The 72,089-nt window shown below is 45.9% G+C and overlaps 2 protein-coding genes across 2 annotated transcripts; one reads left to right on the forward strand and one right to left on the reverse strand.

Moving 5' to 3' along the window:
* The first annotated feature begins 4,466 nt into the window (after positions 1-4,466).
* Positions 4,467-18,441, forward strand: LOC133894745 (putative fucosyltransferase-like protein). The gene is made up of 7 exons (XM_062334910.1): positions 4,467-4,948; positions 11,452-11,612; positions 12,181-12,422; positions 14,436-14,540; positions 14,923-15,079; positions 16,609-16,836; positions 17,895-18,441. Exons 1-7 carry the CDS (start codon positions 4,610-4,612, stop codon positions 18,148-18,150), a joined length of 1,488 nt encoding a protein of 495 aa, XP_062190894.1. The 5' UTR covers positions 4,467-4,609; the 3' UTR covers positions 18,151-18,441.
* Positions 18,442-22,600: 4,159 nt separating this feature from the next.
* Positions 22,601-27,625, reverse strand: LOC133896344 (abscisic acid 8'-hydroxylase 3-like). The gene is made up of 9 exons (XM_062336929.1): positions 27,207-27,625; positions 26,765-27,083; positions 26,468-26,620; positions 26,103-26,351; positions 25,795-25,884; positions 25,539-25,617; positions 24,408-24,514; positions 23,733-23,851; positions 22,601-23,303 (listed from the first exon to the last, which is right to left on the reverse strand). Exons 1-9 carry the CDS (start codon positions 27,428-27,430, stop codon positions 23,171-23,173), a joined length of 1,473 nt encoding a protein of 490 aa, XP_062192913.1. The 5' UTR covers positions 27,431-27,625; the 3' UTR covers positions 22,601-23,170.
* Between the last annotated feature and the right edge of the window lie 44,464 nt (positions 27,626-72,089).

Consider the following 72,089-nt stretch of genomic DNA (forward strand, 5'->3'; position numbering starts at 1 on the left):
TGCACTCACCTACGCATGCACCGACGACACCTCCGGCCACGGGCGATGCTACACTATGCCAAGGGTGTGCACAGGCACAGGATACAACATAACATTAGTGGTAATCAACTCACTTCGACCATATGTGTACCCTTTAATACAAAATTATTCACTCTAAATATAACTCAAATTAATCATAGCTTTAAAATTGTAAATCTTACTATACTACGTGAAGTTGCACAGCCTCGTCATTTTAGCCTTAGCCTGGCCCTGCCTCCAGCCTCGGTGTGGTCAATTATCTAATCATCCAGAGCATTGAGGATGACATAGCTCCGCGGCCATCTTCAGATCCACTGCTGTCGAGCTTAGGCTGTTTGGTCACGACCACTTTGATGAGGGAGAGGGAGATGGGGGCAGGAGAGGGGCAGCGCAGAGAAACAGCGAGGGTTTATAGGCGGAGATTGGAGGTTGTGGCCTCCTCCTGAACTTCTGCCACCTGCTTCTCACAACCCCTCCCATCTCCGCCGTGGGTCTCACCTCATCCTCCCACCTACACATGAGTAGGGTAATCCTGACGGTGGACTGTTGTTGTACTGAGGTGTTATGTTATTGCACTTTTCGATTGATGCTTTGTGCTTGGCTGCAGCCTATAGGTTCATGTTATTCTTTTGTGGGTTCTGCTAGGTATGATTCGCAAATGCATATAGGTTGTCTGATCAAATGCTCGGATGGATTATTATGTGTAACTTTGCATTTTTCCTTCTACTTACAAGAGTGGATGTTAGTTGACCACGGAGTAGCTTTGTTATCCAGACAATCTTTGTTATGGTTGTGAAACTTAGGGTAGCAGGAAATTTACAATATTTTTAATCTATCGAATAATTATATATCCTATGGATGTACTCAATGCGAAGCGCCAGTGGAATTTTTAGTCATATTTGTTGTGGAGACTCGTATTATTTTATCAATCTTTTATGCAATCTATTGAACTAGTGTTCTCTAAGTCATTTTGCGACTCTTACCTTTTTGGATTAAATTGACATTGTTTTCTGACACCAACTACTGATGTAGTAAGCAACTCAATAAAAGGTCCGTCATGTGCAATTCCTATTTTCTACTATTATGAGATATATGGAAGATGCAACACCTTTTTTTCACTCACTAACGTGCATTTGTTCTTAAAGAGATAGCATGTTGGATCTTTTCATGATCATGCGTAACCAACTGGTATTAAATGAGCCTAACTTATTATTAGCAGTAGGCCTTAATTGATGTGATTTGAAAAATGACCATTATAACTTAGAAAATAACTATTGAAGCCATAAATATCCTAGATTTATAACATGACTTCTCTTTGTAGCCTCATGGTTGCATGTTCAGGCTGACTTAACATTGACTCTAAGAAGCCCTCAGATATTTCACTTCTATGTCTTCTAATAAACGTTTGATAACTTTTTGCTTTGTGCTCCACTTTTTGTTTATTTAAACAAATGCATGATTCATGGTTAGAAAGTTGCACATATTCCTAACAAGTTGAAGTCTGGTTATATATTGTTGCCTTAGTACTGATTCAACATGCTGACTGTAATTGTAGTGTTGGCACATGATATGGATGGAGTCGGTAACCAAGTCAATAAGGAGCCACATGCATGCAAATGAATGTAATTCACACTCTGCATCATTCGGGTGTGTCCAATACCCCAGCTTCTAAATTAACTATTTTAGTATAATCGTTTCAATACTTTTTATGTTACTTTATTTATTTACCACTGACATAAGCGTCTGTTGTGCTTAGGTGCTAACTACGTCGACGTCCTTCAATGTGGAGACCTTTGGAAAGAGGTTCTTCATGTGTCCCAGAATTGACCCCGATTTCACACTGTGTTCCTCTTTCCTATTCTTTTCACACTTGCCTAATCTAAATTGTGAATTACAAGCCTAATGCTACGTTTATCAACCACAACCTTGTCGCTTTAAGCAATAGATCGACGTGGTGAGGTCATCATTCAATGGGGGATAGATCAGAGAGGCCAAAACTAAACAGGAGTATGAGATCAGGATAGAGGAAGCACGTTAGAGGCAAGAGACACATCGAGAGTGGCAACATGAAAGTCAATGGTGAGAACAGGAACACAGGCAACAGGCTGAGGAGCTTAAAAGGCGGGAGGAGGAACCCTGCCTTCTGAAGGACATCTTACGGAGGTAGGAAATCGAACTTCAGATGTGTGAGGAATTATTTCATAGGCATCAAGCTCTCATGTGTCGCTAGTAAGAAAAGTAGAGCGATGTGGCACATGAGAGAAGAGGTAAATATCCCTCCTTGCAGTAAAATCTATATTCTATTCCTAACATTATAATATTTAAAATTACGTACAATGAACTTGTATTAATTATAGACGTTTACCTTTGCGAATAAAATTGTTGGCTTCTAATATCCTCTTCATATCACTTAAATTTCTAGAAATAATGCAGTATATGAGTAATCTACATTTTAAAAGATCTCAGAACAATGAATTGAAGGATTTTATTACTCAATATTCAATTGGAGTGGATTAACAATGATTTAAAAAATCAGAATTTTCTATTTCATAATCATTCATAATTGTGTTCTATAAAATAAACAAATACAACCCGTTCAATTAGGTAACACATACCTGTCACCATTTCATCGGATAACAAGTATCTATCACTCCTTGAACGGGCGATAGGTACGAGGTCTATCCATATCAGGGTTTTCGTTACCGACCGGAGCTCGGTTACCGAGCTCCGGTGGTAACCGAAAATTCGTGATTACCGCGGTTACCGGTCGAATTTTTCAAAAAAAATCGGATAAAATTTATTTAAATAAATTTGAAATTTGGGGAAAAAATCGCGATTTTACCCGCTCGGTAACCGGTTGAATTGGACTGGTTATCGAGCGGTTTTTGCGATTTATCGAGTGGTTTTCTCGAATTTTCTGTATTTTCAGTAACCGCTTGGTTTTGTCGGTAACTATTTGGTTTTCTCAATTTATCAAGCGGTTTTCTCGGTTTTCACTGAAGTTCAACAAATAACTCAAAAATTATCTTAATCTTGTAAAATCAATAACTAATTCATCTGAGCTTCAAATCAAGTGAAACAAATTTTGTTGGTTTCCTTGTAACATGATCTACATGATAAAAGTATTTATACTCGTAAAAAAGTTCAAAATTTTCTGTGAGAAAATGTATTTGTTAAACCAAGTTAAATGCATAGTTTACTCTTTCCTAATCCAAAAATCATGAAACTAATTTTGTTAGTCTTCTTACATGATCCTATATCTTTTAAAAATACATAAACTCATGAATTAGTTATTGTAATATGCAGGATTGTGTAAATGTGTTGCGACTAGATTAATTCATAACTAACCCATCACACCTCAAAAATTAGTGAAACCACTTTTATTAGTTTATTTATACTATGATTTACGTAGGAAAAATAATAGTAGATATAAAAAAGTTAATTACAGTGCTGTTTCTTAACATATTCACTTTATGCTTGTGAACTTTGTAAAAATCATAGAGAAATTAATAAAACTCTAAATAAAGTGAAATCAATTTTAAAGATCCTCTTAAGATATGTTCTACACAAGAAAAATATGTGTTTGTATGTTAAACTTTTCCTTAACATGAATTAATAACTGAGCCGCACGCTTCAACTTTTTTCATTTTTTTCAAACTTCCTCCCTATAGAATATGATCCAAACAATATTATTTTTGAAAAAACATTTCACTGAAGTTCTTAGAATTGTGTCTAGTTTTTTTTAAGATTTTGTTATGAATTTTGAATTTTTTCAAAATTTTTGAATTCAAATTCGGTTACCGTTCGGTTTCTGAAACCGAGCCGGACCGAGATAGCCGGTTATCGCGATTTTTACTTGGTAACCGTCGAATTTTCGAACCCTGATCCACACTGGGGGCGATAGGAGTATAATTATGTAATTTTTCAAAATAGACACATATATTTGCAAAATATGATTTTAAAAAATATAAAATTTTTGTTTTCGGGCGTGCTGGCGTTTAGACATCCCTAACACGGCTAGTTTTAGTTAACTTTGGCCCAGACGTAGCCTGGACCCAATTGGAAAAGTAGGGATGCCGCAGCAATGGAGTAGTTGCGTTTATCTTCGGAGTGGCATTTATTCGAGCATTGCCATGGCCTGGTCGCTCATATGGCTTGCTAGGCTACGGCCCATGAAGGCGTAACATTTATCTGCGGCCTGGCCTTTGTTCGAGCCCAAGGGCTCCGTCTCGTTCCGAACAATTGCAGCCGAGCACAGCTTGGATCCAACGGCCGTGGCTCTCCACTGGATGGGTCCCGCCGGGCGGCGCGGATCTCCAACAAGGACCACCATTGACCACAAGGCCGTCAATTTCCTCCCACTGACATGCGGGGCCCCGTTCCACCTTCTGCCGGGCCGAACCAAATCCGAGCGAGAAAGATCTCTGCAGGGGTCGGTCGTTGGTCCGTTCCACTCCACCTCCCCGCAACCGGGTCCAACGACTTCACCCCCGGCCTCGCGGTCGCCCCCTCCTCCCGCGCGCGTCCCGCTCCCCCCCGATCTCTCCACCACCAGCCGCCGGCGCCGGCGAGGCGCGGCCGCGGGCCATCGATGAAGGCCTCCTCCCACTCGCAGGGGGCGCAGGCTGGCCGGCGGCGGCGCTGGGGGTGGCTTCTGCCGCTCCTCGTCAGCGCCGCCTTCCTCGCCGAGATCGCGTTCCTCGGCCGCCTCGACATGGCGAAGAACGCTGAAGCGGTCGAGAGCTGGACCACCTCCTTCTACCGCCGCTCCGCCCTCTGGGGCGAGGGCTCGGATGCGCCCCCGCGGGGCGGGGACGACGACGACGACGGCGAGATCCGGCGGTGCGTGGAGCGGCTCGAGAAGGAGGACGCCGTGCCCTACGACCGCGACTTCGACAGGGACCCCGTGCTCGTCGGAGGCGCGGCCAAGGTCTCGTGCATGTCCTTCCTCTCGCGCTCTTAGTTTAGTTAGGAGAACTAGGTGGATTGGCGCGCCTACCGCGACCCTTTTTTTTTTTTTTGTTACGAAGAGCATGACTAAAGAAGACTAAAAAAAATTAAGTTCACCAATTTTGAACATCTCAATATTTAGTTATGAATTTATCAATATTTAACACATTCATTTAATTACGAGAAAAACAGTGGTACTTTTATGCATGCACATAATTTTAACATATAGACGACAGTTATATGAACCTAACTAAATCGGTTTCTTTTTTTTTAGCTTTAGATATTTTCCTATGTATTTTAGATTATTTCAGCTGATTTATCAATATAATTATTATTACTTTTGCTATTTTTCTGGAATTTTACAAAAAAATTATGTGTACGCACACATATATATACGTATATATATACACGTATACGCGCATACGTATATGTATATGTACGTATCCATATATATACACCTACACATACGTAGGACCCACATAAACAGTAGCTATAATACTTGACCCCTTAGAATTACTCCAAATCTTGGCCCTTTAATATATGTAATAGATTAGGGCTCGTTTGGTTGGTAACTAGCTTTGCCATAAAACTTTGCCTAAGGTTAGTCTTGCCACACTTTTGTGGCAAGAAAAATGATCGACTAACCTTAGGCAAGCTTTGGCAAAAAATTGTTTCTATGACCAGTCAAGTGTCCCTTGCTAAATCTTCATACTATATTACTACTCTTTTCCCTGAATGCAAATTGGAAGCTGTGGAAACATTTAGTTGATCATGTCATCTCTGCATACTTGTATTACCTCAAATGTTGAATCGGAATCATATGTAGCAGATAATTGCCATAATTTTGAATAGCATGGCTTACTGAACTGTCATTGGACTTTTTTTCTTCGGCTATAAAGAGTTGTGATGTTAGCTATTTGGAACTAGGAAATTATATCGCTAATAGATTAGAACATGTTTGGTGTCATGTTGATGTAAAAGGGAAAGTGGAGCCAATGTTAGTGTGTTACTCAAGGAGAGCTTTTGAAAACAAAGGAGTTAAAACTAAAACTACCAACAGTGAATGCTAAATACTACCATTTTAATTTTATCCTCAGTTGCAATTTTTGTTATTCTGAAAACTTTTGAGTGTCTTTTGTTTTAGAAGCAGTGGCGGAACTTGCCCAAAAATGCATAGGGGACCAACTTGTCATAGCTCGTACCAGATTGTAACTCGTATTCGTTGAAGACGGGAGGTTTAGGCCTAAACCTTCCACCGGGAGTCATGGTGGATATCTGGCGCAGGGGAAGGGCACCGTTGTCGTGAGAAGAACATGAGATAGGAGAAGGAGAGCAGAGGAAGGAAGAGATTGATAATTTCTTGCTTTATTAGCTCCCAATTGTGCGCAATATAAATAGGGCATTACAAACTCGGCATGGAGAGTCCATGCCGTAATCCAAACCAACTCTTATTCCTTTCCTAAGCTAACCGAATCTAACCTTCTTTAAATAATTCTATCTCTTTCCTAATTGAATTCTATTTCCTACTGAAAACTTTCGTAATCCGATTCCTTCCTTCTAAACGGCTGGCACCCTAGCTCTTTGTTTGTATTGTCGGACCCACATGACATCTCTCTCCCCCTCAGAAATCAGCTCGTCCTCGAGCTGAAATGCGGGATACTGGTGCTTGAAGTCGTCAATAGGAACCCACGAAGTCTCAGTGTCCGGCTGATCGTGCCATTGTATGAGGAGCTCCTTGACGTTGCAGGCTAGTTGTGCACGAACAACCACCTGGGGAGATGGATAGACATGCCCATGTTGCATGTCAGGCAACAGTGGGGGATTGCTGGGAGTTGCACCGAAGAAGGGCTTGAGGAGACCGACGTGAAAAACATCATGAATCCGTGCACGTGGCGGTAACTGCAACCGATAAGCGACGTCCCCAATCTGGGCCAGCACTTTGTAAGGCCCGTAGAAACGTGCAACAAGCTTCCAGTGAGCCTTTAGGGCGATGGATGACGCTTGTCAATGTTGGAGGCAGAGGCAGATCCATTGTCCCTCCTAAAAAACCATCGGCCGGTGGTGAAGGTCATAGTGCCGCTTGTAGTACTGTTGAGCCTATAGGAGATGTTCTCGCACATCATGTAAGAGTAAGTCTCGATCTGCAAGCAATTGGTTGACGGCTGTAACCCGTGTAGTGCAATCGTACTGCATTAGGGATGGTGGATCACGGCCATAAACAACTTTGAAAGGTGTCTCCTGATGACTAGAACGACGTTTTGTAACAATACTCGGCCTAGGACAGCCAACGAAGCCATTGTCTTGGCCGGTCACCTATGAGACAACGGAGGTACATGGAAATGATCTTGTTCACTACTTTGGTCTATCCATCGAATTAGGGATGAAATGCTGAACTCAAATCCTACTTAAGCATTATCATGACCGATCAAATGGGTAGCCTCCACGATGACCGAGAGAAGAGATGATGACGCAGGGACGTAGACCTTGTGGTCATACAGCACCAGTCCCTCCTGGACCCTTCATGGGGTGATCAGTGGACCGCCCAAAACCCGAGCCTTGATGGTGGCCAGGTCAGTGTCCCCCTCGACCTCCTATCGAAGGTCATCAAAGAGGGCGAAGCTCGGAGTGGACAAGGCCATGAGCGTGACCGTGTCAGTGTTGTAGCGGGAGAGAGAGTCAGCCACCACGTTTTGCTTGCCCGGCTTGTACTCCACGCGAAAATCGAAACCGAGGAGTTTGCTCACCCAATGGTTATGTGGGATCATCGAGAGGTGCTGGTCGAGCAAGAACTTAAGATTGTAGTGGTCGGTGTGGACAACGAAGGGCCAGCCCCAAACTTACGGCCTCCAGTGCCAAATTGCTTAGACCAAGCTGATCAGCTCACGCTCATATGCGGCTAGCTTGGCGTTACGAGGTGCAATGGCCTGGCTGAAGAAGGCCATCGGGCCGCCACCTTGATGAAGCACCCCGCCTATGCCCGAGCCCGAAGCGTCACAATCGATGATGAACTCCTTGTCGAAGTCGGGCAACTGGAGGACAGGCACCGATGATAATGTGGCCTAGAGTGCAGCGAAACGCTTCCTTCTTGAGTAGCTTCGTGAGCGGCTCTGCGACCATGCTGAATCCCAGATAAACTTGCGATAGTAGCCCTCAAGCCCCAAAAATCCTCGGAGGGCGCGCACAATATGGGGAGTAGGCCAGTCCATGACGGCCTTGATTTTCTGAATGTCCATTGTGACGCCATGCTCGGAGATGATGTGTTCAAGTTAGCCGATGGTGGTCTCGCCAAAGAGACATTTTGACTGCTTGAGGAATAGTTGATGTTGGAGTAGAAGCCGCAACACTACGCGGACGTGTCGCAAATGTTCGGACCATGAGCCACTGTAGATCAAAATATCGTCAAAAAAAAAAAACACAAGGACAAAGCGGCGTAAGAATGGACGAAGCACATTGTTCATAAGGGCCTGGAAAGTAGGGGGTGCATTCGTCAGACTGAATGGCATGACCATGAACTCAACAAGGCCCTCGTGCGTCTGGAATGTCGTCGTCTCTATATCAGACGGATGCATGAGCACCTGATGGTACTCGAAACGGAGGTCAAGCTTGGAGAAGAACTAGGCGCCGAGGAGTTCGTCGAGAAGTTCGTCCACCACTGGAATGGGAAACTTGTCCTTGACAGTCTTGTCATTGAGGGTGCGGTAGTCTATGCAAAAACACCAGGTGTCATCCCGTTTCTTGACCAACGGTACGAGCAATGAGAATGGAGAGTGATTGGGCTAGATGAGACCCTGTCGTTCCATCTTGCTGCATTGTTGTTCGCACTTGTCGTTGAGTAGTTGCGGGGAACGGTACGACCGAATTGCCACCGGCGCTGTCCCCGGTAGCAAGTGGATATGGTTGCTGCGGGAACGCTGTGGTGGCAGCCCCGTTGGCATGGCGAAGACCGGCGCGGATTCATCCAACACATCCATCAAGTTGAGGGAGCAGGAGAGTGCCCTAGGTGCTGGAGCGCACACTCCCAGACCCTCCTAGGTCACCTTGCGAGTGCCGTGGTGGGACGAGAATGGCATGTTGGTGAAATTCCAAAGCATGGGGCCTAGTGTCTCAAGCCACTAGATGCCGAGCACCATGTCGAACTCTTCCAATGGAATTGCATAGCAGTCGATGGAGAAGATCTTGTTGCCAACCTGCAAGATCGAATCGCGGCTAACCCCCGAGATTGGAGCCATTGGCAACTATCACCTTGGGTCCTCGGCGTTGTTGTAGTGCGATGCCGATGCATTGTGTTGTGGCCACATTGACGAAGTTATGTGTAGATCCAGTGTCGAGTAGGGTCATAAGTGGTACACCGACCAAACAAACCCTGATTTGCACCATGCGGAAGGACTGAGGTTGGATGTCGATTAGCGCATGGAGGGATATGCTGGGTTCATCGATGTCGCCGTGATCAACATTGTTGTCGTCGATGCTAGGCACGAGGCGAGGAGGACAAACAAGCGCCGACACGCGTGGCTCGATGTGTAGCGTTCATCACAGTTGAAACAGAGGCCCGCCTCCCTGTGCGTTGCCATCTCCTCCAGTGTAAGACGACGACGATGCATCGGCAGCCATGGAGTGCGTAGTGCCCCACCAGTGCAGGTTGGTTTGTTGCGGTCAGCGTTCCTGAGGAAATTGGTGAAGAGGCTGGGGCCACCGTGGGTGCAGTGGGGGCCATCCTGGGGGGCGCAACGTGGTGCAAGGTTGTTGGTTGACGCAGAGAACCTCCTTGGTCGCTAAGGTGGGAGGTGTTCGGCTCGGCGTTCATATACCTGGGCCAAAGCCATTGCCATCTGCAAGCTAGCCGAGTTCTGGAGCTCGACGTCTGCACAAATTGGCTCGACCAGCCTTGGTGTGAAGAGCTGCGCTTGCTGGCGAGGTTGGAGGTGTTTGGCGCGGTACAAGATCGCCAGAAAGTCTCGCTAATAATCCTCCATGGTCCCCGTTTGCCGCAGCTCCTTGAGTTTGCCCAGCGGATTGTGCCGGATGGAGGACCCAAAACGCAAGTTGACAAACTCCTTGAAGTTGCGCCAGTTTGGCTCGCCCTTGTCCTACTCCAATTGGAAATACCACTGGTGGGCGGTGTCGGTGAGGTGGTACGAGGCGAGCCAAACCTTCTCAGACTCCACCGTCCGCTGCCCTCGGAAGAATTGCTCGTAGCGCTGCAACCATCCCAAGGGGTCTTCGGTGCCGTCATACATGGGAAACTCGAGCATGTGGTATCGTGGGGGTTGTGTGCCGTCGGTGAGCGGTGATGTAACAGGACTCACACTGTGATTGCCGCTCGGCAAGGATAACAGACCATCTGATGTACGTTTTTCCAGGTTCACCACGCGCTTGCGAATGCAGTGAGTTGTTCTTGAACGGAAGCGATGGTGCGGCCCGTATTGGTGGAGGTCGCCGTGAGCTAGGCGAGTTGCCCCGTGATGGCAGCGAGTCGGTCAGTGATTTGCGTGTCCATCGCGATACCTAAAGTCTCTGATACCAAGTTGTCACGGCCTGTATCATATTGTAACTCGTAGTTGTGGAAGATAGGAGGCTTAGGCCTAAGCCTTCCGCTTGGAGCCATGGTAGATAGCTGGTGCAGCGGAAGGGCGCCGTTATCGGGAGAACATGAGATAGGAGAAGGAGAGCAGAGGAAGGAAGAGATTGATAGTTTCTTGCTTTATTAACTCCCAATTGTGCCCGGTATAAATAGGGCATTACAAACTCGGCATGGAGAGTCCATGCCGTAATCCCAACCAACTCTTATTCCTTTCCTAAGCTAACCGAATCTAACCTTCTTTAAATAATTCTATCTCTTTCCTAATTGAATTCTATTTCGTACAAAAACTTCCGTAATCCGATTCCTTCTAGGCCACCGGCACCCTAGCTCTTCGGCTGTATTGTCGGCCCCACATGACAACTATAGAATGATCAAATGAACTGTTGCCATTGAAAAACTAAGTTCGAAATTTTGCAGAACGATGGATTAGAGAAGGCGAAACTACTGGTTTGTAGCCTACCATGCAGTGTAAACCATTAGCTTCTTAACTATGCATATGAAGATGCCAAAACAAAAGTGTGGCAAGCCCATGCTGGGCGACGTAAAGCTCCATCCCTGTTTAGAAGGATTGTAATAATGTGTTTTTGGTCCCAGTGCTTGTTTTGATTTACCGGTTTTTGGGATCGCTGAGGCTGAGTTAAACTAGACTTGTATGATGTTCCTAGTCTATGCTTTCTATAAAGGTGGAGACCTTTCGTCTAACAAAATGCTTTTGGGAATTTGATTTGTGTTGGGCCGTTGTTCACTTAACCATAACTGGTGCCATATGTTTGTATTTGCACTATTAATGACATGATGTTATTGATGAAAATGGCGCTGCATATCTGCAACATTAATGTTCCATCCATGACTTACTTCACTTGTCTCTATATATGATGCTTATGCATTTTTTTCTCACTCAGGATTGGAATAAATGCTATGTAGGATGTGATTTTGGGTTTTCCGCGAGCAAGACACCTGATGCTACTTTTGGAATCGCTCCAGATCCTTCCGTAGATAGCATCCTCAGATCAATGGAATCATCTCAATATTATTCGGAGAACAATATTGATGTGGCTCGACGGTGGGTAAGAACCAAGTTAATTTGATTGGTGATTTCCTGCTACTTTCTTTGCCTATTTCAAATGACTTTCTAAATTTGGTACACATTGACTTCAACTGAAGTTCACATTGAATTCTGATGGGTCATAAAAATTGCCTGTTTCCATATATGAGACGTTTTGACAATGGAACTAGCTGCCGTCTTCTGATATCAATGTTAAGAAATGCAAGGGTTAATGGACTAATGCGAATGTAGGTTCATCCTATTAGATACAGCAGCGTAAGAATGTCTGGAGTACTGTTTGCTTGCCACACCTGTTTCTTGTGAATGTTTAACCATTATTATTTCAAATAAAGAGCAAAAGCTGGACTGTTGGTCAAAGCAAGCAGACATATCATATTACCAGGCAAAATTTGGACACGCTCATCCACTGGAAATGCTTTAGATTTTAAAATTAAGCACTGTGTTGATGTTATCCTCATTCATACCCTGATATTCAACTTTGCCTTTTTGTCCTTAGAAATAGGATTTATTAATTTTGAGAATCATAGTTCTCATGGGCTGGCAATTTCATTGCTTTCTGTTACAGGAGAGGGTACAAAATTGTGATGACAACCAGCCTTTCCTCAGATGTACCTGTTGGCTACTTTTCATGGGCTGAATATGATATCATGGCACCTGTGCCTCCAAAGACTGAAGAAGCTTTAGCTGCAGCCTTTATTTCAAACTGCGGTGCACGAAACTTTCGTTTGCAAGCCCTTGAGATGCTTGAAAACTTGGATGTGAAAATCGATTCATATGGTAGTTGTCATCGTAACCGTGATGGCAAAGGTACACTTTCTCTGCTGCGTTATGCTCAACATATTCATTTTATTAGTGATCATAATTGGCACACAAATGAGATATGTTTTGTTACTTGCAAGATTGTTACTAGTGGGCAACGGCAACAAATTATTTGATGTCACGATGATAGTAGTAGCAATTATCAAAGTATTGAATACCCGATATAGAAATGTGCTGATAATAGTTGCAATCTATCAAACTATTGCCACTCCAGTGCTTGTTAACCTGTCAATGTGCTAATTACTGTGACCACCTCTTTTTATGGTAAGATGAATTGCTTATTGACAATTCTTTCAGCCTCAATATGTCAAACAAAGTTATGTTTATCTCTGTAACTATTTCTGGGAAAAGATGTTTGTTGTGGACTCATTTTGAGGCAAACCATATAGTCACATCACACAGATATAGGTCGCAGTTGCAATGAGGCACTGTAGTACTTCACAGCAGTGTGTGCAGTTGCATGCGTTAGGAGTTAGGGGGCAGATAAGTACTTCTTTATTTAATAGATAAGTTGGTTTAGGAGAAATGCTTGGTTTTGATACTCTTCCTCTACTTACCTCACTTTGTTTGGGGCACCTTAAAGAGGCTGGCATCTTTGCTATCGTATCAAGGAAGAAGTAAGCCAAAACCCTTCCTATTCCCATCTACCACTGCCTGCTTGTAGTGCCTCCTGCACCATGGCTTCGAACAAGTACCGCTGACATCTGTAGGGCAAAAGATCACCTTCCTGCCACCCACTTAGATCCAGGCCCGAAACACTCTCTTGTAGGTCCTCTCCTGTCGGATCGTCACAGCCATATCAATGTCACTTTCTATGGTTGGAGTCGTAGTTATTATGGTGGTGTGGTGGGGCGTGGCGACCCACCACCTTCACACCTTTATATCGCTTATGGCGCGCGGCATGGCGACGCCATATGAGCTAAAGAAACACCAGCAATAGCAGGGAGGAGGAAAGAAAAACAAAAAGGAGAAAAGGAGAACGGAGAGGGGTTGGCCCAGCCCACAAGTGTTTCCCTCCCAGGCCGATGGAGTGCCACCACGTCTCTCTCTCTCGCAGCCGCCACTAGTGTGTTATCTACAGAAGTGCTAGTTCAGTAGTGTGCTAGTGTGCTATACTACTATCTGCTAGTAACAGAATAGAACAGAACAGAGAAGAGAGAAGAGAACACTTACTTAGTGCAGTAGCCGAGCAGCGGGCCAGCGGCGTAGCTCAGGGTCAGCGCAGGGTCGGGCAGGGCGACGGCGGTGGATTGTGAGATCTCGATGAACGGCGGTGCAGACAACGCACCGGGCAACGGCGAACAGCCTCACGGCCATATCTTGGTGGCGGGAGCGCAGGGATCTTGGTGGCGGACGGCGAGGAGCGCGGTCAGGTGGACGTCTCGCGGTCTCGGCCGCGGCTGCAGCGGCGAAGGCAACCCGCGACTCGGCAACGGCGGCACCTTGGGAAACACTGATGCGGCCTGCGGCCCACTAATGCTCGGTCCCCCTCATCCCCCTACCAAGAGGTATTGCGCCCGCCGCACAAGACTTTGTCGCCACAAGACACCTTGGCAGCGCCACGGGGACACCACACCGATTTGGCGGACGCCATACGTGATCGTGCTGTGGTGTTGGCGTGGTGAGCCTTGAGTTTCCGCCACGCCGCTATAGCGATGCTATGGCGACGCCCTAACAACTATGGTTGGAGTAGATGTGACATCATGAGACACAACACAGTTTGTTTTACGAAGGCTTAGTCTTAATGGCCAAGATCCCCATTTCTCGTTTACACCAATAGGAGGTTTGACTAGTAATAGAATTAAAGCATGCATCCAAAGTTTCTAGGATAGTCTGGAACGAGGAAAGATATTGCTAGGTTCTCCTTTGCTGTTAAATACATGATTTTCTATGATAAATAATACTTTTATTCTTGATGCATAATTCCTGCTGTTGTGTTGCATTTTAGTTTACTCTGCAGAAAGACATGTGATGCATACTGTATCTCTTGCTTGGGTGCAGTGGACAAAGTGGAAACTTTGAAGCGCTACAAATTCAGCTTGGCTTTTGAGAATTCTAACGAGGAGGATTATGTAACAGAAAAGTTTTTTCAGTCACTGGTAGCAGGTAAATGGTTATGCCCCATAACCATCCACCCACACAATTTGCCTTTGTAAACTCTCTTCCAACATTGCATGCTGAGCATAAGCTTATGTTCATATGCTTGGTTCATCACCCTAGGATGAAACATTTCACCTCATGAGTACAATTCCGCTCCTTTTAATTGTTTCTATAGAATTGGCTAATTGATCAATAGTTTATTCCACTTTATTTGGTGGACATTGAAAAATCAAATTGTAATGTTCTTTTTATCAACTGATGTATATTGTGAAACTGTTACTCCCGAGAAATTTCCGATTCCAGAGCTTGATTTAAATTCTATACTTATGAAGCCTAAAGTTATAGCTGGAATTTAGTGATTGAACATTTCATTTGCACTTCACTACAGGTTCTATTCCAGTTGTCGTTGGTGCTCCAAACATTCTAGAGTTTTCTCCAGGAGCAGGTGCAATATTACATATTAAGGAGCTTGATGATGTTGCTTCAGTTGCCAGGACAATGAAAAACATTGCTTCAAATCCTGATGTTTTCAATCAATCTTTGAGGTAACTGCCCTGCCAAGCATTTTACAATCATGAGATCATAGATTGATTTAGCATGACAACAATGAATCAGGGTGTCATTTGTATCTATTTGAGTTTATTTCCACTTTATATGGAGTGGCCTGTATTACGCTATCAACTTCAGTTATGCTGAATCAGTGATGCTTTTATCTATTCATTTTTTTCCCCTCAAGATCAGATAATAACAATCGTTATTGATAAAGATGTCACTTATTGAGGAACTGAATCACCATGCAATGAAAGAGTTTTTCCTCAACAAATCTATTTCCCCTTATGGAAAGGCTATAGCATGGCTCTGTCACTTCGGTAGTAAAGGTTACCATGTAATTCTTGCCTCTTAGGTTCTGACACTGCCAAAGCATGGAAGTTACGATCTACAGACTTAATTCCACCTTGTTAATGCTGTTCTAGATAGGTTATTTATTTTTAGGAATTTGATACACATACAGTGTTTTACATACGATCTATGTATGAACCTTTTTGGTACTGTGCTTGAAAGTTTCCGCTTGCCTGGGCCAACATGAAGAAAAATGGACATGCTGATTGGTGAATGGCCATCGTTGTAGACGGATCGTAGCTGAAGTGTCGTGCGCGTAGCAGTCCTTTTATTTTTATTCAGAATGACAAAGCTATGAGGTTCTCTACCTCTTGTGGAGCACAATGTACTACTATGAGCCTTTACCAGGATTAGATTTGACATCGCTCTCATTTCAATCTCACAGACTTCTTAAATTATCTGCTTGCATCAATTATTTGGTGCATAACTCTCGTGACTCATGTAGTTTAGGTTATGGTGAAATTCAAATCTTAACCACCTGTAATTTGCCTCTAAGTTTACTATATGTTGGTATCGTTGAGTGTAGTTCAAATTTTCCACTCAAAAACGATATCTTATCTCTCTTCTATGCTCAGCACGAACCAGGGCACAAGAAAGTGCCACATCACCCCAATTAATCCCACCGTTCGGTTTTGAATCCTAAGAACACAAATACACCTTAAACAAATCATATGCATGAAAGAACCTGCAATAAATTTCCATGAAGCGTCACATTGGTCCATTTATTCCAACTGTCCAATTTGAATCCAGCGAACATAAATGCACCTAGAAGAGACAATAAATCATATGTATACAATCTACAACGCAATTTCTGAGAAGCCAAATGTTTGTCCTCGGGTAGCATGCTTCAGTGAAAACAAAAACACAATGGGAAAAAGGAATGATAAGTTCATTTTGTTTATCCCTCTAATTAAGGCTATATTCATGGTACATGCTCTAAATAAGAACCTCTTTAGTAATTGATTATTTAATAATACAAAAAATTATGTACTGAATTAAGAGTGAATAAAACTTCTGCAATGACGTGTGGGTTCAATCCTAGTTATATTGATAAAGGCTTAAAGTTGTGCCATATGCAATTTTGTTAAAGGTCATCTAGCAGCTACTGTTATAGCATTCATCATGATTTTGTACTGAACAGTGAACACGTCTCATTCTTTGTTTGCATCTGTAGGTGGAAATATGATGGTCCATCTGATTCTTTCAAAGCTCTTATCGACATGGCAGCAGTTCATTCATCCTGTCGGCTTTGCATACATATTGCTACGAAGATTCATGAAAAAGAGGAAAGGACTCCAAAATTTATGAATCGTCCATGTAGCTGTTCCAGCAAAAAAGAAACAGTTTTTCACTTATTTGTCAGAGAGAGAGGGCGGTTTAAGACAGAGAGCATTTATCTGAGGTATGGAAGAATTACTATTGTGCTTACAGTGTAGTTGAGTGATTGGTATTTTCTGTTGGCACCCTATAACTGACATCATAATGACCAAGAGTTACAAGGGAATATTTTTCTCCTCTATTTTGTAGTCTTCAGTTTCTTCTTTATGGGATTCAAGGCGCAACAATAATCTTAAAGTCAGAAAAAATACAACAATAACAACGGTCTTTGTCCCAAGCAAGTTGGGGTAGGCCTTTTGGGTTTCATCTCCATAAGAGTGCTTGGGTTTTTTACGTTGGCTCACCAAGCCTATCATAACTCTCCTCCGTAACTCGGGCTTGGGACCGGCTATATTGGTACAACATAGGCGGAGTTTCAGAAAAAATACAAGGAAAAAATATATACACTGATAATATTGGTTAGGCTAGGTTGTACGGCTTATAATTAACCTTGGTTCAAAACAATACGCAGTTTTATGGCAAATACAACTGTGCGTTTAATCATAGGTCTTAGAGTTGTATAGCAAATACAATTGTATTTTCAAATCTAGCCGCACAATTGAGTGGGCTATTCAACTAGTTATATTGATAAAGGTAAGTTCATCCAATTTATCTGAGGTATGGAAGAATTAATTTTGTTCTAACCCTTATTTACTTTTGAGATATGAAACCTGCAATAATCCTTAAATTAGAAATTTTCTACGAACAATAAAGATCTACACCAATTATTTTGGTGGATGCTAGATTGTAATAGCATAGATTAGTAGAGCAAAAACAACTGTATTTTTAATCGTAGGTTTTAGAGTTGTATATACAACTTTATATCCATATAGTGGCGCAATTGAGCTAGCTATCCTGCTAGTTATATTGATATGAGAAAGTTCATATGCTTTGTGGTCTTAGCTCCTTCGCTTGTTTTCTTGCAATTGTGCATATGTTGCTCAATTACTGTCAGGTTGTGTTGAATCTTCAGTGGCATTCCTTTTATTGCAATTCTTGTTGCTTGTAAATTGATAAACATTCTTTCTTGCTTGTGTTCCACCTTCCTTTTTTTTAAACATGTCTCCAATATATGTTGCACAGATCGGGCCAATTAACTCTGGGAGCTTTGGAGTCTTCAGTGCTTGCTAAATTTAGATCCCTCAATCATGTTCCTGTATGGAGGGATGAAAGACCACCGAGTATTAGAGGTGGGAACGAGTTGAAGGTACACAGAATTTATCCAATCGGTCTAACCCAAAGGCAGGCATTGTACGGTTTCAGGTTTAGAGATGATTCTGAACTTGAGCAATATATTAAAGATCATCCCTGTGCAAAGCTTGAAGTAATTTTTGTATGACTATGCTCTAGGCATACCTTTACCCCTATTCTTACCAAACTTCTCCGTGTGCGAGTTTCGGCTGTACTGTAATCTAGGGTGTTTTGGGTAGCAATGAAACTCATGCTAGTACAGATCATTCTCCCGGGTGTAAATTTTTATCGACAGAAACAACAGTTACTTCAGGAACAGACAAGAATTGACACGAGGCACTTAATGGCATTTTTGTAGACAACAGAAATGAAGTGACACTCTTGTAATGACATTGGTCGGACTTTTTATTAACGCCGTACACTGGCACGTTTCTGCGAAGAGTTCATGTAAACGCTCGCAAATTTATCATTGTTCCATGCACTGTTCTACCTTCGAAGCTCTAACCATACAGCTCTGCTATCAGGGGATGATGCCTCATCCTCTCAACTCTCTGCACCTGCTGAACCAGCTGCATCTGCACTGCACCAAGCCACCAAGTACCCAGCTCTGTCCAGATAACTATGGCGCTGGTGAGACCGAGCGTTAGCTCGGATGTCAAGTCGCCAGGTGTTGGATGAGCTCGTGCGGGTGCTCACCTCTCGGATGGATCCCGGGTTAGAATATGTACACACGTGTATATTCAGTAGAATGTGCGTGCTCATATAGTAAGGGTTTAGGGCCCTTTAATATGTCTTCAGCGTGTATGTGTGAGTGTGGTACATAGTTATCCTCAACTACGGCGCACCGGTGCTGAACATACTGAAAAGTAGATGGAAAATCGCCTTCCAGCTGCGCGGGACATTGCCAGCTTACACAAAGTGAGTGAAATGGGCATGTCCTGTTGATGCCTTAGCTGGCGCTGGAGACCAGCGATCCTTCACAGGTCAGGTCACACCGACTTCTCCAACCGCACAGGACATACTCTCCACGTGTCGACCCCCGGCCGTGCCGTTCAAGATCCCCTAAATTGATGAGATCAAAGATTCCCCGGCCACAGGGCCGGCCGCCGTGGCTGGTCGCCCGTCGTGGCCCAGCACCGGCGATATGATTGATCTTTTAGTTCAGCAACAGCCACTGCTTTCCTACAGCCTGTGTCACTCTACACAACAACCAGGCTCAGACGCAAAAGGAAACACAAGAATGGAAAGGAAAAGACAGCCGCGGTACTACACGTCGTTTGATAGTGTACTCTAACAAAGAATTTAGTATCGATTTCAAGCACAATTCATGTACTTTGGTCGGATTGGTGAGACCTTAACGGGGCAAGTTGAACTAACAGGGTGATCCTATTCCTCATGCGTCTGAGAGTGAGATTTCCTTCAGTCGACGAGTTAAAATTTAACAGCCAGCAACCTTGTTCCACCTGATGTTGTTGCAGGCTTCTTTTTCAACCTCTCACTGGCACAGCTCATCCAAGCTCGTTGTCTTGCGTCCCGTTCGTCTACGGATGTCATCCTTACTACTGGATTTATACCTGTCATCTTTCCTGTATTATTCTTTCTGTTTTAGAGCTTTCTCACCTTAGCACTGATGCATCTGATATTCTTCATCACCTATGACTGACAGCGCCCTACCATCTCACCACTCTACCTCTGCACCCATCTCCTCAGCCGAGACATCTCTCTACCTAGGAACTCTTCTAAGCTTAGGGACGAACTCTTCTAAGCTTAGGGATGAAGGAAGCCCCCTCTAACCCTGTCGACGGTCCCTAAACTCCTGAAAGTTTTCGAGTTTGAGACGGCTGAACTCTAGTAAGTGGGGAACTAATAATGCTTTGTGCTACACGCGAGCTGTCATGGGCTTGTCGTCCCTCGTGTGCGACGCTGTCGTGGCTGCCCTAGACACTGCAAGTACTTACTCATTAGCTGGACTCCAACACCTTGTCCGAACCCTACAGAAACTGGATGCCAACTCACTCGACAGCAGTGACTCAACCGAACTAGAACAGAGGTTGGCGTGATCTGACGTTCTCGCCATGTTTTTCCCGGAACGAGCCGGTACGACCGAGTACCGTACCACGTGACTCACATCAGTGCCATGCATGCACGCATGGTTGCAACAGCTTAGAAGGAACCGAATTCTTGGGGTCTTTGAAGTGGCCGGTCTCATGTTCTTCCATGCTAGATCATGTCAACGCAGGAATCATCTCCATCTGAACAGACAACTAGCATCTATGATTGGTATGCCGCGAACCGCAGGGAAATTTCGACACGTATTAGGCTAGTATATGTATAGAGAGGAGGTTTGCTGTTCCCAGGAACTTTAAAGGATGCTTGGCACTCGTACTGCAGAAAACTCAATAACAGGGGAAAAGAAAGATCTGAGAAAATTATGATCTGTGCAGTCTGACAGCGAGGATGAGTGCACTAGCTCCTTTTTCTCTGAAAAGAGAGTGCTACTTTTGTGCCAATCCACTCGGGAATGCGGTTTGATCCTCTGCAGTACACATGCTGGATTCTGTGCATCCTGGAGCAAAAGGAAAACTTGTCACTCGGACACTAAAGCGCTACCGTGTATATCTGGTGTAATCGGATAGCATAGAATATCGTTGATCTTATATTTTATCTTATATTTTTTATCGGAATTAAAGATAAGTATAAATAGTATCAGATATAGATATAAATACAGATAATTTTGATCACAAATACGGATTAAATATGTGATGAGTCAGATGCAGACAATATCGATCACAAATATTTATTCGAATATTGAGTAAAAGTAACAATCATATATATCACATATATTATGATTATTTGACTATTCCACATATCAAAAACTCTACTATATTAGAAGTCTAAAAAGTAAATCAGCAATATATTTCTATAGAATGAGTTATGTTAGAGTAAAATCTGAGAAGTTGTGAGTGTCCAATATGCTGGTTGAAGGTTCTATTAGTTACTTAAATATATTGATAATTTTAAATGAAAAAAGTATCAACTATAAACTTATAGTCTCATCAAAAGCTACAATTTTTATATAAAGATCGTCTTCCCCTGACTCCGTATGAAAAAATTACAAGCTCCAGAAAGTAGGGTCGGATAGTTTTCGGATATATTCAATTTTATTTTTGGATACCTGACATCTGACGGATACATATCTCTCTACACTGAATCCGATATTTGATACAATTATCTGAGATTTCTTTCGAATAGTCAAAATTCAATTAGCATCTAAAAGTGTTTGGGTGATTGGATGGGAAAAAAAACCCAACCTAATTTCACCTCTACTGCTAGATATACTGCAACCTTTTGCTTTCTTTGTTTTTTTTACTTTTTATGTTAACCACGCCGTTTCCATTTCCATTTACACGGTCCAGCGTCACGAATGGCCTCACGGGAAGATGCACACAAGGCCGCTGCTGTGGCTGTTGGTGAAAATGGATGTGGCATGGTGAGGTAGAACAGAGACAGACGACAGTTCGCCTGAGCTGGAAATGGTGAACGTATATGAAATCGTAGTGGTGTAAACAGGGGCGGATGCAGGGCGTTAGGGGCTCTAGCCCCTCAAATCCTTTTTTTTTTTGCTATGTTTGAGGGAGGAAGAAAAAAAAAGGAGAAAAATAGGAAGAAGAAAAAAAGAAAGAAGAGGACATAGAGGTAAATGAGCTCCCCTACCTAGCTCATCTGTATCTGTCACTGAGTATAAAACGCCGGTTTGTTGCAGATGTGGCCAAACTTTCCATCTCAAAAGTTGTCTTTGACGTATGATCATCTCTTTAGTTTGCCATCTCAAAAGTCTAGGTTACTAAGTAGTTCATAAAGCACTTGTCACGGAAAGATTGCAAGGTGTCGTTGAACAGATTGGGTGATCACACTTTTTTTTTTGGTTTTTGGAGTCGTGGCAATCATCGTCCTTGAAGCAAATTATGTAGGGTATGTTTGGCGGCTAGCTTGAACATGAAAATTTTATTAGAGTATGCAGGCGTATAGTTTATCATAATCGTTCATTTATATTAAGATTTATGTTGAAAAGATATGTAAAAAATTATAAAGTAAATGAGAGAATTAACAGATAGATGAATATCATGTGAGATTGACAGATGATCGAGATAGAGTCTGCCTATGCAAGAGCATAGGAAGCTTCATTTCTCGACTGACTTTTATGACATGATTGGATTGCTATGTCGGAGTACTGCCAACCAGGTTGTAAATGGCATGTTGGTGTGGTGAGGGGATGCATGGCTTGAGCTTTGAAACCATTGTTTCCCAAGAGATCGCAGCCAATCTTTTTTTTTCGAACGGACAGATCGGAGCCAATCCTCCCTTGCGTATTCTTGGCTCAGCCCTTTGCCACCTTATTAGATGCAATCCAGGACTGCCATTTTCATGCTCAGTTTCAAACTCATTGTCACATCTGCACTAGTGTTACTCATCATGCCACACTCAGACACTCTGCATCCGGTGAACAAAAGCAGCCCAACGACATCCATGTTTCACCATCTGCACGACAGTGCGAGCACTTGTTTTGTGCCCCTTTTGGAATGACACGTTGGGGTCAGTATTTCGCCGAGGGAAAAACAGCCAACTACTTTAAAAAGCAGATGCGCCGGTCGCCGGGGGATGACTGATGTGACTGTGATCCGGTGGTGCTACTACTGCGCAGTCGACGACACATGGCCAGGCCAGCGTTTCGACAGTCTCGCAGCCGGCAGGCACTAGCGTTTGTGGTCAGAAAGAGTGGCATCGCAGCATGGCACGAAAGCTTGCGGGGACGCAGTTAAGGGAACCGACCGATCAAGCTGCAAATTAGCTTATTGACCTGGGCGACCAGTCGAGCTGACAGCCCTTACACTACTACTGGTACACTTCCATCATCCCAATGATTGATTGTCCAGTTAATGTAACTGATCAACTAACACCGACCACTTGATCGACCAGGATGATCCGCAATGTCATCGACCAGGATGACATCCGACACGAAAAGAAACGGAAAACGAAAAGTTGCAACATGACGCGCTATTCCCCTCCTCTCCTAGGTGTTGTGCTTGCTTCGTCGGAGGAGCGAAGCACCAGGACCGAGATCCCAAATGGCAAACGGACGAGGCTGCATGGCAGGGCCCCCGGACGCATCAGGCGGCGGCAGCGGGCACGCGGTTCTCCCCCGCGCCGCCGGTCTCCCTCCAAAGCTTCGCCTGGAGGCCGCGTTTCGGCACGGGGAACGGGCTGTACGCCACCTCGTCGCTCGACCCGACCACCTCCCACCTGCCATGCAACAAGACGGAAACCCACACGCGTCAGCCGGCAGCGTCTGTAACAAAATTTCGAGGAGCTCGAGCGAAACGCGTGGGCATTGATGCGGTGCACGGGGGATCAACCGAGCCGGCCGGGGCGTCCGTCTCGGTCGGGTCTACCGGGAAAATAACGCTACCAGATCTAGTCTCATAAATTCACAGATATTATCTAATTTATAACGTGACATGTATTAATTTTTTATCATATATATTTATTTATTATTACTATAAGTTTTATGATAATTTTTATCATTTATATTATGGATTAGATCCTGATACCAAATACTTTAGACCGGATTTTATAGAATTTTGATCTGGGTGGGTTTCCGGGCCCAGAGCAGCGCTGGCCGATGGATTCGTTCCTCCAAAGGCAGAGCAAAGGGGGGAGGGTGACACGTACCTGTAGGCGGTGACGAGGCGATGGACGAGGACGAGCATCTCGAGCTTGGCCAGCTCGTTCCCGGGGCACGCGTGCACGCCGCTCCCGAACGGCAGGAACGTGCCGGGCCGCGGCGCCACCTGCAGCGGACGCATCGACGGAAACGCACGGGTGAGTACATGGATTCGCGGCTGGATCTTAGGCCGCTAATGCTCAAAAGAATCTGTACGTTAGCGACGCTAAACTCTTGCTCGTTAGTTGGTGTACCAACAGGTGTCGGTACGTTCGTTGCCGGTGACTAATGTGTGCTTGTCCTGTGGCCTGTCATCGCGTTGATAACTTCTCCTGGCTGCAGGCCTGGCCGGGTGATTGATCAGTTACCGTTTGACCATTCTAGTGTCTACTCTGGCAGACGGTCAGCAGTGACTGTGCCGCCGGTAGCCTAAGTACCAAACGATCTCCTTGACTTTTGTTGCCTGGTAGTAGTAACTGACCGGCCATGCAAGCAAGCCAGAAAAACGAAACTCGCTACTGCTACGTTACAACTCTGAATTCCGTGGATCAGGACTTGCATTGTTCTCATGGAATTCTCATAGAGTAACCTTTGCTGCCTACTGATTGATGCTCATGACGAGTGTATCCTTGTGCCATCATCAGGCGGCGTAGTACTTAGTACTGGCAGATGGACCCCATTACCTTGAATCGAGAAGGGTCGAACTTCTGTGGGTCCTGGAAGTACTCCGGGTTGCGATGGATGTTCCTAAACAGCGGCATCACCTTCCACCCCTTGGGGATCAGGAACCCTGCAACACAGTCATTTCAGTCTCCCTCCAAACAAATTCAGCGACGAATTTTATGAATCGCTAATCGAAAGCTAAACTTTACAGATTAAACTCCACAAATAATGCCCATAATGTTGCTGAAACCACGTCCATTGCTTTCGATCCCTATCTCATTCATTTCTGCAGTTATGCTGCCAACAAGAACGGAGTGGATCAGCGGCCGCCGGTGGCGTCCGGGAAAGGGATGAGGTGATCGCGCAATCGAGACCGGCCGCCTGGTCGACGGTGGCTGGTGGCTCAGATATTAATCGGAACGAGAGGGCAGGGTCTTCCGGCCGTTTTTGAGGTGAAAAACGGACCGTCCACGCGTGGGCCGACGGCCAAAATCAACGCTTCGATGCCCCGGCGTTCATACGACGACAGGTGAGGCGAGGCGAGGCGATCGATCGGCTGCGCCTCACAAAAATAAAAAATAATGTGTCCCTCTTCCAATGTTCTGAGGCTTATGTGCAAGACATTGTCTGTCATATGCTGAGGTGGATTTGACTCAGCGTGTGTATGGAGTTTGTTGAGAATGCCTTTTTGGGTCCATTTTCGACAGCCTTTTATGGAACATAAGCATTTATTTTTGTCATTTTTTTCACTTTTATGTCACTCCTACTTGTTAGAAATACACTGGGAAAGATGGTCAGGTTTTGTTCATGAATGGCGCAGAAATGAACTTTTGTATCACTTAATTTTCTTTTTAAAAAGGCCTTTTGTCTATTCTAAAATTTGCATTCCCAAACATGAAACTTTTGAAGAGAAAGTTTCTAAATTTTTTTTTCAAAAAAGAAAGCTTCATTAACTCTTATCATCACATCAAAATTATACAAACACTAAAAAAACATGCTTCCAATATCTCTATGACTAAGATACACACTACCAATAAAGAAAGGTCCCTACTTACAACTGGGGAATGCACTGAACCTCTCTTAGGTCACTGCTGCACGCTCCCTCGAGGAGACAGCTAGCGCAAAACCATGTTGAACACGTGCGTGCGTACCTTTGTACTCCACGTCGGCAACGGCCTCCCTGAACGTGAAGGAGATGATGCTCGCCATCCTCAAGCTCTCCAATATAACCTGGATCGAACAAATTTCACAAGTTAACAAAAGCATACACACCTAGTTTCACAAGGTACGCTCGCTCCAACAAAGAGCAAAATTCCAAATGGAATTCGTGTTTTTTTCGCGGGAGAAAATGGAAGCCATTTTTCTGTGACAGAGATGTGCAGCGCAGTAAGCGTCAGGCATGCGTACCCTGTGCGTTACTGCCATGCCCCTCGTCTGCGCCCACGTCAGCGGCAGCCTCCCGCCCTCGTTCTCCTCGTAGGCCGCCATCTGCTCCGCCTGCAATCGGCAGTTCGGCACGACGAGGCCAGAGGACATGATGACGATTAGAAATCAGACACTGGCCATTGGTCGTACGCCATCGGTCTCGATCATAGATGCTCTAATGATTCGTGATGCACTACTGCCGGTTGATTCATCCAAACAGTGTGCATGCACAGCACACACAGCTGCTGGAAGGTTCTAGAACGTGGTGTGCGGAAGCTCGCTCGGCTCACCTTGACGGCTTCGAGAAGCTTCGGGTGGTCGTGGAGGTACTTGAGGACCCAGGTGAGCACGCTGGCCGTCGTGTCCTGCGCCGCGAACAGCACGCCGATTACGTTGTCGGCAATCTGGTCGTCGGACAGCGCCGCGCCGCCGCCGTCGTGCCACTGCATGAGGGTGCCCAGGAGGTCGCCGCCCAGGTCACCCTGCGCTCGCCGCTCCTCCATGATGTCGCCCAGGATCGCGCCCAGCCGCTTCCTCGCCTGCATGCATGCACGCGCGCAGATTCGCATGACAAAGAGATTAGCGCATTTGCACACGAAGGGTGATGTCGTTGAGAAGGAAATCGACCGAGCGCCATTGATTTGTTCGTGCGTACTTGGATGGCCTTGTGGTAGCGAGTTCCCGGGAGGGGGTTGGGGAAGCTGTTGTAGCCTTTCTCCACGACGAAGTAATTCCTCCTCAACTCATCCTTGAACCGCCCATCTAGCCGGCGGCCGAAGATAGTAACGACGCCGACGTCGAACGTGAGCTGAGAAGAAAAGGCCAAGCGAGATTATCAGTCATGCACTACACGTACAACGCACGCGTACGACCGTACAATTGAACAGGAATGAAGGCCGGCACACGCATCGACTCCGAGGTCATTTTGGTGCGCTGGCTGTCTGGCACTTACTCTCTTCATGGCGTGGAAGGTGCTGTCGACGTGCCCGTCCCAAGCGGCGAGCGTGGAGGCCACAGCGGCCTCGACGTCCGGCACGAGGGCGCGGAGCGCGTCAGGGCCGAGCGAGCCCTGGACGAGACGGCGCAGGCGGAGGTGGTAGTCGCCCCGGTGGAAGAAGAGCGCCTGCGGCCCGATCATGAGCTCCTTGCTCGGCGGGTACGTCGGCTTGAACAGGTGCGCCTGCGTGACCAGCACGACCCGTGCGGCCTCCGGGCTCGCCAGCATCACGCATGGGCACCCCAGCAGGTTCGTCTTGAAGATCTCGCCGTAGCTGCACGCACACAGAGGCGCACGACATGACCGACGTCAGTTGCGAAGAAATCAACAGAGACGCATACACATTTTCAGTTACTTAATGAACTGCTGCAATGGCAGCTAGATATCAGCTAGTTACCTCTGCTGCCTGGAGGCGAAGAAGACGTTGGGGTTCTGGGAGTAGAGCTGCAGTGTCTCGCCGACGTACGGCAAGCCCAGGGAGCCGGGAGGCAGAATGAGCTTCTTCTGCTCGGGGCCTCCGCTTTTGCCAGCTCCTCTCCTCCTCAGCCTGATCGGTGCGTAGAGCAGCACGGCGAGTGAAATGAAGCAGGCGCACGCCGCCACTGCGAGGAAGAAAGCCATGTCCCTACACGTTCGAAATTTCTAAGCACTGATCCTCTCAAGATCAGAAGGCAACCAAGCTACAACCGGTGCCTTCCCTGTACTTCCCTTTCGTATCCGAGAGTGCTTTGCGCCTGTGGCGCGATGTTGTTAGGCGAGAGGGACACGAGGGGAGCGATCTTGAGAGGATCTTCCAAATGGTGGGTGGAGGGGCAGACACTTGTGTGGTATTTATAGAGTGGGGGAGGCAGGGGCAGGGAAGCATCGTGGACTGTAAATACCACTCCTGGACGGCATGCTCCTATTTACAAATTCTAAAAAATCTGGGGCGGGGGAGAAAACAGGCCACGAGGAAGATCCTGAGGCATGTGCACCTGAGAGGAATGCACAATTTTCATGGGATTTGGCCCATGGACAGGCACTGATTTGGAGATTGATTCCATCATGCATGAGATCTCTGTGAAATGTATGGCATGTTTGGTTCATTACCAAAAATTTCCAGGGTTTGCTACGTCTAAGGCTACGTCTAAGGTTAATCAGATTCGATCAGCTTAGATATATATTTGGTTTGCAGCTACAATTATAACAAATTCTCTTCCTGTTATTGTGGTCTCGTGTGTCAGTGACTCAAAAAAGTATGACAAGATTCTTTTAGACGTGTCAAAGTATAACGAAGATTTTGATCGACTAACCTTAGATGAGCATGACAAAAAATTATGATAAATGGTGGCAAGATTAGTATATGAACCAAACAGACCCGTATTCTAGCAATTTGGCATTGGATCATTAGGGTTTTTTTAGTTTCTAGCCATCATGATTTTTAATTGGGTGTTTTGCATTCAGGTTGATCAGATATTTAAAATGGAAACTGCTAGGAATGTCTCTTATCGGACCAAATAGACATTTTAGTCTAGTATAAATAACTAAGGGTCGGCTTGTGGTTATTCAACTACACCGCTTATATTTTAAGTCGTTGAATAAAAGAAGTTATTCAAATACAATTTATATGAATTGTAAAATTGTTTCTCCTGCACACTTGTTGTGTAAACTAAAACTGAAACGCATATTAATATCTCCTTTTGCAACTAGATTAAAGAAAAACAGTTAGCCAAACACTAACATTTCTAGAAGTGCCTAAATATCATAATCCACCTCAATGTTAAATGGCCTGAATATATCGTATTCCTATTATATTTCCTTCGAGACAAAACTCCCTTCAACAGAATAGCCATCACCGTTAGATTATCTGGACGAACCACTACACAATCCTCTACACAAAACACTATTGCCCAATGACAACCATGACTCGAATCTCCATAAGTTAGCACCCCATTGTCCTGAGTCGCATGTCTTGACTCCACATTGGTGCTCTAGTACATAATTCGACAATGGTGGCATCACAAAATTGATCCGTGAGCTCAATTGAACCATCATCCATTGCTCCTCTATGTTGGACTTGACTCCTCATACCCGCCTTACAGATCCTCATCACGGTTGCCAGTGAGTTCTGCTTGTTTCTATTTATATACATACTTTTAAGTTAAAATACTATTTATTATATTAACAACTTATGGTATCTTCAATGTATAGAAACATTGGAGTTAAATTTTGACAAGTGAGTCAATAATCAAGTATGTGTTTTTTTTTTCTTCAAACTTTAATATCGGAATTGAACATAAAAAAGAAACACATCTGCTCCACTTAAAAGCGTTATTCAAAAATGCCCCACCGATCTACCTCTCCACACAACCATCTCTATATATATGCCCCCCGCAACCGCCCCTATATATGCCCCAAGCCCCAACCGAACCCCTCTCTTTTCTCGTGTTAGTGTCTCCAGTGATTTTTGTTACATTTGTGACCTATCACCGCCGACAGCCGCTAAATGCTCCATTCCACCACCTCTTTCAACTCCACCAAAAATGTGTTCCCTCCTCCACTGCCTCTCTCCCTCTTTGCCTTCAGTCTGGCGAAGGAATGAAGCGCCACAATAGAATCATGGTGAGGCTAGAGCAGAGAGAGGTGCCGAAGTGGAAGTGTGGCCAACGCGTTGAGCAACGACAGTGTGAGAGCAAAAATAGGGCAAGGATTGGCAAGATAGGAGACCAAGCGGTGGAGAATGGTATCAACAAAAACAGAGATTGTCATAGAACATTCTAGAGGTTTGGACCCATCGCTTATTTTATGTTATTGGCTTTAGTTGAAAGTGCAGCATCAATTCCAACATTTCTTTATATGACATCCATCGATCCAACGTGTAGCCTTTGATCAAGCCTGCCCTTTGACATATTAAATTGGTTAAAATCAACAATAGATTTCTTAAATCTTCTCTAGTTAGTATAATATTGTAAAATTTGAAAGAGGCCCTCCACACCTTCGAAATTAATACTATGTAGTTACAATAACACTCCCGCCTACCGCTGGTCATGGGCAGACATTGAATGTGCGGGCTCCAACAGAACTCTGTTACTAGTAGCTCCAAAAATGACTAGAACTAATTTTCGTGAACGGCTTAGCATCAAGGCCAGTCCAAAATCCATTGCAGACGAAATGTATAAGCAATAGCAAACGTTACTAATACATGAACAAGTTTGGCACCCAACTACTTGACTTTATGGATGAGAGCCATGTGTTACAAACCTAATGATCAAAGAAACAACCATTAGCAGTTGTACCCATCCGTTGGGAAGGGATATCTCCCAACGGACGGGATGCCTCTTCAACATGTATATATGTACATCACCATTGCAATGAAAAGAATACAAGTTCATTCTCTACTTTGATTATGTTTGTCTAATTACAATTCGTTATACAACACATTATCAGTATTGTTCTCCACTTCGTTGGTAGGCCGATACACTACACCAAAGGCATTGAGACCAGACCAAGAGCACATTGTGTCGGCGCCACGTGCGAGGACAGACATTGCCATTTATTCATCCACTCCAACAGAGAAGCCAATCGACCACACAACGCACATGTCTAAAGAAGAAGGATGAACACCACAGAGGAGCAACAATCGTCAATCTTCAACTCAAGAACAGAGAAGAAGGAAGACGCAAGTACTCCGACGGTAAGCAATGGAGATGACTATCCCATTCTCCGATGCATGTACACAACGACAACGTCGGATCTTGACCCTTCACCACCATGGCTGCTAGACACGATGCTACACTATTCTTCAACCCCTAGAGGTGGCCTCCTATAGCGTCGGCCCGACCCTCATGGCATAGGCCACATCCAATGCACCTCCTCATATTAATCTCTGCGGATGTGTTAGTTGATGCCGTTGTTGCATCATATCTGCCCCCAATGGATGCCTAGTGCGCATCGCACGTGGGCAGAGGGAGCGGGGCGATTGCTAGCGACTGGTAGAAGAAGGTCATCAAGACCTCGGCCTCGGGCCATATCTCCTCACCGACTACCCTCATGGTTGGTCGGATCCGCCGTTGTTCCCCTTCACCGACCGCACAAGGAAGTTCCAGCATGAGCAGTGGTGGAACCTCCTTTTCCAAGGTCGGTAGGTAGTATCATCTTCCACGACTGGGCGTGTGGCTCTCCACGGTGTACGCCTTCACCGCCCTTGTGCATGACGCTGAGCCCAGAAGCGACGACCCTCAGGCCGATGCAGCAGCGCCGCCCGACCATAAGCGACGCCTTCACCCTCTAGCGGCACTTGGCCGCTCCCCACGGCATAAGGCGGTGACGACGCATAGACCGACAGCAACGCCAACGGTGGCGATCGGCCATATCTGGCCAGCGCTCGCCTCCCCAGTGGAGCCTACCTCTCCAGCGACAACCGCGCACAAGTCGACCAACCGGCGACGGCCAACCTTTCTACGGTTGGAGAACCGCAACTCGAGTGGATGACACCCCTGGAGCGCTTGGCGGCTGTGGGAAGGTAGGGGTGGGACCCCTAACCACCCCCTTGTAGCCCCTTTTATTTGGCTACACACTGAGCCAAATGTGCTGAGAAGTCATTTGATCCATGACCTAGGTTGCTTCAGTCCATTCATCTTGCTCTTATTAGGCTGTGGCATTCTTCTAGAAAGCCCCTGAATTATTTCTAAATTATGCCATTCATATATTGTGTATTGTAATTTGACATTTAAAATCTTAGGGTTTTAATATATTGCACTGTGTTTTATTTATCTCATGTAAATATGCATTTCGGACCCTCAAGTCATAGGAATTGCATGGTGCTATGTATTTTTGCAATTAATATGTATTACCTCAGTAATACTCAAATATTTCAATATCATTGCAATTTAATATATTTTTTTATTGCTTTGTTGCAATTGTTTATTTTTATTTTCTTCTGCATTTCAATTTTTATTGAAGCCTTCGCTTAAATAATTTGCAATTATTATGCAAAATTTTCAATGATTTACCTTTCTATAGAATATTGGCTAAACACAAGGTAGTAGAGTCTATAATATTGCTTGTGACTATAGAGTCGTCCACTTTAATTGGATGGAGTCCATGTTACCGCAACAGGGTTCTTGCTTACTGTTGCGAGGTCTACCTCTTTTGGTGATTTCCTTCAACGTGTTTCCTAATATTTTTTTCATGTACAAAGTCTATGTATTTGGCAGTGACCACATGTTATCTACTCCCTTAGAAGTAGAGTCCAATACATTAGCAGCAAATATTTCGTCTGTTATGAAGGTCTACACCAATACTTATTCAATACTCATATTGATTCTTGATTTTGTATTATTACAATATTTCCATGATATTTAATTTACTCTCATAGTAAATTAATTACATTCATGATATTTCATATAGGATGTGGCTCATATAATCAACAAAGATTTTCAGAAACTCTCATTTGATGGGAGCAACTATCTCACTTGGGCAATGGATGGCAAGATTTCTATGACCTCTCGAGGTTTTATTTCTGCAAAAGAAGAACCTCTACTAGATGCCCCCGAGATACCTGCTACAACCAAATATGGAGCCTTATATTATTTAAGCCACCACATTCATGCGGATCTAAAAATGAGTATCTCATGGAGGAAGATCCAATGGCTCTTTAGGTATCCCTTAAAGAACGTTATGATCAGCAAAAAATGTCATTCTTCCCGAAGCACTTCGCAATGGTCTCTCATTTGTTTTCAGGATTTCAAATCCATTCCAGACTATAACTCAGCTATTCATAAGATCCGCTCCAAGCCGCGCTTCTGTGATCAACCTATCTCAAATGTGGACATGATTGAAAATACTTTGTCTACTTTCCTACCAGCAAATAAGGTATTGTAACATCAATACCGTACTCAAAAGTACACTAAGTATTCTGAATTGATTTATACATTACTCCAAATAGAAAAACATGATAAACTTCTAATGAAGAATCATCAACATCACCCAATAGATGTTGCACCACTGCTTGAGGTGCATACAAATATTCAGAATACAAACAAATTTGGTGGTTATAAAAACCATCAAAATAAGTTCAAAAGAAAAGTGGAAGCGTAATGAGAATAGATAGAAGTTCGATGGATTCAATAAGGGTAAAGGCAAGTTCAAGAAACAGAACCACTATGATAATTCCCAAGTTTGTCAAAGATGTGGTTGTATGAATCATCATACTAAGAAATATCAAACCCCAAAGTATTTGGTTGATTTATACCTGAAATCTGTTGGCAAAGCATAACAAGTTCAAGGGGACAAATTTGAAGCTCACTTTCAAAATACAACCTGAAGTCAATATGGAAACAAGTTGTTCTCAAAATGTTCATCAAGTCCACAATGACAACATGATCTAGCAGAAGCAGGACGACTTCTTGGATGCAGATGACATGCTTGTGGAATATAATTCTAATGACATGTATGGAGACATGAGTTAGTTTCTCCTCAAATCCCCAAAGAATATTATCACCCACTTTATGTACTACTACATGTTGTAACACACTGGACTGTTATTTCCAGAGAGCCCCAAAATGAACATATGCATATAGCATAATCCGGTGCATTTGTCTGGTGTTCAGTGAGTCATAACAGGATAATTTGATGTTCACAAAGGCTTGAGTGGGGGTTTCAACGGCTAGTTTGTGAGAGTGTACTCACCAGATGATCCGATGTTAGTACTATTATTCTCATCGGATCATCCGTGTTAACAACTTTTCTGAGCCGTTAGGTTAACGGCTAGTGCACGGGTTCAAGGCTATAAATACTCCTCTACTCAGTCATTTGAGGTAGCTGGAGTCCAGAGAAGTTCATATACACCTGAGAAGATATCCAAGCCACCAAAGTGCCTAAAGTGATCATCCAAGGCAAATTAAGCACAAGATTAAAGAGTGATTAGTGCTTATAGGCTTAGGGAGTGTGTTGCTATGTGATTGCTACCTAGAGAGTGGATCAAGGAGTGATCTAAGCTTATACCTCTTGGTACGCCAGCGCCTTGGAGTCTTGGTGACTCGTCGCCAATTTGAGCCGGAGTTGCTCAAGCTTGTTGACCCTCCAACTTGGTGTTGAGCGGCAACAAGAAGCATGTATGGGGACGCGAAGACCCTTGCCTTGGTGGCTCAAGCTATAAAATAATCACGGTGGCAAGGAACCAGAAGAGAGGCTAGCGGTGAGACCTTGCCTTGGTGGTTTGATGGCTCATTCGGGTAAATGCCTTATCTTTGTGACTCGGTGGCTCAAGAGCCGTGACCGGGTGCCGACCGGGAGCATATCCTTTATGGAGCTCAAACATGGACTAGAGGTGGCATTCATGCCATCGATACCACAGGAAAAAAATCCTTGTACCGATTTTTCTCTCTCTACCTTATTTACGTTTCTGCATTTACTTACTTGAATTTTACCTTTTTAGATAAGTTGCAAGTGCTTTGATTGGTAGAGTAGACACACATAGAGCACATTTAGATAGATATTGATATAGATTTATCTTGTGTTATTTTTGGAGCCGAAATAGTTCTAAGTGTCCTAATTCACCCCCCTCTTAGGGCGTCACCGATCCCTACAGTCTTAGCCACCACATGATATGTGAAGGGGTGAAATGCCAAAAGTACCCCTCTAGGCATATGATTGTAACATAATATCTTAGGGGCAAGTTGGTAATTTTTCATGTCCCTTCTCTCTATAGATATGCTCTCCAAGGGCAGGAGAGGGAGGACCCAAGTGGTTTTTTCCATTACACAAATGATATTTCTCTCGCTCTCTCCTTTTCACTCACATGCTCCATCTCCAAGATTGAGCCTCCTCTTACGAGTGGAGCTCTCGTTGTATCTGTCGGGGCTTGCCTTCTGTGCCCTAACAGCACGTCGTTCATGGGGATGCAAACAAAGAGCCTTGCCAGAAGGAGAAAGCAAGAGAAAGCACCAAGCGCCGCAACCAAGACGTCGTCATGCAGGCTACCTCTAGCCCGGATGTGTCGTCGCCATGCGAGCAGGCGTGGTTTGATGCACGCATAGCAACCATGCCCTTTGTGCGAGCAAGCTGTGGCCAAAATTGCGTGCGTACGCACACGCCAGCCTGTACTTGGCTACACTTGCAACTGCGAGTCAAAGTACGCCCTCGCCCACCCTCCGGAGAGAACGCGAGGGCCTTTTGGGCCCCTCCAAACACGTCTAAGATAAATTGGATGCAACTATGAGCGCCACTCCGTGAGCATGGCTCAATTGGCGTCTTGTAAGTGAAGATCCCACACTTGCATCGACCCAGGTGAGTGTGAACGATGACTATGGCATTATGCGAGCCGCTCCTGAGACCATCAGGAGGGAAAACACATACGAGTGTGGCTCCCCATGCCCCTCCGGCCTCGAGAAAAGGCTAACCCATGTGAGAGCAAAAGTGAAGGTAAAACTCATGTGAACCTCCACACACAAGGTAAGTGCATACATCCATTTATTATGCAGCAGTTAGATATACCCTGTTCATTACTAGTGTCAGCTGGTAGTCAGTTAGACCTACAAATGGACTAGCTAGTGCTCATGCTAGTATTTTCATCGATACATGCTATTCTCTGGGCATGCATCCACTGCACCTAGTTGCTATCAGCTTTAGGGCGTTGGAAACCTACGTTTATTAACACCAAAGGTATGCGCCTGAGCTAGAAATATAATGGTTAAAAATGGAGTAGAACCGTTTAAATACCATGAGATAAGGTTATAAATGCTCCACTGTGAGTGTAGTGGCAGAGATAGAGCAGGTAGCTAGTAAAAAAAAATAGACTATTCCACCTACCGCACACATTGTCCACAGCAGAGCATGGCACCGCAACACTTGACAAAAGTTTTTGTGTTCACACCATGACCCAGAGGTATATGCTCTCGTGGTATAAGAAGTAGTAGTATATTTTATTTACTATACACAAAAGAGATAGTAGCATTCATGTGAACGGTACAGGAGGATAGCTCTTAACTTTTGTGGTACCCATGTTTTCTTGCCGCTAGCAAGCTTATCTTATGTCAACGTGTCAGAACATTTAATGCACCTTTACTGTGGCCACTAGCTCCTATGGGTTGTTGTGCTACCACGTGTACATTCTTACAAATGCATGCAGGTGGCGAGGGTGACCTCCAGCATGTGCTTAGCTTTGACAGGTCCTTGAGTCGTGTTAGCATACAATCCATTAGGCTGCTCCAGAGGCCGAACACTCTGTGTCATCTCCACAGACCACGCCGGAGGACGGACGCTACAAGATACCTTCATGCTCCGGGATGCCTCCGTGGCCTCCACTTCTCCGCACCTCCACGCATGAAGCCACCGAGCTAGAGCCTCCCTAAGCCACCATGTCGAAGCCTGGCTCGGGGCCTAGGAAGACCGGAGCCTCCCCCATGCTCCGGAGCCTCGCCATACTTCGACCTCAATGGGCTCCGGCATCGCCAACTTCCGGTGCCTCCATGCCTTGCCATAATATGAAGCCTCGCTAGATCCCTTCTGCTTGCCGGACCACCTCTGCGCTCACTGTCGGAACCCTCCGTGCTCACGACCAGAGCCCTCTGCACTCACGGTCGGAGCCCTTTGTGCTCATTGTTGGGTTAGGCACCAAACATGGAGCACACAAGCTCTTAGGGAGCAGACACAAGTACTGAAGAGAAGCTAACACTCAGACTCAACACAAACACACAAGTGAGCACATGCACATAGAGAAGAAAGCTAACACTACTCACACCATAGAAGCTCACAATTTGAATACACACGAGAGGACCACCTCATAGCCGGAGCTCCATCAAGCTTCTAGAACCCACTATGCTCTACGACCAGAGTCCGTCCACCTCGCTACTGGTGGAGCCCATCTCTAGCCACGGGAACCTCCAAGCCGTGCCTACTCTGACCTCTGGAGTCTCTGGCCACGACTACACCAGAACCTTCAAGCCATGCCTTCTCCGGCTTCTGGAGTCTTTGGCCACGACTGCACCAAAGCCTCCAGCCGCGCCACTACGACGTCACTTGCACCGGCTCTGATGCCTTCGGTTGTGCCACTTTGGTTGCCTACACCAGCTCTGAAGCCTTTGACTGCTCCACTGCAGCGTCACCTACACAGAAGCCTCCAAGCCGTGCCTACTTCGGTCTCCGTACTCTCTAGCCACCACTACAACAAAGCCTCCAAGCCGCACCTACTCTGACTTCTATAGTCTCCAGCCACGACTGCACCGAAGCCTCCAGCCATGCCACTTTGGCGTCACCCACACCGGCTCCGATGCCTCCGGTCGTGCCACTCCAGCATCCCCTACACCGGCTCTGAAGCCTTTTGCTGCTCCACTCCAGCGCCGCCTACACCAGCTCCGAAGCCTTCGGTCGCTCCACTCCAGCGTCGCCTACACCAGAGTCCATCTTCGACCATCAGAGCCTCCAAGCCGTGCCTACACTGGCCTCCGGAGTCTCCAGCCACAACTACACCGGAGCCTCCAAGCTGCACCTACTCTGGCTTTTGGATTCTTCAGCCATGACTGCACCGAAGCCTCCAGCCACGCCACTCCGGTGTCGCCTACACCAACTTTGATGCCACCGACCGTGCCACTCCGACATCACCTACACCAGCTCAAAAGCCTCTGGCCACTCCACTCCATCGTCGCCTACACCGGCTCTGATGCCTACGGCTGTGCCACTCTAGCGTTGCCTGCACCGGCCTTCGAAGCCCATGGCTGCTCCACTTCGACTTTACCTACACCGGCTCTGAAGCCTCCAGCTGTGGCCAGGCCTCTTTCGGCTCGCTGCCACGTCGAAGACCTCCTCCAAGCTCCTACCATGCTGGAGCCTTCCTCTGGCTCCGGCCACCTCTGTACCAAAGTTGGAGCTCTGACCCACCTCACCGGAGGCCAAGTAGCGCTCCGTGCGTCCGTGCCAGAGGCCGGGCTGCCCTTCAGTTGACTCTCTGCCGAAGGCCGAACTTTGCATGGCGGAAACCCCCCCCCACCCCCCCCCCCCCCCCGCGCGCGCGCACCTCACCGGATGCCTCACCCAGAGGCCACTCACCCAAAGCCAGGCTCTCCACCGAAGCTTCAAGTCATCGCCCCCGGCACTCATGCATTAGACCAGCTAATGTCTGTTTATTGCTAGCCTTCATCATTACACTTAGCTTCCCCATCTATGCATGTTCCACGAACTTCGAGCTACTCACCGTAGGAGGTTCTATGGCCATATTCCATGCTGGGGGCCTCGCTCCTTATCGAGGGACTCGCTCCGGGTGCCCGCCTCGATAGAGGCCACACTCTGGCCATCACCCCCTGTGCTCATCGGCAGAGAAAACCTGCCTCCTCATGCTGTGTCAGCTACCGCAGGAGCTTGAACGAGTTAGCTTGCCCCTGCAACCCGTGAGCAGTAATGCAAGTTAGCAACCTGGGCCGCATGGGAAGGTTGGTTACATGCACAATAAGGTGTGTTAGACCACCAACACATAGTTTTTTCATGCATTCCTTTGCAAGGTACGTGTTGCCCTGCTGGCGCATGTTCTTTGCATGCATATCCTTTACAAGGTAGTACTGGTGCATGGTCATACCCATCGTAGGCTGAAAAACCTAGTGATCGATCAACGTGTGATAGGCGTCTTAGCATAGCATGTGTATTTAATTTAGGCATGCACTCTTTTCCTCACACATAAAAAGGAGTAGGGCATTAGGCCACGAACGCCATGCCTGTGTGTAGCTCTTGCTTTTTGTGATATATGCATGCATGAGCGCACAACTTGCTCTATGTTTGAGGAGCCAGAAGCAGGACCTTGAGTGGGCTTGGGAGCAAGGAGTGGTTGAGACCCAGCTTCGCAAGGACTAAACTTCTGGACTCTCTCCAGACGCGGGCGCGAGCCCCTTCGGCCTCCCTTGCCGCCTTCGGCCTGGCAGGATTCTGGCCGCCGCACCTAAGGTAATGCGCCTGAACTCCTACTGATTGCCAGGTACGACCTACCACTGCTACCTCAAGTTCAGCATCGTTGTTTACTTTCGACCTTTACACGACATTCTACTGCAATTAGCTATTCACTAGCAACAGTAAAACATTAAAACTTAAAGTTATACCTTAGTATGACATGCACTAAGAATAGCCATCTAACCTAGTCATAATTTATGCTGCAACTAGCTATTCGCTGACAACAATATATTGTTAAGCTTAATCCATATCTCTGTTTGACAATAGACCAGTAAAACCTAAGTCATATTTTTATTCACAATAGACAACAAAACTTGAACCATATCTCTGTTCACAGTAGACAACAAAACATAAGTTATATCTAAGTTTGGCATGCTAAAAATAGCCTTCCCTAGTGATAACTTATACTATAACTAGCTATTGACCGATAACAGTAAGGTACCAAACTTAGCTTAAGTTATGTCTTTGCTCAAACAGTGTATAGACATCAAAACTCTCCTCACCGATAGCACAGCCTCGGTGATGGAGATGCATTAAAAACCTCTACACGAGGAGATGTCTTAAAAAATTCCTCACCGATAGCATAGCCTCAGTGGCGGAGAGGTCTTAAAGACCTATCATATAAATCTTCCGGCATCTTGAAACAAAGCCGCCGTACTGAAGAGGTGCAAAACCCTCTAGCATCATGAAGGCAAAGCCTTCGTGCCGGAGAGGTGCAAAACCCTTCGACATCTAGAAGGCAAAGCCTCCATGCTGGAGAGATGCAAAACCCTCCGGCATCTTGAAGAAGGCCAAGCCTCCCTGCCGGATCTGCATTGGATCCTCCGTCATCTTGAAGGCCTAGCCAGCCTCCGTAATGGCTGCGACATGCACCCTCCGGTATCTTAAAGGCCTAGCCTCTCTGCTGGACGCGTGAGGACCCCATGATATCTTGAAGGCCTAACATCCGTGCTGGAGAGGTCTAACACCTTACGCTCCAAAAAATACGCATGTCATGGCAAAACCGCTAGCCAACATAGAATTTAGTTTTGCCCCAAACCAATGCAACTAAGCATCCCTAAAAAATCACACCCTCCAGCCGCTAGCGGCCGCAGAGTGCGACGGGGCCGGGAAAGGGGAGACAAATGAAGTGTTGGTACAACCAAAGTTAAAAGGTGAAAGTCAACACAGTACAATTTCATTCATACATCATACATACATACATACATACATACATACATACATACATACATACATACATAGGCATACATGTGGTAAACTGTCTTAAAAGCTTCCCTGCCTTGGCTAAAACCAAGGCATTAGTGCTAATAGAACACGCCCTCTGCTCGCTCATAGCCAAAAAGTGTGAGGGGGCCAGGGAGCGAGGGAGCTAAAAGGCTTGGTCGATCCTGCACAAGTTACAGAATTTTGCTATTCCCCATCAGAACACATTATGTTCAAAACCCTTCGACATCTTGAAGGCAAAACCCTCTATGCAAGAGAGGTAATTATTCTTCAAACAATTACAAGAACAATGCAGGAGCTGAGATTACAACAAACTTGAGTGGGACTCGGAATATATTGGCTCCAGATGGCCCCATGCTACCTCAGCCTTACCGTCGACTCCGCCTTCGGCTTCCGCCGAGGGCTCCGAATGGCTCTGCCCCATCACATTCCTTAGCCTCGCTGTTGATGCCACCTCTGGCATCCACCGTTGACAGGGTAGCGAGCCGCCTTCGGCTTCCACCGCTGAGGGGGTAGCAGACTGCTTCAGCCTTGCCGTATACTCCGCTCCCGGCTTCTGCCGCTGAGGACTCCGGATGGCTCTGCCCCGTCACGCCTCTTAGCCTTGCCATCGACTCCACCTCCGACATCCACCGCAGAGGGGGTAGCGGGCCACCTCAGCCTCGCCGATGACTCCGCCTCTAACTTCCACCACTGAGGAGGTAGCAGGCTACCCCAGCCTCACCATCTACTCTGCCCCCGACTCTCACCGTCGAGGGCTCTGGACGGCTATGCCTCATCATGCCTCTCAGCCTCGCCATCGACTCCACCTTCGGCATCCACTGCTGAGGGGGTAGCAGGCCGCCTCAGCCTCGCCGATGACTCCACCTCCGGCTTCCACCACTGAGGGGGTAGCGGGCTGCCTCAGCCTCGTTGTCTACTCAGCCCCTCGCTTCCACCGTCGAGGGCTCCGGATGGCTCTACCCCTATTAGGCCCCTCAACCTCAACGTCAACTCTACCTCTGGCATCCACTGGTGAGGGGTAGAGGGCTTCCTCAGCCTTGCTATCGACTCCACCTCCAGCTTCCACCACCGAGGGCTCCGGACGAGTCTGCCTCCGTCACGCCCCTTAGCTCTGCTGACAACTCCGTCCCCAACTTCACTGCGACGCTTCGGACGGTCTAACCTCCATCGAGCATCGTCACAGGCTCTGGACCATTTCACCTCCATCAAACCTCATCGTCGCCGCTTGCGGCCATCGTCGAGAGGTTTTACAAGGACGGGAAGCTGCTCGGGGTATCCTAACACTTAGGTGGGGCTGTAGCTAGTTCTCTGATCATCCACTTGGCCCTCATAACCTTGGAGTCACAGATGAGGGGGTACGGTTGGAAGAACGCCCTAGTCCGGAGATATTTAGATAGTGCACTGTGGTATTACTATAACTACCATAGTATCTTAGGCACCATATAGTATGTGAAGTACCAAAAGTACCCCTCCAGGCATATATCATTGTCACATAATATCTTAGAGGTAGATCGGTAAATTTCCTTGCCCCTTATCTCTATAAATATGCCCTCCAAGGGCAGGAGAGGGAATACTCAGTGGTTTTTTTCCATTACATAAACGATATTTCTCTCGCTCTCTCTTTTCCACTCACATGCTTTGTCTCCAAGCTTGAGCCTCCTCTTATGAGTGAGGCTCTGGCCATATCTGTTGAGGCTCACCTTTAGTGCTCCAATAGTTGGTGAGAAACGAATATAATTTTTTCTATAGATGACCATAGAGTCAAAAAAATATTAAAATAAAAGTATGTATGCAAAAGTTATGCTTATTTTATCGAATATCACTCCGGATCATCTATCAAATTACAATTCACCAAAAAAACAATAAACCATGACCCGTCACTTATAACCTTAAAAATATTAGAAGGATAAAATATCCGGTTTCTTTTAAAACGCACACGAGGGTGAGGTGGTAAGAGGCAACGTAGGTGAGTGGAAGTTGCGAGTTCGATTCCTACAGAATGTAGAGTATAAAAACAGTGTGAAAAATAGCATGTAACACGTGGCGAATGGTGATGGTCCTTGCGTTGGGATGACTTAGGTTAAAAAATATTCTTTTAACTTTTTCGTATCTGAAGAACACAAAAAATATTTATCGGTCATAAGTGACGAGTCATAACTGTGGGTGAAAAAATATTCTTTTAACTTTTTCGTATCTGAAGAACACAAAAAATATTCATCAGTTATAAGTGACGGGTCATAACTGTAACCCGTAAGTGATGAGTAAAGCTATAATCCGTCACTAATAATTTTATTGATGATATATTTAAAGTGATGATACGATATCCATCACCTATAACAATTATCACCCGTCACTCTGTAACTTTTATTGACGTAGTGTCTTTCAGAGACCAAACGGGACCTACGCGGCAGCAACTTTTTTCTTCCTTTTGAAGCTTTGCACGACAGCATTTTTGTTCTTTTGAAGCTGTGCACGACAGCAGCAACTTCTGTTTTCCTGTTCTTTTGAAGATGTGCACGCCAGCAGCTTTGCCAACGAACGTAATTGCGTATGCCACCGAGGAGAAAATAACAAGGAGGGTCACGTAGACCGCGGTCTAGGGGGCCCGTGCTGGTCAGCCGATTTCAATTTTGTTTTATAATATTTTTAATTTACCGTGAAAATACTAAAATTCATTAAATTTAGGTTATTTTTCATCATCTGCTCTGAGTCATTCATGTTAATGAAAAAAAATTCTGGAATTAGAAATTTCATTCTCCTCCAAAATTACCAAAATTCATGAATTTCACCAAAATTTCTGCAAAATTTTAAACCCTGAATGCGGCTCACAGTTAAAACATGCCGCAGCAGGTGGCGTGCCTTGGATATGTGCAAGTTTTGTGCTGAATGCTCAGGCTTTTTCAAAATTTGGGTGTTAGATTCATCAAAAACACTTAATTTTTTCATACTATTAGCATATGCAAATTTCATATCAATTACAATTAGTTTACATTGAAGTTACAGTTAGTTTATATCAAATTTCATAGAACTTTTATTTTATTAATGAACTCAAGGTAGATTTAAGATTTTAGTATATGGACTGCTAGGTTCCGGCTCAAGATGGCTATGGACTAAATCCCGTATGGGTTCAAACTGCCAAGAAGTTATATTGAATGGAGCCCACAAATAAGTTACCTGCTCCGATCCAAAATATAAGTTGTATGGACTACACAAACAAATTATTCACTCTGTTTCAAAATATAAATCGTCTTAGACTTTGGCACAAGAATTGAACGTATGGGTGAAATGAATATGCTTCCTTTTTGTTATTCACATGCTACACACTTTTTCTTTCCTTAAATGCAGATATTGTACACTCTCAACTCACACATGCGAAGTTTCAACTGCACTACCACTACCAGCAGCATGCCACTTTTAATTACACTACGAGCACTTCCCATGTACATGCGTAAATGTTTTCTTCTAATACCAAGACAACCAGTTTGGAGGTAAGAGTCTTTCGGATCCGAGTCTTTCTGGTCAGCTAGTGTAGTATTAGAGTAGGTGGGAGTATGAGAAATTCAGACGCAAGGATAAGGAACTCACTTAGTTGTAGTGCCATAGTAAAGAAGATTAATACAAAACAGAAGGATGAAAGAATGGCTGAAACGATTTGCATTATACCTGAAAGTGTAGAATGGTTTATATCTGGTATAGAGTGAAAATAGCTAAAACAACTTGCATTTTGGATCGGTGGGAATATACGGTAGGAGTCCGTACGTCACAAGGGTGGTAGTCTATATTGTCTTCCTTCCTTGCTAAACCTATCAACCGTCAAGTGCTAGTAAATAAGGATTTGCAATATGATCTAATGTAATTGTTATATATGAGCCACATCATCACATAACATCAAATTTTGAAAAGTGTTGTCGATAGACCAACAATATCTTGTCGCAGCGAACTAAATGTTTGAACATCAATGGTATGATGTATGATATATCCTGCATGCATAAGTTCTCTCGATATCTAAAATTGATTAATATATACTACTAACAATACTAAATGCATTGTTGCTTACCGCTCCCCACACCCATTCCTTTCCCTCTTGCAGTAGTTGCGATGCAGAGGTAGTAAGCTAGCAAGTATGGTGGCCATGAGAACAAATATCCTAATTCTTTTTTAGGTGTACAGTTTTTCATCCTTTTTAAAATATAAGACCTACATGAGAGTTTTTTTTTTTTTTTAAGAACGGCGGCGAGAGAAATGCCGTGTTATATTAAAAGAAAGAGAGGTCTAACAACTCCCGAACTCCGCAAACAGACAGGGGGAGGGGGGACACAGAACACTACAACCACGCCCACAGCAGCAAAACAACTATACCGTCAACACAAATAAGGGTAAGCAACAAACACACACACAAGCACAAGGTACCAGCAGAAAACATAGAGTACAAAGGTTTGCCAAACTTCAGAAACAGCCACAGTAAGCAAATTATGTGGAGGACCTCTCAAGCCAAGCGCTCTTCCATTGTTCTATGTTTGTTTTCACCAAATTTGCCACTATTTCTAGATCAAGCAATTGCCTTTGAAAATACGTCGAGTTCTTTCCTTCCACATGTTCCACAAAAAATAGAGGACATCTCCATTGAACTTCCTCTTACCTTTCCTTTGCAATCTTAATACACGTGTTTCGCCACCATGAGTGGACAATATTATGGTCGGAGAAAACGAGTAGATCACTTCATCCAAACTAAAGAGATAAAAAAACATCACACCTGATTCGTGTAAGAACAGCTTTTTCAAGATGGGTGACATCCTCATTTGCAGTGTGATATGATGGACAAAGCTGTGAATGAAGTCATCCCTTCCGTGCCAAATTTTCAACCGTCAAGATCTTTCCCTGCATGAGCAACCATGCAAAAGTTTTGCATTTCAGCTCCATATAAGTTGTTCTTAATTCTTTTGAAATATATAGGTGTTGTTTTATAATTGTTTTCTTCTCTTCCTCATGGTTTCATATCTCCTTAATTCTTGTGTCCACACCTACTAGCCTTATTATTTGAAACTGAGGGGAGTACTGTTATCCGATCGATCAACGAGATAACGAGAGGAATGTCACCGAGCAACAGCAACGAATCGATCGGCGCTCTCATCCCACTCGCGTTCCCGCGGTTTGACGGCGGCGAGCAACAATTCGAGAACCTTCTGGCGAGCACTATTGGCAGAACTGGAATGAGCAGGCTCTGGAGGGCATACTGTTTCCGGTACAGCAGCCGCATCTCACTCGCCAGACGCAACGTCCGGCCGTTGCCGTCGACAGCTAATCGGATAGCTTCGATACCACAGCCCTACCAAGACAAGCAATGGCTTTCCAGCTACACGTACGGACGACTCGACCGGCGCCTCTCGATCGACATTACCATATCGTTGACCCTGCTGGAGCACGGGTGTCAACGGGTGCATCGTGTGGTGATTTTGGCCGGTACGTGCTGCCGCTGTCAGATCAGGCGTATTGATATCGAAAGCTGGAAATATGTATATTATTCTAATAATATCATATTCTAATGGAAACATATTTTATAACTATTTGTTTATGCATGCAAAATAATATACTACTAGCATCACGGTATACAACAAAGTAAACATCAAGAATGACATAAACTCAGTCAGTTGGTGGACAAAATGATACGATACAGTGATGAGATGTAGCTGTGCATATCAAAGAGGAAGCAATGCAGATCGCCAACTGAACAGTGTATGAGTGGTCGTACAGTTGCGTTGTTTAAAAACCTTATTGTCGCATTTTGTGTAGGCTTCACGATAACAACTGCTCAGAGATATTACTCATCCTCAACCTTGATACATGTTAAGGAGAGAGCTGATGAGATTTAACTGCTCAGCACACACAATATAGATTATCAAAAGGTGAGAGGGAAGGATGGAAGTGTTTACTGGGCTGAAAGAACCTGGACGTCTCTAGGCCTGATTTAAGGAGCAACTCCCTCCAGAGCCATCTTTTTCTGTAATTACGGCCACTTATTGACAGTCATTCCATAAAAGCCAATTAACCATGAGATTATAACATTAATCATGTATTGATCATCTCTTGACCAGTACAAAACGGTTCAAATGGAGAGGGAGGAAAAAAATTATGTTAACTTAGAACTACATCACAATCGTAAGTCACAACTCACATGAAAATAGCCAGAGCCCTCCCTCTCCTTTTGTTTCTCTATTTCAAATAGAAAGAGAGTTCCACTATTTATATTGGTGTACATTATCCTACACCAGTATTTCTTTTCTTTAGAATTCATGAATAAGGCTCGTACTCATGGGCCACGCGTTTCAACATCGAATACATGATCTGTGCAACAATGGCAGGATCGATGTGGCTTTTACTGTTTGCGTGTGCCGATGCAACACCACACGATCGGAGATCGATCGTATCGGTCAAGCTAGCTAGCTGGGTTTGCCTCGTGCTAGGGCGGGCTAGCTGCTTCGTTCGATTTGTCACCGAATCGATGGCATTTGTGGGCGGCTGCACTTGAACATGAAGTTTCTCGTCGATTTGGAGAGATCGAGGAACAGGGACTGGACGGTTCGTACGTGCGGCATGGCGTGTGCACGTGTCGCTGCCACCACCAGATGGATGAGCAGTGTCAGCCATTCATCTGCCTTGAACTATCAGAAATTATTTCTGACCGACATGCTCGATCGTGAGCCTTAGCGTTGATGGTTTCGTCTCTTTCGGTGTATTTAAATCCGCTTCATTATGCTCAGGTACTCCCTGTGTTAATGATCGTGTCATATCAGATATTGCACCCTCCGTTTAGTTGAGCTAAGCGCTCCTCCCCACAGGATAATACTTGAGTTCTACAAGGGAAAATTTGCACTCTACATGTTAGATACCGCTACAATCACTATATGCAGCACAACATGTTGCCCTTTACTTGACTGTTTCATTTTATTAAAAAAGTAGCCAGAGGTCTCATGTAAATTTCGAAAATATTATATATTTTGTATTTTATAGATTTTTATATGAGATAGATCTATACGTTTAAAACAAAAGTTATTAGAGTTGAATTTTGCAAAAAGAAAAAAGACATAGTACATCTAAATCCTTGCAAATCAATAGTTAATTAAAATAATATTAACAATTATGAGTCATATTTAAACTACAGTTCTTGGTCTATTTGATCGGATGCCCAGCGTGTACCAGTGTGTCAGGTAGCCACCACTTGCGTCATGGTGTTAGGTGGTCATCACTGCACCAGTATTAAATGTTGGTCACCTCACTGCATATGGGAGGCGGCCTACGGGCCCCTCCTGGTTGATCTTTTTGAAGGCTCGGAAGGCTCCAGGTCTTCGGAGGTATGACCTCCGGGGCCGCCTTGGAGACCCTGGCCTCGGAGGGGGCCGAAGCCTGGAGGCCTTTGGGCCTGGACTTCCGAGGCCAAGGGATGTTAGGGGTCCTTAATAGTGATTCCCTCAACAACAGCCTCTCGTGAGAATGGCTAGCGGTGAGGCTATCCCCGCGGTATCCAAGCTAGGGCCTCTGACGATCCTTGCCTCTATGGTTACGGGCCCTCAGTCCTCTGATGATGCTGAACATTGGAATGCCGATCAGGGGTGCAGGCTGAATACCCAACGTTACCTATGAGGGAGATCATTAAATGCAACGCGCGGTGGGTGATGTAATCACACCTATCTGGTTGGTATTGGAGACGAGTAACACCTTGGTATTGGAGTGTCATGACGAGCAGTTCCGCCTGCCCATGATTACAGGGAGAGGAGCCAAGACGTGCGCACTTGCCGTGAGGAGGTAGGTAATGGTCAATTACCTAATTTATAAGGTGGGGGTATGGATGAGAGTCATTCTAATCTGGCACCTCTATTTTTGCGGCTCAAGTTCCTACGCACGCATTCACCATCCCCAACCTTTGCATATTGTTGGTAGATAAGCTCTCTGCGTCACTTCTTTAAGAGGCCATGGCTCACTCTAGCACCCATAGTGGAGCGGGCTCACCATCGAGGGGAAGCGCATTATCAACAGACCAGGTCATCATGTCGACGATAGCCACTAACAGTGATGATACAGGTGGAACCACCGATGCCCACTGATCAGTAGAATCCCGGGTGGAGGAAAACCTTCCACCGATGCCCAGCTCGTCGCCTGGGGTAGAGCTATGCCGCGCCATAGGAAATACCCTCTTCAGACCGGCAGGCTAAACGCATCGACCATCACTGAGGCCAAGCTCGACTGGCTAGCCGCGGAGGGGAAGATCCCCTCCAGATCAGTCGCACGTGATCCACGAGGGGAGACTACCCCTGCACCACAGGGCCACAGAACTGTGGTGTTCAAATCCTTCCTCGACGTTGGGCTTGGGTTCCAAGTGGTGCCGCTCCTTGAGGGGGTGCTTTGGCATTATTTTGTGGAGCTCCCCCAGCTCTCGGCAAACGTCATTACCCGCCTGGCCATCTTTGAGTGGACTATGCGAGCAGAGGGCTACGAGGGGCGTGCGGAGTTCTTTGCCACTCTCCATGAGGCAAACTGCCAGTCGAAGCTTCAAATGGAGGGTGGAGTGAAGAAAGCCTTCAACTTCGCTAGCGTGAACTTCCAGCTCAAGCCAGAGTACCTTGGAGTGTTCTTGGCGAGGGCCATCAATGAGAGGTTGTACACAAGGTGGTCGAAGAGGTGGTTCTACTATGATGTGGGTTCCTGGTCCCCTCTTCGCTCTACCAACTGGGAGATTAGGTACATCCGGACCCCGATAGTGGAGGTGCTTGAGGCCCGGATGACCTCCAGGGTGGAGCTCCTCCGACGGGTAGCATGATGGATGAGCATGCGCGACCTCGTGGAGGTGTTCACAATGCTGCGCATCAGACCCCTTCAGGTGCATTAGGACTACATCTTCGAGCTAGGTGAGGATGGCAACAGCGAGCCAAACATATACTCTGAACCCACCATTGACTCCGGTGAGTCCTTCCCACTATTCAACTTCAAACTAGCAGACATGAGACCCCCTTTTCTTTCATAATGATATCAGACGCTGGACGAAGCCATCAAAGTCGTGGACAAATTCCTCAGTCCACCTTCCTTGGCCGAGTGGGAGCAGCTCATGGAACTGGTAGGAAGCTGGGAGCATCACAACTAGATCTACTCGCACCTTGGTTTGGTAGCCCTGGCATGGCATGATCTGGCAGAGCCTCAGGGAACCGAAAAGAATGGATGTTCTACCTCTGACGTTATGAGCCCGCTCTCGGCCTGAACTCCCATCGTCTCGGTGGCCTCACGTACCAGTTCAATGGCTGGGTCATCTGGGATGGAGTCGGAAGGGGCACAACACTGGAGGCTCAACAATGACTCCAAGGCTAGAGATGGCGTGTCCAAAGATGAGGCCCAGTCCGAAGGCAGGGGCCTCAAGGGTACCTCGGCCTATCCAAACCTGACCTTCCTCAACTCGGGCGGAGGAGGGTGTGAGGCCTCCCTTGATGACCTTGGGCCCTGGGGATCCTTCCGCCATCGATGATGAGGATGTGACGGGTTCAAAGGCCACCATGACCATTGGCGTGCGTGAGTTTACAATTCTTCCTCTTCCTTCTCTCTTTTTCTTTGTGGGATGTGCCCACGACAGTGGTCTTGACTTTTGCTTTCTTATTTGTAAGGACCGTTGATATGGACCCTTCTAGCCCCCTTGATCCGGAGGTATTGGCTTCGGCCGGAGTCCCGGTGATTCCCCTAGAGGGGCTAGAGGTGGTGCGCTAGAGGTCAGGGCATCATTGCCGCGGGTCCTGATCGTGGACCAGGTGGCGATTGCTGTCAGGCAGAGGGCTCTGGACCTTCTGGGGTGTCCGCCCCTGCTCCTCTGGAGCGGGGCTTGACCCTAGAATCACTGATCCCATCCAGCTTCGTACTTTGTTTGGAGGCTATGAGCATCATTGCCTCTGCCTCATCTCTCTTCACAAGTGGGGAGGTGAGGCGGTCTCTGGCTCAACGACCTCTGGACGAGGTGATGGTGCACCTTCGAGCATCAGCTTGGCAGGTATTTTCATTTGTAAAAGACCCTTTATGGCTGTAATTTATGGGCCGGTGCCCTTACACTCATTCGATGCAACTGACAACAATTGGTCCTGGTGGAGGCACTAGAGCGCTCTCATCGTCAGGACCTCGTGACGGTTTGTGACTCAGCCTATGCTAATGTAGAAAAACTCCATCACATATTGGTGGAGGCTGAGAAGAGAGTGGTGACTGCAGAGGACTTCCTACAGGAGGAGGTGATGTGCCGGGAGCAAGCAGAGGAGGTGGCTCGGGCGGCTACCGAGGCTCGCCGTGTTGTGAAGGAAGCTGTCTGCACAACCAACGTGGCCTGTGTTTTCACGGAAGGTGAGGCCTGGGATATTCAGATTGCTATGGCCAAGGCTTAGTGTGAGTGGAGGGCTACTCGAGCCATGGAGGGCGCATTGCATTCTAAGCGTCAAGGGTTGGCCGAGCTTGCGACGGAGGCAGGCTGGGTCCTCAGGAAGGCGATGCAGGGCATCATGGCCCAGGCTCCTCCTTTGCCCTCAGGGGTGAACAACCTATGCCCGACGCTTCACTCACTCTAGTCTATCATAGGGACAGTGACCAGTGCCGCTGAGGCCTTTGCCAACTTTAGCGTCTATGTTGTCTCGATGGTGCCGCTAGCACTACTGCATCGCGTGGGGTGCAGCCATCTTGGGGTGCTAGAGCAGCTAGTCCATTACTCCGTAGTGGAGTCCATCCTACCTGAGGTGCTCCTAGCGGACGTCTGGGCAGCGATGGTCTGCTTTCGCAAGGGGGTATGGACGAAGCATGGCCAGACCGCAACACTATGGTTCATAGTAGATCGCTTAGGGTCAAGAGCCATAGAGCCCCTCGCCCAGATTTTCCAGCGGGGACTTAGGATCCGCGTCCTAACGCCTCTTCAAGCGAACTGATGCCTCAGCAAGACATCTCCAGTTGCCTCCACAACCGGACATCATTTTGCCTTAGCCGTCCCCGCGTGCAGATGACACCCTACGAGACCCACCGCCAGAGGTGTAACTCTAGTTCACATGTGTTATGTTTTGCTTTTCGTACATTCCTGGGGGGTTCACGGGCGTATTATGTTGGCCCGACAATTCTACTTTAATGTACTTTGACTCTTTACTAGCTAATCTCTTAGTGGGGCTATGTCTCCCTTTCGTCTTGTCTGTTTATTATACTGATATGCCGAGGTGTGTATGTAATCATGCTAATCATTGAGTAGGGCTTCCGCGTATAGGATGGGTGATCTGAGACAGCTGGAAGCATCCGAAGTACTTGGACCGTTGCCTCTAGGGAGGAAACCTGAGCATCTGAACCCTCTTGATATATACCCTTGGCCTCGTGATGGGAGCGCTTCGTCCTTTCTCATGATTCCCGAGGATGAGTGGACCCAGGGGTGGACGTCGATATTTTGGTGAAGGCGGCGCCGTGGGATCCCTCCGCCTCTTCTTTGAAGGCCAGCTCAAGCTTTATAGGGGTAGACAGGTGATGGATAGCCTTCGAGGCTGCTGGCCTATGGGACTCCTGGCGTTTTGTCCACCAGACCATCTTTTACTCTTTTCAAGTAATTATTTTACTTTATTTTATTCAAAGTATGTATTTGCTTCATTATGTTGAATTATGTACGTATTAGCTACTTGATCCAATGATTGATACATGATGCACAGGGGAACCCAAGGTCGGGGTCCTGACATGTACATCGGTGGCCCGGAGACTATTGAAGGTTTCTTGAAGGTCCACAATGTGGTCTGCTTCAAGATTGCTCTTCACGACTATATCATTGATGTAGGCCTCCATGTTGCAGCCTAATTGTTGCTCTAGGATTTTCTGTACTAGGCAGAAGAAGGTGGCTCCAGCATTCCAGAGACCAAAAGGTATCCAAACGTAACAATACATCCCAAAGGGGGTGATAAAGCTGGTCTTGCCCTCATCTTTAGCGACCATCCACACCTAGTGGTACCCAAAGTGTGCATTCAGGAAGCTAGTAACTCACAGCCAGTGGTGGAATCCATCAGCTGGTCTATGCAAGGGAGCGGGTATGGTTCTCGAGGGTAGGCTTTGTTGAGCGCTGTGAAATCAATGCACATGCGTCATTTTCCATTAAACTTCCTGACCAGGATGGGATTTGAAAGCCACTCTGAGTGGATGACCTCCCGGATGACATCGACCTTTAGCAGCTTCTGGACCTCCTCCTTTGTGGCCTCTACACGCTCAATTGATAGCTTGCGAGCCCCTGCCATACCAGCCTGACCTGTGACCCAGAGGGTATGCTTAATAATTCGGTGATCTACCCCGGGGAGGTCTAGCAGGGACCACACGGATACATCAGAGTTGTCCCTTAGAAGGCTACTAGCTGGGCTTCTTGCTCTGGAGCGAGGTCTGCCCTGATTTGGAACATTCGATCAGGGTTTCTCATACCCAACGGCACATGCTTGACATCCCCCTTCGGCCGGGGCTTCAGAGGGGCATGACGCTCGGGGCACGCTAGAGAGGGGTCTTCTGGGGCCCTTCAGCCACTTTGTGCATGTGGCGGCTGTCAAGTGAGGTTGGGTGCCCGTATTTGATGCACATGGTGATCAACCCATGGGGCCGCAACATCTTCATGTAGAGGTAGTTGTGATGGGGGACCGCTTCGAATTGATTAAGGGTACTCCAGCCTAGGATGGTGTTGTAGGTGTAAGGCGTGTCTATGACATCGAAGGTGATCATCTCGGTCTGCATGGAGAGGCTTTCGTTGAAGGTGACAGATAGTTCTATTCAACCCAGGGAATCAAGAGGAGCCTCGTTGAATCCTTGGAGAGGCCTTCGGGTTGGGGAGAGTCAGCCCCGCAGAATGCGTAGCTGGTCGAAGGCATGTGTGAAGAGGATATCGGCAGAGCTTCCCCCATCGACCAACACCCTCCGAACTTTTGACCTCGGTGATGTTAGTGGTGATGACTAGCATGTTGGTACGAGGGAAGTCTAACCCCATAGCATCATTATGGGTGAAAGTCACTGGGGCCTCGGCTTATCCAGGAATTTGGCAGTGGATGCTGGTAGCCCCAACATGGTTGACTCCTCACACATAGTCTCGCTGCTGCTGCTTTGAGGAGCCACCGTAAGGTCCTCCTTCCATTATGACGAGGACTACTTGTCTAGCATGACCCCCTCATCGGCATGCTGCATTGTGGGTAGCGGCAGTGGTGGACGTTGAGCTAGCAGGGGATGGTATGGAAAGGTCAGGTGGTTAATTTGGAGGCCTGCTGCCAGCCTATGACCCCTGCGCTGCTCGTCACCGGCCCTGTCCCCTGCCACGCGTGCAGCATATCTCTTGACATATTCTTCTCGGAAGGTGATGAAGGTCTGGCACTCTTCAGTGTTGTGGGAACGTCTTGTCCCGTGTAGAGTGCACCAGTGTATCTCGTTTGGTTGTTGGCCTAGTGCACGTTGCCGCTCTGGGAAGGCTCCAGAGCATCCCCGACCACGCCCCTGGAACGGGGTGGATTTGGAGCCCCTTAGGTTTGAGTGATGTTGTGAATGCCATATTGTTGCCGTTGCCAAGGCCCTTGCACCCCAGAGCCTTTGGCCTCCTCGGAGCCCTTTTTTACCAATGAAGGTGGTAGGGCATGTGAGGAGCCTGCTTGTGAGGTCGGCTTTTCGTGCTCGACGCTGGGGGCCATGGCGAGAAGCGCGAGCTCCCGACGGAGCCACTCTTCTCCCGCTCTTGCGTATTCCTTGAATTTTCACATGAGGGTGCTCACTGAGTGCACTAGGCATTGATGTGGCCGATCAAAGAGAGGTCTAGAGGCCAGGCCTTGGGTTGCGACATCGATGACTAGCGATTCTGAAATACCCTTTATCTGAGCCTTGGTTTGGGCGAACCTCTAGAAGTATTGTCGAAGGATCTTGCCGGGCTGTTGCTTGATCACATATAGGCTCCTCGAGGTCACCGGCTCGACAAAGGTACCTTAGAAGTTATTGTAGGAGTCTCTAGGTTGGACCCAGGTACATATGGACCTGGACTCAAGCGCTCAGAACCACCATAGGGCTACCCTCTCCAGAGCGAGAGGAGAACACTTTGCCATGGTGGTGTGCTCGCCTCTGTTGGTCTCAATGGTGAGGGTGTGTGCACGAGTGAACTCCTCTAGGTCCAAGTCACCCTTGTATTTAGGCAGCTTAGGGGTCCAGAACCCGTTTGGGAAGGGTATGGCCTTTAGGTCCGCCTGAAGGAGAGAGTTGGAGTAGACGAGCGGGGCCTCATCCCGACAGGCCAGAAGCCCTGCTGCATATTGGTCGACCGTGGACATCGTGTGGTGATGATGCATCGTGATGACAAGACCTTTGTTGGTCCCCAGAGCCTGGGTCGACTTAGCATTGGCTGCTATGGGTGTCAGAACAGCCATGCGGATATGTGGTTAGGCCACCCGTAGGGCCGCCTGCAGCTCCTCCAATTGGACCATGAGAGCCGCTATTTGTGTCTGCTGGTCGGGTGTGGTGGCTTGTGTGGCCGTTTCGTCAGCCGCAGCCCCTAGGATGCCTTGAGTTCTACACCTTGTTGCCGCAGCGGGGCCCCTAGACCGCTAGGGTCCCTGGTGTCAATCATGGCCATGGTCGCATCCAAACTATCATTGGCCCCGGGGTTCTCGTTTTGGCCCGTAGAGGGGCTGGAGTCGGTGAAGCGTGAGTTTGGGTGCAGTGGTCGTGTGGACCTCCGCACGGGCGTGGCCGGGGAATTGGCCGCCTAGCATGTCACCCTGGCAACCTTCTTCTTTGGTGGTATCTTACCTCTCCTATTATTTTTACACTTATTCTCTCCTCGCGAACGGTGCCACTGTTGGTGAAAGAAACTATCTTCTACAAACAAAGTACGGCAAAAGCCAAGTCACACGAATGACTCAAGCTTAAAGCAGAGACGGAAAATAAGGAGACACCATAGTTGTCTGGATTATCTTTTTTCCCTCTTTTGGCTTGATGGCCAATGGTATATATTTATACTGATATACAAAGTAGGAATATACAAAGATGTCCCTAGGAGGTAGATAGAAGTATATGTCTTATACTACATAACTAGAGAGTGGGTTAGCCTAGTAATTATCCATACGGCTGGTAAGACGGTTGTCCTAGCGACGAGTCGTCTATTTTGGCGCTGCATTGTACTTACGTGTCAAGCAGCCACCAGTTGTACCATGGTGTCAAGCGGCCACCACTTACGCTATGATTTCAGACAATCACCACTATATCGGTATTAAATATTAGTCACATCACTGCATGTGGAGAGCGGCCTACGAGCCCTCAAACGATTGATCTTTTCAAGGCTCGGAAGGCTTCGAATCTCCGAAGGCATGGCCTCTGAGACCACCTCGGAGCCTCGGGCGCTGAAGGGGAGAGTCCTTAATAACATTCTCCTAACACGAACCTATAATGTATGGCTTTATTCTTTTAAGGCTACAAGAATGGGACCATTATATATCCCTTTTAGAGTGGAACTGACCGTGGCAAAACTCCAAAGGTGAGCGAGTCGATAAGGGATCGAATCGTGCCCTGCAGACTTCCAAATGCCGCGATGCTTGCTCTTTTTAAAAAATAAATATATATAATCCCTTTTAGAAAACCAAGTCCGGTGAAGAAACCCATGATGCCCCCTTCTTCTATTGGCAAATCCAATCATATAAAGATCCGCCAATTAAGTCAATCTCCAAGCGTGTACGGCTCTGGTCAAGAGAACTCGAGAAGATACTAGATCAGGATCAATCTCCACATGCATCATCCAGGCAGGCTTTCTTTTCGATCGTTTCGTCAACCCAAGCAGCAATCCTCGGTTTCCCTCCTCTCTGGGAAGCTCTGCGCACAGTACCTGAGATTCGCCCGCACGGAGAAGGATATCGTATAGCACAAGCATGATGCCATACCCGTACTGGATGGAGTATCGTGTCACTTCCTTCTCGTGCTCGTGCTGCTTGATCAAGTGGCCCTCCATCTTTCGATGTGCTTCTTCGTGCCGTTGGGTCAGGAGGATGACCCTGTAGCATTAAAAAAATCCCATTAGCTGATAGCTCGACGACGGCCGTACTGACGTCAGCGTCACCGTGCTTTCGATGCTCGACGGTTTCAGGCCGCTCTAGAACCGCTCTGAATCTTTGATGTTCCTGTAGCAGGTACATGACCCCGTTTGATCAGAGCAAAAGACGGTGATATTGTGTGGTTTCTTGCAATGGCCGGACAGCCGAAAACGAAAACACGCGCAAGAGACGGTGAAAACGCCCCTGCTCTGGTTCTTACTCCAGCAAGTCCATTCCAGGACGCACGACCCGGCGGCCTTGCCGGCTACTTCTGCGCGTCCGGGCTCGGGCCGCCCCTGGCCATACGCCACGGTTCCCCACGATTTGTCACGGCGACGCATGCGCGACCGCGACGGCACGGGGGCGCCGGCACGCCCGGTCGCCATCCATCGCCTGACGCCCGGCCCTTTTCACGTCGCGCGCGCAGGGCGGCGTACCGCTCCGCCGCCCCCGCGCAACTTGCAGACGACGGGCCGCTGTTCAGCGTCTCCCCCGCCCGTTCGGCACAGTAGTTCGTAGCTGTTACGTGCAGGGAGACGATGATCACAGCGCGCGTACGGTGCGCCGACGAAGGCGCGGGCCGCCACACGTTCCGCGCGGTAGGCCCGTGTGCGCACGGCAATGCCGGTGCCTCGCGCGCCACGGGAGCCGCCCGGTTGGCCCCCGCGTCGCCGTCGGTTCGTCTTCCAGTGTGATACAATCCATCGACCCATCCATGTGACCATGTCGCGCCAAGGCTTTGGTTTGGAGCCGGTGTGGCGCGCGCGTTGCTGGCCGCATCGGGTGCGTGCGCGTCGGAGTGCAGATGACTAGGACGATTTGGCATTGTCACGACGTGGACCGATCAACGGGATTTCTACTCCGATCTATCAAGAATTTTTCCCCATTTTTTTTATGAGATGAAGATCAACAAGAGAACAAAAAATGTGGAACAAACGAATTCCAAGGTAACAAACGAAGCAGCCTGAAGTCCACTCATTTGAAACCTGAGGCTATCAGTCCAGGCTGGGCTCGGCGGGCTACCCAACTGCTTTTACGTTGTACAACTGATAAAAAAAACTTGGGCTCATCAGGGCTACCCGATTGCTTTTGCATTGTACTTTGGAAACATTCTAAGGCTATTGGGCTGGGTCGGGCTACCCAACTACTTATGCATTATAAAACCAATAAAAAATTTGGGCCAGGTAGGGCTAAAGCCCGATTCATGTCAATTGGTGAACTGCGCTTAGGACCTATCCAAAATAGTCGGGCCTATTGAGCCACGATCGGGCCTTTTGTTGGTCCAAGCTACTTCTTCCAAATGTACTTGTGAGTAGTGTCATCCTCTAGTCACCTCTCCAAAAGCTACTTCTTCTCTAGTCACCTTTATAGCAAATTTCATTTTGTTTCAGGCTTTGTTATTGCAAGTTCACATGTTGCAAGAGTCCCTAGCGCCTCTACCCAGGCCCAACCCGATAAGGTTGCCAGGCCTAGAGTTTTTGGGCCTGATTTGGGCTTAGGTTGAGCCGCCATGCCCTACCTCAAACGCTTATCATGGCTAATTGGGCATGCTCAGGTCGGACCGAGCTCAGTTTGCTCATGTAGACATACATACATGTTTGTTACTGATTTGTAACACACATGTGATCTATTCGTTACTGATTCTAAGGTTTGCGCTCGAGTTAAGCCGTCTAAGAGGTTTACAGCGTTAAATAAAATAACTTTCAAGCCGAGGTCGAGTCAGGCTCGATTTCTTTTGGACCCATGAAGCATTGTCAGGTCCTGCGTAATACATTTATTGGGCTTAATTGAAAGTGCATCTAGGTCCCCTAAGTGAGTTTTTGCTTATTGATGATAAACAATTAAGATACCAATGAGTTTATTGAAGGTATGAACAGATTTTAGTCTTATTGGTGAAGTTATACGACGTTGATGTCACTCGAAAAGAAAAGAGAAGCGGCTTGTAGTACTCAATAGGATTTAATTTGATTTTATCTTTGAAATTGAGTTTAGGAAAGCTGTACTATCAAGAGTGATGCAATTGTTAGTTTTGATGGTGTCTCAATGCTCAAAATAACCTCTTAGAACCAAATGTTCAGAGACACATTCACCCACAGACACGGGAAAATAGGCAAAGTGTTCTGAGTCCGGAGTCTCCGATGTTCACCGGATACTCTGGTACTTAGTGTTTTAGGCCGGAGTCTCCGAGCAAGACTCCGCCTGAGAGTCTCATTTCCGATTTAATTTTAATTGTTCGGAGCCTCCGGTGCTCACCGGATACTCCGGTGCTTGGTGAATTTTGGCCGGAGTCTCCGAGAAAGTTTACGGCAGAGAGTCTCGGTTACATTTATTTTTAAAAATGGTCAGAGTCTCCGGTGTTCACCGGATACTTCGGTAGATGGAGTTTTCGACAGGAGACTCCGAGTGAGACTCCGCCAGAGAGTCTTGGTTAGTATTTATTTTAAATGTCCGGAGTCTCCGGTGTTCATCGGATACTCCGGTACCTGGAGAGTCCGACGAGTCTCTGGGTCTTTTCTGTGTGGCGACTAAGTGCCACCCGGAGTCTCCGATGTTCACCGGATACTCTGGGTCAGTTCAACAGAACTATAATGGCTAGTTCTGACACTGTTCTGAGCCCATTTTAGAATTATGGCTGGAGACTCCGGTGTTCACCGGATACTCCGAGTTAGGTTAACCAGAACAGTAACGGCTAGTTTTTGACGGATAGCTAATATACCTCTCCACCTCTTTGCATTGAATGCTTGTTGTTGCTGCTGAGCTACTCTTTGACAAAGCCTCCTAAAAGCATTCAAGAGCCCCTCTAAACCTCTCTAGTGCTTAGATTGTTCCAAGAATTAAGAGATAGGGTTTGTAAGTGTGATTTGAGTTGTTGAGCCAAAATCCAACCTTTGAGCATTGAGTTTGTCATCAAGTGCTCACTTGTGATCTTTTCTCTTGGAGCCTTGTGCTCCTAGATGGCAAGGCGTTGTCCGTAGAGCACCCAAGAATTGCGGAATGCCACAGAAAGTTTGTAATCGCCTGTTGATTTGAGTAACAAAACCTATATTGATCTTTGTGGTCACTAGGAGAGAATAGGGTTGAAAGAGACCCGGCTCTTTGTGAGCTCCTCAACAGAGACGTAGGCGCTTCTTAGTGAGGTGGCCGAACTTCGGGATAAATTCTTGTCTCTTTAATTTTTGTGCAAGCTTTACTAATTCTTGTAGTTTTGGGATTTTTCCCAAATTTTATTACTCGTGAGTGTCTTACTGCAGGGTATTGTTGATTAAGTATTTTACTCCTAGTAGAACCTATGGTAACTCTTAGATTCTAGTAAACTTGTTTAGATTCATTTCGATTTCAAAATCCTGTATAACCCGGATAATCTGGACTAGACCGGATAGTCTGGACACTCGGAGTATCCGGACTCTATTAATTCGCTGCTGAGTTTTAAATTTCAGAAACGCCTATTCACCCTCCTCTAGGCGACTTTAAGTACATTCACTAATTGGGCCAGGATCGGGAAGGGCCAAGCTAATTTTTCTCATGAAGAAAGACATGTTCGTTCCTTATTCATAGCACGCTTGTTTTCTGGTCATGATAACATGGCATGTAAGTAAAGATGCCCAAATGGGTCATGCTTACTAGGCCAGCCCGAGGCACGACACTGTAGGCATGGTCCAAGCATGGTACGGCAAGAGGTCACAGGTCGTGCCTAGGCAGAGCGCACGGCACGGCGTGCCGGCACGGTACGACCCGGTTGAGTTGGGCTGGCCCGGGCACGACCCAGCCTAGGTCGGCACGGCCACGACATGGCCAAGCACAATCCGGCCCGGCACGCATGGACTCAGTTATTTTCTATTTTCTATTTATTTTTTTAATTTCATAGCTATTTTTATCTATTTTCTATATATTAATTAATTTTGCAGCTATTTTTTTTATCGAGCCGACGGGCCGCCCGTGTGTCGTTGGGTCGCCCGTGGCACCGTGCCCACCATTCTTGTCGTGCCTACTAGGCCAGCTGTGCCGCCCAACCGCAATCGTGCCTGGGCCAGCCTGGCACAGCATAATGGCCGATGGGCTGTGCCGTGGGCCAGCATGGTACGACCCGTTACAGTAATCGGGCCGTTTGGGCCGTGCCGTAGCCGGACCGTGCCGAGCCAGGCCCGTGCGGGGCCGGCCCGAGTAGCCTATTTGGCCATCTCTGCATCTAAGTATAGTACAAGATATCATTGTGCACCCATCTAAGTCCCTGCTGTGTGGTCCTGGGCTGCTGGCTCAGGTACGTACATGAGGAGGCACTGGTTGTGTGGTGTTGGGCTACCGGTGTAGGATCGAGAACAGTGACTACAGGGGGTGAATAGACGTCTCAATTTTTTTTTTACAAAATCGATGACCTTCTCCTATTTGGATCGTCTAACGCACCTCAAAACTAAAGCGGAAGCAAAAATAGGGAGAAATTTTAACAAGAAAAAATCGAGACAATATGATTCCGCAAATAGAATATGAACCATATGTTCCATTTAAGATCAATCCATATGCCTTAGCACTCGAAAGATCACAACTTGCAAAGAACAAGAAAAGATGAACACCAAGCAACATAACTCTCCAAGTTGATTGTCTAGAGGCAAGGGAATTCAATGCCCCATCACATTAGTATGTGTATGCGAATTTTATACCTGTAGCAACAAGAATGACTCACAAGGTACTAAAGTTTTAGCCCAAAAATCAAAACAAAAATCAAATCTGGAAACTGAGGTGAGCACAATAACTTGAAGAAAAATAAACTTTATTGCAGCAGAAGCCCTATTTTAGACAGATTACAAAAAAAATTTCTCACAAAGCTCACCTAATACATAGGCTAAGCACTCTTCTTCCTCTTCTCTAAAACTCAAGCTCTAAGCTCTCAAATGGGTGGCACAAGAGGACTCAAGTGGCTAGTTTAAACTCTCTCATAGCCATAGCCCTCTATTTATAGATCTAATAAGCTTGACCTCTAAGTTTTTTAGCTTTTTTCCAAAATACCCCTCTCTTGTAATACACACCTACCTACCACTGAGGGCATTTTGGTCCATTTTTTTCTCCATTCATCGGACGGTCGCGATGCCTTTATGGCATAGCTTCTCCTCGACGCAAGCTTCACGATGGTACCACGTATTTCTCTAGTCCTCCCACGGTTTTGAGGCCAAACCGCGAAATAGCATGCACGCTTCTCAAAGCATGACTCACCACCTTGCTTACACCTTAAGCCAGCGTTTCGATGTCGACGCGTGCACTCCATCATGCGATAAACTGACTATCGGCAAGTCTCTCCCGCTCCTGATCCCTCGGGTTGCCTTGTCACTTGCACCGATATCCCCTTCGCTTGACTTGTCAACACGCTAGCTTCATCTATCTTCCATGCTTTGCTTGACCTCTACGTATTCAGCTAAAATCACCCTTGACTCCGTTCGGTCTCTTTGATCGTCCGACACCAAGCATTCCGCTTGGCCCCGATCATCCCACCATCGACAGCTAAGTTGTATCCATCACATGCACACCATGAGACAAGCAAACACATATCTCCAACTCTAATTACAGTTAGTCCATAACCAATATGCTCAAATGAAATCCCAAATCAATTCAAATCGCATCAAAGCTCATGCAAAACCAAAGATCATCAAGTCAAATAAATACCAATGTCAATCACTCATCACAAGTAATCACGGCACATTTCAACTTGGTTTCTCAATCTCCCCCTTGATTAGTGCATTGACAACCCTCAAAGCACAAAGATTTTAGTTCGAAGAAATTAAAACAAGATAAGCTCAACCAAGTGACAAAAACTCGAGAAAGAGCAAAATATAGCTTGGCATAAAAAAGGTTACAAAATCCCTAAGGGAGGCAAAGACGAGCCAAAAACCTCAAAAGAGCAAGAAAAACTCAAAAACCCCAAAACACATGCTCCTCCTTGATGATTGCACATTTTCCATTTTTTTACTTTCATTTCTAGAAAAAATGCAATTTTCTCCCCCTTTGTTGAATATTTGTGCATAATATCTTTAGACATATTTTCTCACCCTTTGGCAATACAAACATCAAAGATACAAGACTATTCAAAAGATGTGAAAATGAAATGCAAGCCTATAAAGCTTCACATATAGATCATAAAGCACTTGCAAGGACTAGAAATGACAAAGCACTGTGAGGAGTAAACAATATAACTCAAATGCGCACAAAGTCTCGAAGTGAGTTCGTGTTACAAGCACCGAGAGTGAAGCATGTTTTGATCATTTTGTTCAATTATCCAAAAGATGTCACCACAAAAGCATCCACAGTTTCATGATCAGTGCAAAGATTAGAGAAACTAGTGCTATGTTAAGTTTAAACTAGGCAACCAAGTTCAATCCGATGGGCTATGCAAATACCCACATATTAATCAAGCCTTAGTTTGACAACATGAAAAGGAACATTCTTAGCACATTAAAAAGCACAAGTTAACTTTCTCATTTGATTATTTAACTATCCTCTAGTGAGTTTTAAGCAACTATGGGTTCACTTTTTTGGCAAACCACTTGAAGCCTTAAGCCACCGTATTAGATTCAATTTTAGCTCAAAAATTTGATCATTTATTTTATTAACTCAACATAGAATTCAAGATATGCAATTTTTCACAAAGCAAAAATAAGTTGTGCCTTTGCAACATAAAAGAGCACATACTCTTCCAAGGGTTAATCATGGGCTAAACATTTACATAATCAAAGGTTAAAGACCCTCAATCCGCTGAACTGAACAAAGCAGCCTAACACAAGCTTTTCACATAACTATCCCTAATTTAAGCAATGATCAAGTTAAAGCAAATACTCAAAGGCGACAAGAGATTATGTTCACATTTCAAGTTTATTTATAGAAAAGACAAGTTTGCTCAATAGATTTTATGCCATGTTTCTATAAGAGTCTAAGATTGTACAAATTTTTATACATCCACTACACTAAGCACAAATTCACAACTAGTAGAAGGAAGTGCAAAGAACATATAAATGAAGCTTGCTAACATGATTATCTTACAAAAATGCTATGCAATGCAAATACAACAAAAGTAAGATAGAGTATGTACAAATGTAACTTTCCCTCACATAATGCCATAGGGATGACACACACCAAGCTCTCCCCTCAGAAAGGCAAACCTTGTTGCATATAGAGGCTTGGTAAAGATGTCGGCTAGCTGGTGTTAGGTATCTATGTAGCTCAACTCAATGTCTTCCTTCTCATTGTGGTCTTTCAGAAACTGGAATCTCACATCTATATGTTTGGTTCTGGAGTATTGAACTGGGTTATTGGCTAAGCTTATGGCACTGGTGTTGTCACACAAAAGTGACACACTCCTAAAATCTAACCCAAAATCCCTCAAGGTAGCAACCATCTACAAAATTTGTGAGCAACAGCTAGCAGCAATTACATAATCAGCATCAGCAATAGACTACGCAATGCTAGACTGCTTGCGAGAAGACCAACACAAAAGAGAAGTACCCAAGAAATGAAAAGTACCAGAGATACTCTTCTTGTCAATTCTACAACTAGCAAAATCTGCTTCCGAAAAGCCATGAAGAGAAAGCGAAGAGGATGCAAGAAACCAAAGGCTATACTCGAGAGTATGCTTGAGATACCTCAGAATGTGTTTCACCGCTTGAAGGTGAGACGTCCTCGGTAAAGCCTGAAAGCGAGTACATAAGCAGAAGACAAAGTGGATGTCAGGTCTTGTCACCGTCAGGTGCAGGAGGGAGCCGATCATGCTCTTGTACTCTCGCGGGTGGCTCTACTATGACCCAAACTTGATTTCTCTCAAAGTTTTCAATCTCTTCATGCATGGCACTGACCCAACTCGAATCAGATAAAGCATGTCGAACATTATAGGGTTCAAAAGAAGCAACAAATGCAGAATCAGTGAAATAAGCATAAGAAACAGATTTGGACCTCGTTACCCTCTCACCAAGGTCGTCGATCATCAGTTCTGGGGGATGTCTTCGCTGAATGTGTTGAGGAGTTTCAAGCTGCAAGATAACCTCACCCTCAAACTCTGCTGGTGCAGGCTCGAAAGTAGCTGAAGTGGAAGTAGAGGCTGCAGGACCCTCTGCCGATGTCGAGGAGGCAGGAACCAGCTCGGGAGCGAGTGTAGTAGTAGTAAGTAGTGGATCATCCTTGTCATCCCAAAAAGCTGGAAGGTCGTTGTCTACAAAAATGCTTTCACTCATCTTCTGATCACCTGGACAATCAAAGACAAGGCTAGTATAAGGGGTTGATTCATCAAAGGTCACATCATAGGACTCAATGATGGTATTAGTGTCAAGATTAAAGACCCTATAAGAATGACCATGAAGAGAATACCCTAAAAAATGTCATCGCAAGAATATGACTCAAACTTGTCAAGATTGTCACGCTTTAGGATGAAGCACCGACACCCAAAAACTCTCAAATGCGAAACCTTCGGCTTCCTCCCAAAATACAACTCATAAGAAGTCAAATTCAAGATCGATCGCAAGAATATTCGATTGGAGATGTAGCACGCCGTGCTAATGGTCTCAGCCCAAAACTTCCTAGGCGTTCTATGCTCATCGAGCATCATCCTAGCCATTTCCACCAAAGTACGATTCTTCCTCTCAACCATGCCATTCTACTGAGAAATGCATGGGACAAAAAATTGATGCTCAATGCCATGCTTAAGACAGAAAGCATCAAAGAGATAGATCTTGAATTCGGTGCCATTATCACTACGAATTGCTTTCAATGCAACAGGGAGTTCTTTGGACAATTTCAAAGCCAAGCTTCGAAAGTGTGAAAATACTTCATCCTTACTCACAAGAAAGAAAACCTAAGAGTAACAAGAGAAATCATCAACAATGACAAGTACATACCACTTTCCACTCGCCGAACGAACCCGAGAAGGATCAACAGTGTCCATATGGAGAAGTTCTCCCGGTCGTTCAGTCATCACCATATTGACTGGTGGGTGAGAGGCGGCAACCATCTTGCCATGCCGACAAAGGGCACAAACAAGTTTCTTCTCAAACTTGAGCTTGGGCAATCATAGGATCAAGCCTAGGGCATTCAAACTAGTAAGCAAGTCAAAGCTCATATGCCCTAGTCTCCTATGCCACATCCAAAACTCAGAACAAGGTTGAACAATCAAACAACGAGAAGAACCAAGTTACTCAGAAAAATTAGCTCCAAAAACTCTCCCAACTTTAGAAATTCGGCAAATCAAAGCACCTGAAGAATCAAGAACTCGAGAAGTATCACGTTTGAAATGCACTTCCAATTCCTCATCCAACAACTGAGATACAGAAAGCAAATTGTATCCCAGATGCTCCACCAAAGCCACATCCTTGAGAGTAAAACTCTCATTCACCTGTACCATACCTTTGGCTTTCACCATTCCTTTCTGATCATCCCCAAAAGTGATATACTCGTCCTGCTTCGTTGGGATGAGGCTGGAGAACTGATGTATCTTTGGTCATATGGCGCGAACAACTGGAGTCAATGAGCCACTTGTTCTCCAGGCCTCCTTCTGCCACCTACATAGGAGAAGAGTGGTAGGTGGATGGCTCAGTACTGGGGTTAGTCATAAACTTCTTAGGAATCTAGTATTGGATCATCTGCCTTGAAGCAGAAAAAATAGGTGTATGCAAATCAACACTAGTACGCTAGGGGTGAGAACCACAAAAAGAAAAATATAGTCCGCCAAAGCGCTGGAACTCAAAGCCTCTTACACGCGTATCAAAACTATATGAGTCATAGTAAAATCCACGCCAGGCACCACCTCTAGGAAAAGATTGAAAAACGCTAGGGACTCGTGAGTGGAAGCGAGGAAAAGGGGCGGTACATGTCCCGGGTGCTTCACTCCCACTCACGCCGCTTATCTCTCCTACAGTGAAAGCAAAACCCAATCAAGTGATCCTCTCTCTGGCAGTAAGTGCAGTGGTAGCGTCTCTCGGAAACTCGAATGCCGGTCACTAGGGGCTCTCTCATCTTAGGCTGTGGTCCTCTCTTAGGTTGTCGTGCGGGTTTCTTATTTGTGGGTTGAGGAATGAGTTTCTTGATGGGTTGTGTTGTGGCATTGATTTCGGACTTCTCAGCTTCTAGGGTAGTAGGTGTGGTGGACACAGTCTTACTCTCCTCACTGTAAGCCACCATCTCAAAACCCAACCCAAGAGCCAAACCTACCTTTTTAGCACACATCTTGGTCTTGGCCAAGATAAAATTCATTTTCCCTTTGTCCTCTAAGCACTTCTCCACCAGAGAAAGAAGATACTCATTCTCAGTCAAAATCTTTTGAACTTGCCCTCTAACCCAGCCGAGTTTGTCCTGAAAGATGGTGCACATCCTTAGAACTCCTAGCACTCTCTAATCTAGACTCGAGCTCCTTCCGGCGCTTATCTTTCAGTTTGACATCCTTTGCAAGCAAAGGGCAATTCTTACAAGCCGACTGATGACTTGAGCATGCACATTACAAACTCAGCAAGTTCAGCCATGACAATCAGGCAACTCTTGTTGGGAAACGGGCAGGCTGCACTAGCCTAAAACAAAAATTTTCTACCGCATTCACCCAGGAAATCATGCAAGTAGGAGATCATAGATCGTTACCACTCGACGCACAGTGCAGCGGAAGAAGAGTTGGAGTAGACGGATCCAACGTCGTACGCGTCAAACTCCTCAAGCAGCTTCTCGATCAAATTCATGACCAGCTCCGCGCAGGTGGTCACGCTACTTGACCAACTCCGAGAATGTGGTCGTGCTTCTTGGCCAACTCCGAGCAGGTGGTCATGCTTCTCGACCAACTCGCGTTCAACTCACCGAGAAGATCAGCGTCATAATAGCAGCAACACCTCTATGGTATCCACACGTACTGGGGAGAAATGCCGAGGGCCGATGTGCTAGCACCGCATGCGCGGCTAGGGTTTTGGGAGATCGTGTGAAAGGCTGCTGCTAGGGTTTCAGAGTGGCTCAACCCAGCACGCCCTACCCACGCCTCTCCTTATATAAAGAGCTCGCTAATGGGCTCCTATGTTGGAAGCCCTTTAGGACTCTAACTTCTCATGGATCACAATCCAATCAAAACCCATATACGAATCCAATTCGCATGTTTTATTCCGACCCATTAAGTGTGTAACCCGTTAGGTTCATGTACAAATGGCTATGACTTGGAAACCCTTTCCAAACCGAAATCAACAGCGGCCCCTAGCAGGACATGTTGACTCTCGAGTATACATAAAAGATCATATCAGCTAAACCTTGATATACATATGCACCGATCTTTTTGCCTCATGATACCAGTCAAGCTCAAGGCGAGATACGTGCCACCCTTGTAATAGCTCGACCATTCACTTGATCAAGTAGTGGATTCATCATGATTAACTCTTTGATCATATTGGCATGGCGATGAACTTTCTCAATCCAACTACCTCGAGAGGCCCAGAGATATCTCTCCCGTTATCAAGGAGGGGCAAATTCCATCTTGATCGTTCATGCCCCACGACATGTTTCATGACAAACCCAAAAACTACCTTTATGACTACCCAGTTATAGAATAGCGTTTGGCAGCCTCAAAGTATGCCACTACACATTCTAGGAATCAATGATGATCTCAGGTCTAAGGATCCTGCAGGTACACCATTTGAGATAATAACTGATGGTACATCATAAATAACAATCCCAATAGTATCTCAAAGTGGGTTTATTCAATATCATGTTCTCTAACATAAATGTTCATATTATTTACCTGGTATCTCTATACCTATGATCCATGAAACATGATCATCAATCAATACATGTGCTGGCCTTATGTATCATCACAATGATATATGACCAGGGATCGACTAAGAATAACATCATGATATAAATAAAAAGTTTCATGAACAAGTCACATACTTGCCAATCAATGTAAACGATAGTTATTCTTGGAATAACACATTATTCAGTAGTACATGAACATAGACGTGTGATACAATCATCTCTATGATTGCCTTAGGGCATAGCACCTTCAACTCTCACACTCCTCAACATCGGGTCTAAACCTAAGCAATGTAAGTTTAGTAGAGACAGACTCATACTTAGGCCTAAGATCCTTCAACTCACACATAACTATCTTACGTAACCTAACTTGGCTAACGAAAGCATCATTCAATGTATCAACTTGGATGAAAAACTAGTCGTAGGAAAGCAATACCTTGGAAGAATCCAGCTCGAGGTCGTTGTTATCGTTGTTGTCGTCCGCCATGAAGTAGAAGCCGGTGAAGTCCTTGACTTTTTCTTGTTCTTTGCTTGCGGTTCATCCTCCTCCGAGCTGGAAGAGGTGTCAATATCGCTGAGAGCTGCCACGAACGCCCTAGAAGCTGCCTTCTTGGCTATCTTATCGTGATTCTTCTTGAAGAATGGCTTCTTGTTCTTCTTCTTGTGCTTATCATAGTCGTGGTCACGGTCTTCCTTTTTCTTGAGCTTGGGACAATCCGCCTTAAAATAGGTGGTGTCACCACACTCAAAGCAGGCACGAGAACTGTCCCTCCTTCGGTCTCGGTGGTTGTTGTAAAAGCGGGTGAATTTCTTCATAATCAGTGCAAGATTCATCATTAAGCACATTTACCTGCTCCTCTGTGATAGAGACCAAGGAAGACCACTAAATAAAGTGTTAGCACAAGAAACACCAATTCCAGACTGGTTGTCACCGCTAGATCCGGAATCCAATGCCATGTTCTGAGACAGGGAGTTTCCGAGACCAATCCGAGCCCCCTTGGTTATCTCGATGGACTTAAGCTTGCTGAAGAGTTCATCATAAGTTAACATGTCATAACTTGATGACTCTTCAATGCTCGAGATCTTTACTTCCCATATGCTACTATCCAGAGCATAGAGAAGCTTGATCTCTCTCTCGTGGTCAGAATAGGGTAAAACACCAATTGATCGAAGATTTCTAACAATTCTATAAAAGCGAGAAAACATGGCATCTAAAGACTCTCTGGGTCCTTGCACAAACATTTGATATTCTTGGTTGTATATGCTTTGGCATCTAGTCTTAATCTGATTAGTGCCTTCATAAAAGATACTCAGAGTAGTCCATATCTCCCGGGCAGTACGAAGGTGCTGACCCCTGTCAAACTCATTCTGATTCAAGCTTGTGAACAAAATATTTTTGGCCTTGTTGTTGGCCTCATACTGTTTGATTTGAACCTGAGTCGTGCGAGCAGCAGGGATCTCGTAGTTGGAATCAACTACTTCATATATTGCACTTCCTTGTTTAGAAGATAAGCCTCCATACGCATCTTCCAGTACGAAAAATCATGACCATCAAACAACATAATCTTCCCACTTCTCTCCATGTCGCCTAAGAATCACAAAACCGGTTAAGGTCAGCAAGTGATCAAACCGGCTTTGATACTAATTGTAGGACCGATAACGGTGACTAGGAGAGGTGAATAGCCGTCTCAACAAATTTCTTACGAAATCGATAGCCTTCTCCTATTTGGATCACCCAACGTACCTCAAAACTCAAGCGGAAGTAAAAATAGAGATAATTTTTTAACAAGAGAAAGTTGAGGTAACATGACTCTACGGATGGTATATAAACTATATGTTTCATTTAAGATCAATCAATTTGTCTTAGCACTCAAAAGATCATAACTTGCAAAGAAACAAGAAAAGATGAACAGCGAGCAACGAAACTCTCCACATTGATTGTCTAGAGGCAAGAAAATTCAAGACCCCATCACATAAGTATGTGTATGCGAATTTTATTACTCTAGCAATAAGAAGAATGACCTCACAGGGTGCTGAAATTTCAGAAAAAAATAAAAATAAAATCCGAAAACCGAAAAACTTGCAAACTTGCAAGGGAACCAATAGAGGGAAACTAGAAGGAGGTGAGCACAATAACATGAAGAAAAATAAACTTCATTGCAGCAGTGGTCAGTCCTATTTTAGGAAAATTACAAAGATTTTTTCTCACAAAGTTCTCACCTAATATATAGGCTAAGCACTATTCTTCCTCTCCTCTGAAACCCTAGCTCTAAGCTCTCAAATGGGTGACACAAAGGGACTCAAGTGGCCGTTTCAAACTCTCTTATAACCATACCCCTCTATTTATAGGCTTAAGAAATTTGATCCCTAAGTTTTCTATTTTTTTCTAAAATACACATCTCTTGTAGTACATTTCTACCTACCACCAAGGATATTTTGGTCTATTTTATTCTTCAGTCATTAGACAACCGCGGCACCTTCATGACTTAGCTTCGCATTGACGCAAGCTTTGCGATGGTGCCACGTACTTCTCCAATCATCCCACAGTTTTGAGGCCAAACCGCGAAACCGTCTGCACACTTCTCAAAGAGTGACTCGCCGCCTTGCTTACACATTAAGCAAGCGCTTCGATGTCGACGCGTGTACTCCGTCACGTGATCCTGACCGTCGACAAATCTCTCTCGCTCCCGCTCCCTCAGATCGCCTTGTCACTTGCACCGGCATCCCCTTCGCTCGACTTTGTCAACACGCCATCTTCATCCATCTTCCATCTTTGCTTAACTTCTACGTGTTCAGCTAAGATCACCCTTGACTCTGCTGGCCTCCTTGATCATCCGGCACCAAACACTCCGTTTGACTCCGATCATCCAACCGTCGATCGCTAAGTTTCATCTATCATTTGAACACCATGAGACAAGCAAACGCATATCTCTAAATCCAATTTCAATTAATCTATAATCAGTATGCTCAAATAAAATTTTAAATTAATTCAAATCACATTAAAACTCATGCAAAACCGAAGATCATTAAATCAAATAAATACTAATATCAATCACTAATCACAAATAAACTAAAATACATTTCAATTTAGTTTCTCAGCTGACAACAACACGGCTCCCTTCGCAATCTCATATAGTCCCTACAGATCCATCATGGATAGAGCTGCCCTTTCCAATCCAAATAAGGACACATCCACGGATGCAGGAGCTCAAAAGTGTACTGGTAAAAGGACACGGCTGTGTAGCCAGGTCCCGGAGCCGGAGCGCCACGCTTGCCAAAGGGGAGGATGCCCACGGCCACGTGGACCATGGGCCATGGACGCCTACAATTGCAACACCAAATCGAGCGAGCGCATGCAGGGCAGTGATTTTTCCCAAAGTACTAGGAACCGCGACCCGTCACCCGTGCATCGATACTAATGCAGCCTCTGAGCTGCGCGTGCATCGAGCTGCCAATTATTTCGCCGTCCCTGTCGCGCTGGTGCCTGGTGGATGCCATCTGCGTCGGCGTCTCGGCGATCAGCACGCGCTGCGCTGCTGAGCTCGTGCACGCCCGATTCTTGAACGTTCATGGATCATACATAAAATCCAGCACGGCTTAGCTAAATCTGCAATGATTGCGAGGTTACACCACCCTAGTGATTAAGATATGTCCTCACCAAAAGGCCCTAACTAGTATTGCTGCTCCGAACTGGTAGGTTGCTGTCGTGGACGAAACAAGTCCGCTCCACGGTTTCATCTCGCCGTCGCAACTTTACTCTGAACCTTCATATTCATGTCCAGTGAATGTATCTACCATAGCCCACTATGTGCTGCAGCCATCCGGATATCGCTTTCCCTGCCTGCTGCAGCTGCATGCAGAATCATAAATTCCGTGAGACATGTGCACTTGGTGCGAAAATGCTGGCTGCTGATGCAGTTTTCTCGACTTTGTACTAGTGGATAAAGAAGCACATCGCAGGACAATGCATCACGCATGCCGTGAACCGATGAACAGAATCTAGATCGGCATGGCCCATCTTTTTACATGCAAAGTCTAGATCGGCATGGCCCATCTTTTTACACGCTAAGTTTCTAACATGATACTGAGGTCTACTCCTAGCATGGTACCGCCGTAATCTCTCTGACGTGCCGGCGGGACACGCTGGTGACCCGTGATTCCATGAATCAGGACGTGCATTTGCTCGCGAGGAAGAATAGCAGAGCGGTGATTCAAGTCTGCGCATGTAGCATATCCATGACCAGGACAGGATAGGGATGCCGCATTGTGCTGGCACCAGGAAAAGCGATGATTGATGAGCCAAAGGAAGCAGTGAAAAGGTACGGGAAAAGCTGTGA

Source organism: Phragmites australis, chromosome 16, assembly GCF_958298935.1.
Source record: "Phragmites australis chromosome 16, lpPhrAust1.1, whole genome shotgun sequence".
Taxonomy (NCBI): Eukaryota; Viridiplantae; Streptophyta; class Magnoliopsida; order Poales; family Poaceae; genus Phragmites; species Phragmites australis.

What these genes read in the sequence shown, in the direction of transcription:
- LOC133894745 (XM_062334910.1), top strand. Translation starts at nt 4,610, where the DNA reads ATGAAGGCCTCCTCCCACTCGCAGGGGGCGCAGGCTGGCCGGCGGCGG. An exon ending in TCGTCGGAGGCGCGGCCAAG is followed by an intron (nt 4,949 to 11,451) that starts GTCTCGTGCATG and finishes TTTCTCACTCAG; the next exon opens with GATTGGAATAAATGCTATGT. An exon ending in GTTTTCAATCAATCTTTGAG is followed by an intron (nt 15,080 to 16,608) that starts GTAACTGCCCTG and finishes TTGCATCTGTAG; the next exon opens with GTGGAAATATGATGGTCCAT.
- LOC133896344 (XM_062336929.1), bottom strand. Translation starts at nt 27,430, where the DNA reads ATGGCTTTCTTCCTCGCAGTGGCGGCGTGCGCCTGCTTCATTTCACTC. An exon ending in AGCTTCTCGAAGCCGTCAAG is followed by an intron (nt 25,885 to 26,102) that starts GTGAGCCGAGCG and finishes TGCCGATTGCAG; the next exon opens with GCGGAGCAGATGGCGGCCTA. An exon ending in TCGACCCTTCTCGATTCAAG is followed by an intron (nt 23,852 to 24,407) that starts GTAATGGGGTCC and finishes CGTCCGCTGCAG; the next exon opens with GTGGCGCCGCGGCCCGGCAC.